The sequence below is a fragment of the Gopherus evgoodei genome, unplaced genomic scaffold (genome assembly GCF_007399415.2).
Source record: "Gopherus evgoodei ecotype Sinaloan lineage unplaced genomic scaffold, rGopEvg1_v1.p scaffold_34_arrow_ctg1, whole genome shotgun sequence".
In the NCBI taxonomy this organism is placed as follows: Eukaryota; Metazoa; Chordata; order Testudines; family Testudinidae; genus Gopherus; species Gopherus evgoodei.
Window position 1 is genome coordinate 3,627,943 of NW_022060016.1, and position 65,610 is coordinate 3,693,552.

Below are 65,610 nucleotides of genomic sequence, written 5' to 3' on the forward strand. Positions count from 1 at the left end.
TTCTGGTGGGTTCGTTTCTATCCCGCGCTGGGTCAATTTCCACCTGCTCTCCTGGGCACTTAGCAACCGTCTGAGACAACAGCGCAAAACAGGGCCAGATCTTCCATTGATATGACTCCGGTCGTGAGGTGATTTCCACCGGCTGGAGATCTGGCCCCTAGATCCTCCTACTGCTTGCTCATATTTTGAATGACCAGAGCCACCTCCGTGTAAATCATCAGTGCCTTCAACAGAGCAATGCTGATTTACGCCAGCTGAGGATCAGGGGTAAAATTGTCAAACGCCCCTTAATCCCTTAGGAGCCGTTGGAAAATTCTCCCCCAGCTCCTGATTTTTCCCCGTCTTGTTGGTAGGAATGTTTTCAATCAGCAGCAGTCGGATACATTTTGCATGTTCCTTCCTGATTCTTACAGCGGTTCGGTTGCTTTCATTTCTGTATTATGCTTTGAATTTTTCAAAAAAAAAAACCAAACTCCTAAATGCCTCGGGGTCAGAATCCGGAGCCTGGTGCAAATCAGACTTCAGCGAAGCAACGCCAGTTTACATGAGGTGGGCATCTGGCCTTGTATCACGTCTCTTTCATATCTAAGGACTGCGGAAATAATTCCCCGTGGTATTGTTTAAAGGGAATCCGATTCTTTGCATTATTGGATTGTGTTTTAAGAGGAAATCCTGAGGTCGTGGGGGGGTTTTTGCAGCGGGGGATATGCATGCACTTTTTTTAGGACCCTTTTGGTAAAAGTATTTATTTAAAAGTGTTCAGTATTAAAGAGAAAACCCTGGTCTTGCCGACACTTAACACACATGAGAAAGTCTATGTGTGTCCCATGGATTTCAGTGAAATTGAGTTACCCCGGCAGGACTCGAAAAGTCGATTTTGCTTCATTCTGCCTTTCTCAAGGGGAGTTTGGACAGAGTAAGACTTTCAGGGTCACTTTCCTAAATTATTACTATTTATGAACAGTCACATTAGTATTTATTATTCATATTATTTAACGATCACCTGAATTCTTATTACATATTAATGATCAGCCTTATTCCTATCTGGTGGCATGGTTGTTTAAGACATTGCATCTATGCAGACTAGCTAGCTAATAAAACCAGATTCTCATCTCGGTGGTGCTAGTGTGACTCCACCGCCCACACCGGTTGTCCAGATTTGTGAGTAACCAGGGGATCAGTCCCACTGCTTTTCCATATCCCGACTATTCTTCTGGAAGGGATTGATCCGGCATTTAAAGCAGCAGGCAGACTGCAGCTGAGAACAGAATCAAGTCTGAGCATTCTTCTTTGGCGAAACGACCACGTTTGGGAGGTGTGGGGCGGGGGATTAGGGTGACCAGATGTCCCAATTTTATAGGGACAGTCCCGTTTTTTTGGGTCTTTTTCTTATATAGGCGCCTATTACCCCCCATCCCCATCCCGATTTTTCACACTTGCTGACTGGTCACCCTAGGGGGGGATCTCAGTGACAAGGGATCAGAAGCTTTGTGAAATTAACAGGGCAGGCTAGTTTTGAGCCAGTTGGCGGTTGAGGGTTTTGGGGCTTATTTGTAATCATTAAAGAATATAAAATTGATCTGCAAACAAAGGCAGCAAAGCAACAGAGCAAAATGGCATGAGAATCTCAATAGAACCAAATAGCTAACGCGATTCACAGGAAGTGGTATCCAAGCTTTAAAAAGAATTCACGTTAAACAAAAAGATTTTTTTTACTCAAATACATTTTTTTCCCAACTTTCAGGAAATGTGTTTATAGTTTAAAACAAAGAACAAAAGGGCCAGACTCCCACCTAGTGTAAATCGGTGTAGGGTCACTGAGGGAACTGGGGGCCTATCGAAAACAGCTGAGAATCTGGTCCAGAGACTTGAAAAGGTTTTACTGATTTGTAAAAGAAATTAGATTGAGATTAATGGAAAGGACAAGTGACCTCCTCTGCTGAAATCTTACTCATGTGAGTAAATGTGTTACCATGAAGAGCCTCATGGAGTTTAAGAGAGTTACTCACATGCATAGTTTTGTTTTCAGGATCGAGCCCTCTGCTTCTTGGATTTTGTAGATGTTGAAAACCTAAACCAAAATGTTGATTTTTTTGTTTAAAAAGAGACTTTTTCCTCAACCAAAATACTGTCCCCGTGGAGCAAGAAAAGCATTTTGTTATTTTTTTCTGCAGTGCATCCAAAATGTGTCTGTCACAGGGGGAAAGAAATTGTACTTATTTTGCAACGGTCGCTTAAAGTTTTGCTCCAAACTTAGAAGGGTGCTTTGCAAAATAACAACATCAAAGCCCTTTCTTGTTAGAAGAGAGATTTGGAGGCAGAATCCAGCCAGTTCTGGAAAAGTTCAGATCCATTACACTTCAGGGTGGTTTTTATTTTAAATATATAATGTGAAGCCCCAGTCCTTTAAGCATTGGAGGATCAGGGCTTGAGTCATGCATTGTTTTTAAATGCTACGGTTCTATTCTTGAGAATGCACCAAAGAAAATCTAGAGAACAATTTCTCAGAGGAAGATGATTGTTGTTTCTTACCTGGGAGGTTTGAAAAATGTGCCATCTTAGTGTCCTACCTGCATAAGATCATAATCTAAGGTCCATTCTTGCTTTCCCTGAAGTAGGTGACAAAACTCCCATTGAGCTCTGTGAGAATAGGGTTGTGTTTGGGTGTTGTATCTCTAGAGACAGATCCCCAGATGGTGCAAATCAGCCTCCTCCCTCACAGACGATGAAGCGACATCCATTCACACAACCTGGCCTGCTTACACACTTGTTCAAGCAGCAGAATTGGGTGTATTGGGGGAGTTTTTTGTTTTTAAATCTAATAAATGTTATCCCCATATTTGGGCCCACTCCCTCTCCCACTGAAATCAGTGACATGACTAAGGACTATGGGCCTAATCCTGTGCCACTGAGATCTGTGGGAGCTTTCTCATTGCCGTTAGTGGAGCAGGATCTATCCCTCAGAGCTATCTCCAGCACAACTTACAGTCCCTTAGGGCCCCGGTCATAGAGCAAGTTCTCTGCAGGAGGATCCCTGCAACCACGTGGAACTAGGGTGACCAGATGTCCTGATTTTATAGGGACAGTCCTGAGTTTTGGGTCTTTTTCTATATAGGCTCCTATTACCCCCCACCCCGTCCCGATTTTTCACATTTGCTGTCTGGTCACCCTATGTGGAGTCCCTTGGGCCCAGGGGTCAAACCCATTGCAGGATTGGGACCCTGCTCCCCCAGGGGTCCAGTCCAAAACCTTTGCCCACAAGGTGAAATCTGTTCAAAATCACTTATCTCCTCCCTTTGCAGCTGCAAGGGCTGTGCACGACTGCCCCTTTCCAGGGGTTCCACACGGCAGTGCAGGCGGTTTAAAGGGAACGCCATAAGCTTGGGAACCTAGTCAGTTTCAGACACAGAAAGGTCGGGATTGCCAGACAGGATCAGAGCCAGGGTCCATCTAGCCCGATATCACCTCTCCCACAGCAGCTGCTTCAGAAGAAGGCAAAAGCACCCTGCAGCAGCAGACCTGGAATAATCTGTCTCCAGTGAAGACCTCCTCCTGATCCCTACTTGTTAGATATTGGTTTAAACCCTGAAGCAGGAGGTTTTATCTCCCTTGTTAGTGTGGACTGTTCTAACGCCGGGTATCCTTGTTAGCCCTAGAAATGTCCAGTCCCTCTATGAATCTTGCAAAACGCTTGGCTTCCGCAACATCTAGTGACAGTGAGTTCCTCAGTCTAATCCCACGCTGTGTGCACAAGTCTTTCCTTCGCTCTGATTGGAATTTTCAACCTTTTAATTAAGTGGAACATCCCCCTTATCCTTGTGTTGCTGTAAGAACAGAAGCTCCATATCTCCCTTTTCAAGACCTTTCATTATCTTACAGGCTTCTCAGATCCCTTCTCACGTGTCTCCTTTTAAATGTAACAATCACAATCTTTTTTAACTGTCCTCATAGCAGAGGGTTTGTTGTTGTTTTTTTCCAGGCTGCTGATCATTCTCAGGCAATGACTTAAATGTCATTCCAGGTCCGATTTCTGCCCCCTGCCCATTTTTGCGGGTTTAAAATAACGTTTTCCTGGTTCAGTTTTGGTTCATGTTTTGTTGCTGTACAAGACGTAAATGGGCGAAATGGACTCGCTATGCAAGGCACGGCCCTGAATTGAGAAGACAGACAAGGCGTGAAGCAAACAAACTGAAAAACAGAACATTTCCCCCCCCCCCGACACTTCTCTAATCCGTCAGAGATCTTGGCTCTCGTTCGTGACATTAGTAGCTAAACCTGCTGTGAAAAGGGGGGAAAAAGCATGATTTTTTTTAATACGTTGATGGCACCCATTTAAAACTATACATTTTTGGTCTCAAGGTTACAGGGCGAAAAAGAAAAGAAAACGGCTTGAGGTGCCCATATCCTTGGTGTTGAGTTTGAAATGGTGTTTGAAAATATATATTTTTAAGATTTCAACCACTTTCTGAAAATGTTTTGCAGTGTCCCCTGAATACCGAAGTCCCTTTTGTGAATGTTTACAAGAATAAAACCAGAGCAAAGCTTCTCACTTATCTTTCTTGTTGCGATCACAGCTGCAGCTGGGGCCACGGAAAACCACCGTACGATGAAAATGCTTTTCCAGATATCGCTTCTTTCTTCGGTCAGGTTCTAAACACGTAGCCGCGTCCCCAGCTGGGGTAAATCAGCCATCACTCAGTTGGAGTCCCTGTGGGCCAGATCCCAAGCGGGTTTAAATGTACCCAGCTCAACTGAAATCAGTAGCTCCCCAGTTGATGAAAATTGGAGTGAATGGGATTAGGCTGATTTCCACCATCTCAGAACCTGGTCTTTTTTGTTTTTTATAAACGTTGTCCCCAACTAATATTTTTTGAGTTGCAATCTGGCCCAACGTGATGGGACTGGCTGGCTCAGGGGGACGGGGAATGGGACACAGGGCCTTTCCCCTTGGATCAGGATCTAATTCTTAGGACCACCTATCCCATGTGGGAATAAACCCATCTCTAACCTGAATACAAACCAGAGCTCCTGATTTGGCCTAGAAGCGGTGATTTTTTATGGTGTTATTTATTATCCTTGATTATTTCACAGTATCTGAGCAGTCCAGGACCAACCTGACAAATCATTTGTTAATAATGATCCCCCGGGGGGCTGCTCCCCATTTACCAAGATTAATTGCTCTTTGCTGCCTCTTTAAGGGTCTCTGATATCCGGTCCCACCAGGAGACGGGAACCTGAGCCACGGCGTTAGCATGTGAGCTGTCTGCCAGAGCTGTGAATGGAATGACAGGCCGGGTGGGACCTGTCAAAGTGAGATCCTGAGCTTGTTAATAAATAATAATTTCTCACGTTTCACTGGCACATTTAACTCCAAAGCACTTGACCCACTGTGCATGTGGGAATCGGTGAGATGCAGCCACATCTGGGGTGGAATCAAGAGCTGTTTAGACAGGGGTCACTCACCCAGGGCTGAGATGCAGCTGCCTCTGTGATGGGATGTGTCAACTGTTTAGACAGGGATCACTCACCCAGTGCCGAGACGCAGTCACATCTGGGCATGGCGTGTCAGTTTATGCAAGGATCACTCATCCAGCATTGGGATGCAGCCACCTCTGGGGTGGGGCACAGCACCTGTTTACCTTCCGGAGCTCTTTTTGCCTTCAGCAAACAGGCCTGTTGCCAGGTGCATGTAACAAAGGGACTGGAGGGATTTTCACAACCGCTGTTATTTTATTATTAGCTATTAACCATGTATACGTAACCCACTATAAACGCACAAGTGGGGCCAGGAGGGGGCACGGCTCCAGGCAGAAGAAAGCCAGGAATGTCGCCTACAGATTGTATCTCCACCCCCAGCCCAGCATAGACCCAAGCCTGCTGCCTCCACCCCTGTATCTCAGACTCCAGCCACAAGTGAGACCCGTGTACCCTAATTTTTTCAGTATTGCTTCCCCAAAGGGGCCATGGGTGTGAGACTCTGAGATCAAGCCCACTGGCTGAGATGACTTTGGGGAGGATCTGAGGCAGGGTTTGAGCCCCAGGCAAAATAACATGATGAGAATTGTACAATTTTGCTGTCGTGTTTTTTTTTTTAAGGGGGGGGGGGCTGTATCGTGGGAACCTTTTGCTCAAGTGACCTCAAATTTGGACCAGTCATCTTCCCCAGCCCCCGCTGTGACACACAGCAATTTTCAAGACAATCTGAGGCCACGTGTGGATTTCAGAGCGAAAAGCGGCCCTAGAACATCTCTCTCACCGGACAGGCTGCCAGGCGTCCCCGGGGCGTGAAGAGTTTGGTGGTCCCAGCCCAGTTCCAACAGGCCATGTCGGAAAAATCAGCCACCATTTCTAACTTGGGCTAACTGGTCCCCTCACTGGCAGTCACAGCAGAGAGGCCATGAGCCACGGAGATCGGGCCCTTCCCTCCCCTAAAGGTGAGACTGGGAGATCCAGTCTCCAGGGTTCTCAACTAAAACCAAAGGGAAACTGAAACTTAATATATATCCCTGCTTCCTTCTCCTCTCCTCCCTCCCTCCTCGTCCTCTGCCTCTTCCTCCCTCCATCCGGCCAGGGCTGGTGCCCAATCTTCAGCCATACTCTCCCTTCTCATGTACAGAGGGACAGACAGACTCAGAGGGCAGCTAGCAGAGAGCTTTCCCCAGGCCTGAACCCTCTTGGGGCCCAATTCTCTGCTGGCACAAATCACCGCCAGTCCAGCGGCTGGGACACAGCGGGGGCAATTGGCAACACCAGAGGGGCTGGCCCTTCGCCGTGGGAGCAGCTGACTGCGAACAAGCAAATAGCCGTATGGAGCCCGGCCCAGCCAGGTACTGAGGGCGCAAGACCCTCGCAAGGTCGGGCACCGGGTCAGGACATGGCTCATCACCGGCTTTGGGGGCACAAAAGGGGCATTTTCACAAAGGAGAAACTTGGAAAGAGAAGTCGGACATTTAGAGGGAGTTTTACTAGGTTTGTTAATATTGAATCTAATTTAATCTATCCCCCACACACCCCATCTATCTAATCTATCTATCTATCTGGTTCTTCTCCGAGTCCCAAGTGGGCAGTGGCAGGATGGGAGAAGTGAGTGGGAAATCTAAGCACACTTGGCCCTGGCGCCTGCCCCGCTCCCTGCATCCACCAGTGCCTCCAGGGCACCAATCCAAACCGCCCTGGAGCCGCTTGGCGCGCGCAGGGAGCTGGATGACCAGGCGGGATGGGCAGGCAGCTGGCTGTAACTGGAGGCCGCTGTTGATTAAACATAGGCCCAGTCAGCTGCCTGCAGAGTTGCCTGTTGACATTTAGGAGCTTAAACGTGTTCCGTGAAGCTCCTGGCTCTGCCAAGCCAGGGAGACTCCATGTCCTTGCCCCGCCCCCCCCCCCCCGACACACCACAGTGGGGCAGGGGATCCCACAGGAGCAGACAGAAAACATGAGACGGACAGCAGCCCGAAACCCACATCTATGGGCCTGGGCTGCTAGGGCCTGATCCTGTCCCCTATCCCCAGGCTATCTGCCAGCCACAATGCAATGGGGCTGGACTATCCACTGCAGGGCTATGGAGTTAGACCACTGAAACTTGATCCTGCCTCCAATTATTCATGGGATCCACATGGCTTAACCAGCCCCTAATCCTGCACTGGTAGCCACATGGCTTGCATCAACATAGCCTGCTATTCAGTCTTCCCCTAGGCCACCCCTGGCTTTGCCTTGCAGGTTAGCACTAGGTCCGACCCAGTCCCCTCCAATTGTCCCCTGCGGTACCCTTTGCCTGACACTGGCTACTCAATTTTCCCACCGTTTAATTTATTTTCAAGTCACTGGTTACATAAGAACGGCCATATTAGGTCAGACCGAAGGTCCACCTAGCCCAGTATCCTGTCTTCCCACAGTGGCCGGTGCCAGATGCTTCAGAGGGAATGACCAGAGCAGGGCAATTATTGAGTGATCCATCCTCTGCCGCCCATTCCCAGCTTCTGGCAGTCAGAGGTTTAGGGACACCCAGAGCGTGGGATCGTGTCCCTGAGCATCCTGGCTATTAGCCATCGATGGAGCTATTCTTCAATAACTTATCGAGTTCTTTTTTGAGCCCAGTGATACTTTTGGCCTCCACGATAACCCCTGGCAGCGAGTTCCACAGATCGACTGTGCGCTGGGTGAAGAAATACTTCCTTCTATTTTCAACCTGCTGCCTCTTCATTTCATTAGGTGACCCCTAGTTCTTGTATTATGATGAGTAAATAACCCTTCCCTAGTCACTTTCTCCACACTCGCCATGATTTGATAGACCTCCATCACATTCCCCCCCGTTAGCCGTCACTTTTCCAAGCTGAACAGGCCCCGTTTTAGTAATCTCTCCTCATACGGAAGTCGTTCCATACTCCATATCAGTTTTATTGCACTTCCCTGCACCTCTCCCCAGTCTCCTCTCTCTGGGTGGAGATGGGGCGACCCCATGTCTGAGCTGCAGTCGCCCCATGGCTTTATAGAGAGGCGCTGTGATATTGGCTGTCTATTATCCACCCCGGTCCCCCTTGTGTTGGCCGCTGCAGGGTGTGGGGGCCCCCCAAGCTCTGCCTCGGTACCAGCCCCATAGCATGGGGCAGCCGGGGTCATGGGGCTCCCCCTCTCCCCCTTTGCTAGGACCAGCCTGGGTCACTTTGTGCCAGCTGCAAACTCCACCCATGGTTGAAGCCCCGCCCCCTGCGGGTCTGGCCCCGCCTCCATTGACTCTGGCCCCGCCCTCTCGTGCTTGCCGCCCGGTGGAGGCAGCAGCGGCCCCTTCGCGCTCCGGGCTATCTGGTCCCTCCGGCCGCCCCGTAGCGGGAGCCGCGCGGCCGCTCCGAAGCCGGAAGTGCGCCTCCCCCCCGAACGCCACCAGGCCGGGCAGTGCGCACGCGTGCTCACCCGTCACCCGGAAGCGGAAAGGCCCGGCAGTAGCAGCAGCGGCGGCGGGAGATTCTTGGCGGCGCGTGTGGGAGAGCGGGAGCGGCGGCGTCATGTGAGGAGGCCACCGGGGAGGGGGCCCGGTGGGGGAGGGGCAGATGGAGTCTGCCCCGGTCCCCTCCGTCCGTTCACCGGCCCCCCCCGGGCCAGGGCGTGGGGCGCCAGGGCCCTGATCCCCCCCGCGTGATCGGGGCCGGGGACGGTTCCTTGATCGCGCGTCCAGCCCGCCTCCGTAGCGGGGCATTGGCCCAGGGAGCTCGGGGGAGATGCCCCGGCCCGGCCGGGCCCTGGGCTGGGGCGGGAGATGCTGCTGGGGATCCCGGGAAGGGAGCGTTGCGCTAACAGGGGAGGTTTGATTCACCCCACTCCTGACTGGAAGCTGAGAGCGCGTGAGGCGGGGGGCTAGTCCCCCCCCCAGCCCCTCTCCCACCCACCCCCATTCAGGCAGAAGCACGTGCCACCCGCTCCCGCTGAGAGCTGAGGAGCCCCTGCCGAAGGACAGCGGAGCCCCCCCGCAGGGCGCAGACCCCAGGGCAGCGGTAGAGCGGATCCAATCTAGGAATCTCTGTTCTGCGGGAAATATCGACACTTTGAAATGTTCCCATTCCCAGCTGCAGCAAAACTGAACTTCTGACATTTCCGGTGATGTGAGGTGAAATCGAGGCGTTTTACTAGGTCTTTGGTTTGTATCGTTTATAACCTGGGTTTTGAAAGGAAAACGCCAAACGTTCCGGGCTGGAACAGAGCGCTGGGCCTGATGGAAACACTGCTACATTTTGCGCTAAATGAAATTTCATTGAAATGGACACATTCCTGCCGGGCAGCTTTACAGACCATAGAGCGAGTCTTAGCGTACCTCTCCACTGCAGCTGGGAGTGTGATTCCCACTCGTCTAGCTATGCCCGTGCTAGCTCGTCTCGAAATGCCCAGCTGCACCAAGAATGAGCCTGTCAGACCCTAGGCAGATACTGGGACAGCAGGCCCGATCCACCACAGACACACTAGCTCAAGCAGACCCTAGCACATGTACATCCAGGCGAGCTGGGAATCACCACTACTGGTTTGCAGAGGTATCTAGAGATGGGTGGGGTTATGGGAAAGCAAGGACTGAATCACCCAGCTGGTAGTGCCCTGTCGCTGTGGGGTGTCAGGGACAAGGCAGCCTGAGAGATGGGCCCTTTGCCCTGCTGGGACACCCCAAATGGTGTGGCAGGAGGAGGAGGAGGGAGTGGCAGAGGCTCCATGAATGCCGTGTCTTCCCCTTCTGCGCCTGCAGGAGCCTCTTAAACAAACCCAAGAGTGAGATGACCCCCGAGGAGCTGCAGAAGCGGGAGGAGGAGGAGTTCAACACAGGGCCACTGTCTGTCCTCACTCAGTCGGTCAAGAACAACACTCAGGTGCTGATCAACTGTCGCAACAACAAGAAGCTGCTGGGACGTGTCAAGGCCTTTGACAGGTGCGGTTTCCTCCCCCCATACACTTAAAATACCCTTCCTCCACAGCTGGACCCAGGGGGGTGCAGTTTATGCCTGCCCTGTTCCCCAGCAAAAGCAGAAGGGTCCCCCCCCATTTTGCAGTACTGAGCAGGTGGGATGTTGTCCAGTGGTCAGAGCAGCGGAGCTGGGAGCCAGAGTTCCTGGGTTCTTTTTCCTGCTGTGGGAGGGTGACCTAGTGGTTATTGGTGTGGTGGGGGCACTGAGGTGGCAGAGCTGCTGGGATGTATTTCCAGGTCTGGGAGGGAACGTGGAAGGACCTACAGTTTTTCCACCTTCTTGGTAGAACCCGACTGCTGTACTAAGTAGTTGATTCCAGCAGGAATGAGTTCAGCGGGACAGGCTTAGCAGAGAGGATGCCCCATGGCCGGAGCCTAGGTTGTCAGTGGTTCCTCCCAGCTCCATTGCCGTGTCCCTGATCCCCCTCCTCCACTCTCTCCCTCCAGGCACTGTAACATGGTGCTGGAGAACGTCAAGGAGATGTGGACGGAGGTGCCCAAGAGCGGCAAGGGCAAGAAGAAATCAAAGCCTGTCAACAAGGATCGCTACATCTCCAAGATGTTCCTGCGGGGGGACTCGGTCATTGTGGTGCTGAGGAACCCCCTCATTGCCGGCAAATAGAGAACTGTCCCAATGCCCCAGCCTCGCCCTGGCGTGACCCAGAGCCCGGCTGAGCAGGGGACCTGCCTCCAGCCCTTCTGGATGAAGCCTGCTGGCTGCATCACTTGTGAAGACCGTTCTGTTCAGAAACAACTCTGCTGAGCTCTCCCCAGGTGTCACCTGTGCCTCTCTTCTTAGTCCTTAGACCGCCAAGAGCTGTGCACAGCCCCCCCCAGCCCCCACCCATTGCTGCCTCCCCCTCCCACCATCCCATGGGATTGGAAGGGGGTGTCTGGGAGCAGAACTGGTCAGGAGACCCCAGCTGCTGCAAGTCCATTCCAGGCTGGTGTTTCCCCACGTCCGTCACCCACCTGCCCAAAGCTGAAAGTCCTGGCGCTGCTTCTCTGGATTTACCCAGGATCTCTGTGCCTGCTGGGTGCTGCAGACTCCGCTGGCCAAGGGGGAGGCTGCATAGAAGTGAGAGGCTCTTTAGCTCGTAGGCCCCCCGACTGGCCTGCTCTCGGGCTCGGGGAGCACTGAGGTTTCCTAAGGGAGCTGGGTACAAAGAGAAGCATCAGGAATCTCAGCCTAACAGAAGGGGGGACCTCTCAACAGAATTGTCTCAGAACTGCTCTAAAAGGTGTATTTTAAAGGGGAGCCATCTGCTGTAGTTGTCTGATTTGGGTGGGGGCCGTCTACCCTGGGGATTTCCACCCTGCAGAGCTACCCTACTGCAAACACCCTGCAGAGAGGCACCAGGCGTGTGTGACTGCCGCCCCTCTTTTGACCCTCCGCTTCCCCAGACCCAGCCAGACCAGCAGCGGTTGTACTTGAGTCCGGGTCCCGCTTTCCAGCTGAGCGAGGCGCCAGGGAAGTCGAGGTAGCAAATGTGATTTGAAACACCACTCAGCTCCTAGTGTAGACAGCTTCAGGGTGGCGTCAGCCTTGGCTTGGTTCCAGCGGGACCAGCTGAGGCGATTCAGCTGCATCCACACTGGGCACGAAGGATCGGTCCTTACTCTGCTATAAAGCGGGACAGGGACCAAGTATCCTCTTCCCCTCACTTTGAACCTCCGAACGCTGCCTGGGCTGGGGGTAAGTCATGCCTGATACAATCCCACAGCTCATCGGTGCAGAAATCCCTGGTGTCGACAGCTCTCCTGGCCCTGATCCTCCAGCGGCATCCGAGCTAGTGGCTCCTTGTGTCCCGGGTTCCTTGTATCCGTGGGGCAGTTTCAGGAGCGGGATCTTGTAAGTTGTAGCCCCAGCCTCAAGGGCAGCTCCTCTCCTTGCAGCAAACGGGTGACACCAGGGTCTTTTGTAATAAACCAACTCGATTTCTCCAGCTGTCTCTTGCCTGCTTTGGAGCGGAGAGGTAGCGAGGCCAGTGACGTGGGGTGGACCTTGCTGGCCATTCCATGTGGGGGCTAGGCTGCTGGCAGGCACTGTCATGTGAGCCAGGCTGGGGCGGGAGAGGGCCTGCTGTTGGCTGTAAATAGTCAGGGAGGCCGAGTGCCTGTTTTGGAGTTAGACCCACACTCCTCTACTTCCCCTCCAGAGGGGGGTGGTCAGATGGGGCAGGGATGGGACCCACATGCTTTAAACTTTGGTTCACATCTTCCCCTTGTGGGTACCAGGCTGTTTGGCTTCTCCCGTGGGTTGTGAGTCAGCAGGAGCCCGGGAAGCTACATTCTTCCCTGCCCTGCGGCTCTGGCTCTTCCCCTCCCCAGACTGGTCTCTGTGTGAGGAGCCGGAGGGGGCCAGATGCCACACGTTTGGGCAACCTGCAGGCAGGGCAGGCTGCAGGGGGCTGTGGAGTCCTTACAAAGCTGTGGCTGGATGCAGGGCTGGGCCCAGGAACTGACTCAAGGGCCCTGCGGCCTGATGGCTTCTGTCTGTCAACCGAGCAGCAGCGGCAGGCTGGGCTGATTCGCCCTGCACTTTCAACACCCCTTGCTCCAGCTAGGGCTGGGAGGAGGGGGCAGCCGCAGAGAGTCTGTTGGGACGGGAACAGCTGACCCTTTGAGGGGGAAGGGAGAACTCCCAACTCCTTTCCGGGGGCCACTGCGTGGCAGCTGGGGGAACAACTGGTGGGCCCTGCTGGCCTGGTGAGGGGGCTTTGAATGGGAGAATAATCTGGAGAGGTCCAAACCCCTCCTCCCCGACAGCCCCCCCCCCCCCCCAATTGCCAGCTAGACGCCCCGTCAGGGGCCAGATCGGAGCCAGCGTCTCCAGAGGGGAAAGGCCCTTCCCCACCCCTAGAGCTGGATTGGCACCAGCACCCCATAGAGCAGCGGCTCTCAGCTGTGGTTTGAGGACCCACCAAAATAAACCAGGCGTAAGCCCTGGCTCGGGTTTGTTGTCCCTGTATTCTCCTGTTGTGTGTTCTAGGCGGGGGTGTAACTAGCTAGCCAGAGAATACAGCTCTTCAGACACTAGCTGTGCCGAAAGCCTCTTGGTGGGCACAGGTGGGCTGGGGTGCTGTTATCACCTGTTCAGGGGGGCCTCAGAGAGGTTGAGACCCCCTGGGCTAGAGGGGGAAGGTTCCATTCCCCGCCCCTCTGAGCCAGCCAGCCCCACACTATTCCTTTGCGCACGGAGCCGCTGTGGGTCGGTGCTCGCAGCACTGCTGGATCTGCGGGCATCTCTTCCTCAGGCTGTCTCAGCATGAGCTCACCCCTGGGCCAGCTGCTCCTCAGCCAGTGAAACTCGACCTCCCGCCGGCCCCCTAGGGCTCCCGCACTCTGATCCGCTCTCAAAGTGACTTTGTGTTGCTCTCTTGCAGGACAGCCCCTTTCCCAACGCGCAGCCGCCGGGCCGGATCGGTTACTGCCGAGGGGGACGAGCCCCCTGCTGCTGCCGGGGGAATGAATTATTGATCAAGGGACAGACGGGCTGTTTGGCAGGACATCTGCTCACCTGGAGCAAGGGGCTGAGCCCCGATGGGCAGGGGCTCAGGAGGAGAGATGGTTCTGGGGGGCCTGGGCTGGTGGGAAGGGGGGACAACGTGGCATGGGGCAGAGGGATCATCTGTCTACATCAGAGCTGGCCAGCTCTGGCTCCACATTGTCCCTGACACTTCCTTGCCTGGCAGGTCTGACCCAGCCCAGGCAGGGAAACAGCCAGGCCCACTCTTACGCCAGCACCCTGGCTTGTGGCACCCTTGGGGACTTGTTCGGTGCTAGCTGGGCACCGGCGCCTCCCTGGGAGCTGGGGTGGCTCAGAGCTGGAGTTTTTCTGCCCCTGGGGGTGTGGGTCACTTCCCAGCCCCACTGAAAGATTCTGGGCTCAGTTAACTCCCAGGGAATGGGGGACTGGATTCCTGCCTGGTGGCCTGGACAGACCATCCCCCTTGGGCCTGCGTCTCCCCAGATCCTGGCACAAGAGGCAGCTGTGGAGGGGGACCCAGAGTGGGGAAGGGATGCAGTGCTGCAGTGGTGAGATGGATGGAGGGGGTCACTGGCCCCCATTGCAGGGCCATCAGGCTTCAGCTGCAACTCGGCCTGGCCAGGATCCTGGGGGTGAGGGATCGATCCCGAGCTCCGGTCTGGCTTGGGTGTTGGACTCTCATTGTGATAAGGCCATGCTGGCTCAGCCACCCGGACCCTTCGCTGCTGCGCCTCCTCCGGACCAAATCATCCCCTTCCCTCCTGTCACCGCCTCTGGGGGAGGTGAAGGAAAAGCACCTGACAAGGCGAAATCCAAGCTGCGGCCTGCGCTGAACCCGAGCTGCCGTATCGAGCTGGTTCCTCTCACCCCAGCTAGGTCCTGGGAACTGCAGCACAGACAGGATTGTCCCAGGTGGGCTGAGATGCGGCCACCTCGGGTCGGCGGCAGAGCTGTTTATACAGGATCCCTCGCCCTATTAGGGCTGATGAGATGAAAGGGGGCCTATTGTACTGGCCTCCCTGAGCACAGGGGGCTCCCAAAATGTAACTTAGGTGACATGGCAGGAGGTGGGGTCCCAGTGAACATGATGTACCAGGGCCTAAATGTCTCTCAGTGGACCTGCACCCAGCACCACAATGCAGCCACCTCTAGGCTGAGGTGTGGCAGTTATGTGTACAGGAATACTTCACCTAGCACTGAGATGCAGCCACTTCTGGGGTGGGTCAGTGGCAGCGGGTTGTTTGTGTGGTAGGACGGCCTGAGGGCACCAGTCCCAGAGTAGAGTCCGTGTGCCATGTGCAAACAGGAATGATTCACCTAGCAGTGAAATGCCACCATTCAAGGGAGGCGCACCCTGCCCCACTCCCAGGAGCACAGCACCCCCTAAGACTGCACTGGGGCCAGCACTGACTGCGAGGGAAGAGCACCCCCTGCTGATTTGCAGCAGCCTGGCTCTCCACCCATGCACAGATGTGCTGTCCGCTGCCTGAGGAATGGCCAGGAGTGAGTGCGGAGGGGATTTCCGAGCTGGGCTAAACTCACTGCCCAGATCACGCACCTGCTGCAATCCCAGGGAGCTGCAGGGTTTGTCAGAAGGTCTGGGTTCCCCGCTGACCCCCATTCCCTGCCCCCCCCACGCCCATGAGATGCAGACCCGGCCGCTGGCTAGTGGTGTGCTAGGCCCTGTGGGTGCCCTTTGCCCACCCTCGCTGGGAGCTGGGGAACTGGCTAAGCGGGGAGCCCTGGGTGTGATCTGGGCACCGTCAGGGATGCAGGGTCCCGCTACGTCCCCTGCCTGGTTTGGGGAGACTGGCCCATGCTGGCTGCTAACAGCCCCTCCAAGCTTGGCCTCTGCCAGGCTGCATGACCCAGGAACCCACCCATCTCATGGAGGACAGGATGTGTGTGAATGTGCCTGCCCCTGCCACTGCAGCGCTGCACCTTCCTTCAGCTCTCCCTCCATCCCCTCTACTGTCCCCATCTCTTCCTTCCCCCCAGCCCTCAGCGTTCCCCTCCACACCCCATTCTTCCCTCTGCCCATCTATCTCAGCCCTCTCCCCCACAATCCAGCCCCTCCCACAGCCACAGGAGGGGGCCCAGGCCGCCCCACGAAGCGCCTTCGCTCGGAGAGGCTGCAGAGCAGGACCTGGCATGGGTGGAAGCCGGGACCCTGTGTGCTAATCTGCAAGGCTCCAGGCTGCCTCTAGCAGGATCCAGCCCAAGACCTGTGGGGAGCCCATGCCAGAGGGGCTGGGGCAAAGCGCTGGCATGGATGGGGCTGCCAGGCTGCGATCTGGGACCAGGCTCCCTCCGTCCCTTCCCGGAGCTCAGGTGTCCACCCAGCACTGGGGTGCGAGGCAACTGGGTCTCCATGGCCTGGGCCCCCTGAGTTGTGTGGATGGGGGTCTGTGGGCCCAGGGGTCTCTGCTGGCTGGGGTCAGATGTACCTAATACAGCTGTGGTGTCACAGCGCCCCCTGCTGGGAAACAGCAGCAATGTAGGCATGCCATGGAGTCGGGTGCGGGGGGAGTCCCTGGTGCCCCAAAATAAATATACAACCCGGCACTGCTGCATGGATGGGCGCATTCACACGCCTCCCTTCCCCGCTCTGAACAGTTCCCAGGACTCCTGCCTGCATGCCCATCCCAACACCTGCCCCCCTCCTGAAGGATGGCACAGCATTGAGGTCAGCAGGGAGATGCCTTTAATGAGATGATCCAGGAACAGCTGGAGACGCTGCCCAATCTGGCCTGGGCCCGAGGGTCCTGCAGGGCAGATTGAAAGGAGAGCTGAAAGTCTGAACCGATCTAGCCGCAACTAGCTGCTTGCTGGCGCCCTGAGAGGAGAAATTCCAGCCCTGGCTCCTCGGCCTCGCCTGCATCACCCGGCAAACCCAGCTGGCCTGTGGCTTCTGCTTCCCTTGCTGCTTTTCTCCTGCCTGGGGCCAAGGACACAGGCTGGGCCAGTTCCCTCTTGGGTTCTCCTGTGCTGACCCAAGGGCCTGGGGTGGGGGTGGCCACTGCCTCAGGGAATGGCCTGTCAAGCCAACCCCATCCAAACCCAGAATGAAAGAAGAAACCGGGGTGGGGGGCACGTTGCTACTGGATGTGGGCTTTTCAAAATGTGTGTGGCTGTCTCTGGGAGTGGGGTCTAGTGCTTAGAGCAAGGGGGGCTGGGAGCCAGGGGGGCTGGGTTCTAGCCCTGACTCTGGGAGGGGAGTGGGGTCTAGTGCTTAGAGCAGGGGGGGCTGGGAGCCAGGGGGGCTGGGTTCTAGCCCTGACTCTGGGAGGGGAGTGGGGTCTAGTGCTTAGAGCAAGGGGGGGCTGGGAGCCAGGAATCCTGGGTTGTAGACTTGGCTCTGGGAGGGGAGTGGGATCTAGTGCTTAGAGTAAGGGGGGCTGGGAGCCAGGAATCCTGGGTTGTAGACTTGGCTCTGGGAGGGAAGTGGGATCTAGTGCTTAGAGTAAGGGGGGCTGGGAGCCAGGACTCCTGGGTTCTACCCTTGGCTCTGGGAGGGGAGTGGGGTCTAGTGCATGATTGGCACATGACTCCCACATTTGGGAAGGCGGGGCTTGAGCCTGGGATACTCCCTAAAAGTGTGGGGGACGGCACTGGTGACCAGACCATGACCCTGCTCCGCCCTGAGGCTCCACTGCAGGTTCTTTTCCTGCTTGGCCCCCTACCTCGAGGACCCTCTGCCCTTGGGGGATGGGGTGAAGAGGTGTGGGCCTGGGGGTCCTTGGGGGAAGATACGGAGTGAGGGCAGGACCTCTGGGGGAAGAGGCGGAACGGGTGGGAAGAGGAGCAGCATGGGGGGAAGTGGAGGAAGAGGGGGAGCAGGGGCAGGGCCATGGGAGAAGAGACCGAGTGGGGGTGGGGCCTCAGGGCAGAGCATGGGGGTGGCGGCACGCCAACGGGGACGAGCTGGCACACCTCCAGAGGGAGGTGCATCGTGTCCTCGGGGGGCGATTTAGTGCCCCCCCCACGCCTCTTATACCTTCCACCCATGGTCTAGTGCAGGGGTTCTCAAACTTCACTGCACCGTGACCCCCTTCTGACAACAAAAACTACTTCACGACCCCGGGGGGAGGGGGCGAAGCCCGAGCCTGCCAGAGCCCCACCACTCTGGCAAGTGGGGGCGAAAGCTAAAGCTCAAGGACTTTAGCCCCGGGCAGGGGGCCTGCGACCTGAGCCCTGCAGCCCAGGGCTGAGCCCTCGAGCTTTGGCTTCTGCCCCAGGCCCCAGCAAGTCTAAGCCAGCCCTGGCGACCCCCATTCAAAGAGGGTCGCACCCCACAGTTTGAGAACCGCTGGTCTAGTGGGTTAAAGTGAGGAGGCTGGGAGCCAGGACTCCTGGGTTCTTCTTCCATCTGCCCTGTCCCTAGCCCAGGAGGCCGCAAAGGGGGATGTCAGTCTCCCACTAGGGAGCGGTGACAGTCTTACTAGACTTCACCAGCTCAGCGGTGACCCTCTAGGTATAAAAGAGGCTCCGGGAGTCCCAGGGGGGGCCAATCCCGTGGGCCACCGACCCACGTCACTTTCCTGGCAGAGGGCTGTTGCGGCTGGCCAGCTCTAGCTGATTGGACAGCGTGAGTCCGGAGGTGCAGAACTTGCCCAGGGTGGAGGCGGGCAGGGGGTGCCAGGCGCAAGAGAAGGCGGCCGTGAAGGCCTGGCGGAAGGAACGCATGCGGAAGACGTACACCACGGGATTGATGGCGGAGTTGGCGTGGGACAGGACGATGGTCGCCAGCATCAGTGGGCTGGGGACGGGGCAGCTGGGGCAGACGAGCTGGACGGTGTTGATGACATGGAGGGGCAACCAGCAGAGGGCAAAGCAGAACAGGATGATAAAGAGCGAGGTGGCCAGTCTCAACTCCTTGTGCAGGATGCGGCGGCGCCGGGCATGCCGGCTCACGTCCACCTCCCGCTCGGCCACCTTGCGGATCTGCCGCTTGGCCTCCAGAAAGATGCGGCTATAGAGGACCAGCATGGCGGCCAATGGCACCAGCATGCAGGCCACAAAGTTGAAATAGACCTCGTAGGTGTCCTCGATGAAGGCGTTGAAGGTGCACTGGCCGTCGGACGGGAAGGGTTTATGCCAGCCCATGAGGGGGAGCAACCCGATGAAGGTGGCCAGTACCCAGCTGCTCAGGATGACCAGAAGCGAGTTCTGGGGGCTCATGAGGGACGGATACTGGAAGGGTTTGAGGATGGAGATGTACCGCTCCACTGCGATGGCCAACAGGCCGAAGATGGAGGCCTGCGTGAAGATCAGCAGAGTACAGAGCATCAGCAAGCACAGAGTCGGCTGGCCCCGCGGCAGCCCTGCATCCGCCATCTGGGCACAGGGGATGGCCACGGTCCCCACCAGGACGTCAGCCACGGCCAGCGAGACCAGGAAGTGGTTGGTCACCACGGCGCGCAGCTTCCTGTCGCGCAGGATGACCGTGCAGATGAAGAGGTTGCCCGCGACAGACAGCACCGCCGTGATGGTCTCCGTCAGGAAGTAGGGCACGTCCAGGCCGGGCGAGCTCCTGTTCGATGACCCTGGGCAGCTTGGGGAGTGGGTGGGCAGGAAGGACGAGTTGGGGACGGCGTTTATGGCAGATGAGATGCTGGCCATGTTAATCCAGGCGCCTCGCTGGGCCATCAGCACTGCCGCATCTCCACGCTCCGTCGGCACCGCTGCACAGAGGGAAACCAGAGCTCAGCATACGGCCAACCCGCCCCAGGGGGGTTGAACTACGGGAGTTGAATTCTACATGTCTGTTTGGTGAGGGGGAAGCTGGGAGGGGGTCAGTGGCCTGTGATCTGCAGAGGAACTGGTGGGCCCTTGTGATCTGGGGGAGAGACCCTGAGAATGCCCAATTCCTGAGGGCTAAGACATTGGGAGGGAATCAGAGGGACACGAGATGAACCCTCTCAGTGTTCAGTGGCTATCCAGGGGCCGCGCACCCGCGCATGCTAGGTATTTCCATATATCCAGCATCATAGCTTATACGGCCACTACTTCCAAGAGCTGGGAGGGAGCAGCTCACCAAGGGCTGGGGCGAATTTTCTATCCCTGGCAGTTTTCTCAATCAAGACGGGCTGTTTTTCAATAAGATCTGCTCTGGCTCAACCAGGAATGAATCTAGCGCTGCCCTATGGCCTGGCTCATCCAGTGGGTCAGCCTAGATGGTCACAATGGCCCCTCCTGGCCTTGGAATCTCTGGCCCAGGGAGAGGTTGGACCCAAGTGAAAGCACAGGGCAAGTAGAGGGGGTGGGGGCAGCTTCCTGGTGTGCAAGGCAGACCGGGGTGGGGGTGTAAGGTATTAATCCCACGTGGAATGCCCATATGTCAGACTGTAAGAAATTATCTCTATTTTGCTTTATAACTTCGAAAAGGTTCACTCTGAACTTGTGAACCCAGCCACAGGAATCGTCCCCCACCCCACACCCCGCCTTCCTTTCCAGAAGGACTGTCGAAAGCAGATGGGCCATCAGGGATCTTTGCAATACAAATGATTGGTTCATGGCCCTTTCTGGCACCTGAGAAATGCCATGTGCCAGGAAGCTCCATCTGTGAGCTTGGAAGCTGAAGGAAGGAAATCAAATAAAGCCACAGGAATATTTTCCATCTTTTTGGCTGGTTGGATTCCTAAGGAAGCCAGAGATCCCTGGGGCTGCCCTGAAAGACACCTTGAATTGACCGATGCATCTGCCATTTTGTTGCCCAGTCACCCAGTTTCGTGAGGTCATTTTGTAACTCTTTGAGGTCTGGTTTGAACTTAACTATCTTGAGTAATTTTTATATCGTCTGCAAATTTTGCCACCTCCTTAGTTTACCCCTTTTTCCTGATCGAAGGAATATGGGCTCTGCTTAGTTTGCATTTAAGCAATAAACAAAGTCATCAAGCAGGAAGGGAAGCAAAGGGTGCTTAAACAAGTGAGGAAAAAGCAGCAGGGAACATCCTTCCTAATAGACGCTTTCTCTCCTGAATCTCAGCTGAAAAGGTTTTGAGGGTGACTGATACCCCACCCTCTATCCCCCTCTCTCTGCCCTTCGTGTTCATGGCATCTGAAGCAATAAGGAGCATTCTTTGGATTCTGGGGAGAAGGGATCCCAAGAAGTTTACTCAGTAAAACTATTGAAAGCATGTGGTCAGAAATCTTTCCTTTGAATTTAACAGAGTTTGTTAAATTAAGCATTGGTTGCATTTTATCTTTACTTTTCTTGTACCATTTCTGGCTTTTATGCCTTCATTACTGGTTCTCACTTCAAACCTCTCTCTCTGTAGTTAATAAACTTGTTTCACTGTTTGATCTAATCCCGTGCGTTTGAACTGAAGCGTCTGGGCAGCTTCATTTGGGGTTGCAAGTTGCGTGCGTATTATTTCTATTAAACGAACAATAGACTTTGTATCTTTGCATTGTCCAGGGGAGGGCTGGGCAGTACAGGCACAGACATTTCTGCGGGGGGAATCTAAGGCTGAGAGTGTGTTGGGGTCACCCAGCAAATTAACCAGGGCTGGTAAGAGGCAGGGTGTGCCTGCAGAGCACATAGCTGGGAGTGACTTGCACGATGGAGGTTCTTTGTGAGCAATCCAGGCTGGAGGATACAGCAGCGAAGCAGTGTGAAGGGCACCCAAGTTAGAGGGCAGGAGTGACACAGCTACTCACTGGGCTGGATTGTACCTCGTATGTCACAGCCCCCTTGCCAAGGGCTAGGGAGGCAGGCTACAGCCTCGGTCGGCAGCTCCTAGTCTAGCCTAGCAGGCTACTTGGCTCAGCCCCTAGACCCCCAAACAGACCTTATCTTTAAGCAAACAGATGCTTGCTTTAAGCACGCAACAAGCAAGCAGGAACAGAATGTTTGTGCACAGACAAGACCTCAGGGTGTTCCCTCTAAGATCTGCTCTGGCCAGGGCCATCCCTAGGCAGGGCCCAGGACAAATCAGCCCCTGCGATAGGCACAGAAACTAGGGATGCGGGGGATGCTGCAGCACCCCCAGGCTCCCAGCTGCCAGTCCTGCGCCTGGGGTGTTGGCTGCTGGCCCCACACACCGGGGCTCTTGGCTGCTGCCCCACTCCCAAAGTCCTTGCTTCCATTCCACACACCCAGGGTCTCTAGCGCCGGCGAATTGCACCAGCCCAGGGTCTCCCCAGAGCGCGGGGCCTGGAGCGGTCGCCCTGATTTGCCATACCCAAGGGACGGCTCTGACTCAGGCTCAGCCAGCAGCTCTGTGCAGAGCGGCATTTCTGGCCTGGGATATGCAGGAGATGAGGGTGGGTAATCATGAAGGGCCCTGCTGGCTTTAGAATCTAGAACCCAGGCCCAGATCCTTGCAGATAAGACACCTAAACCCCCCACCCCCTTGGAATCCAAGACCTCTGGGGTTTTGTTCTGAACATTTCCCAGGGCCACGGGTGGCCCAAGGAGGCTGGCACTGCACTGGGCAGAAGCAGAAACGCCTTTTACATTTGAGGGTGGATTTACACCCAGTGAAGGGGACTGGCAGCTCATGCAATTTGCATCCCTCTAGTTATCAACAACACAGGGCCAGCCTGGAGCCTAAGGAAGCAGTGTCCCTCCCAGTCGGGTACATTTCAGCGCCTCTGTATGCTTTCCCCCTTTTTCTTTCACCTCTGTAATGAGGTTACCTAGGCCTAGCACAGGAGTGGGCAAACTTTTTGGGCCGAGGGCCACATCTGGGTGGGGAAATTGTATGCAGGGCCAGGGCAGGGGGTTGGGGTGTGGGAGGGAGTGCGGAGGGCAGGAGGGAGCTCACGGTAGGGGTGCAGGAGGGGTCCAGGGTGCAGCAGGACGCTCAGGGCAGGAGGTTGGGGTGCATGGGGTGCAGGGTGCAACAGGACGCTCAGGGCAGGGGGTTGGGGAGCAGGGTCTACAAGAAGGCTCACAGCAGGGAGTTGGGGTGCAGGAGGGGTGTGAAGTGCAGGCAGGAGGCTTAGGGCAGGGAGTTGGGGGGTGAGGTGCAGGCGGGGTTTGGGCTCCGGCCCGGCGCTACTTATCTAAAGCAGCTCCGGGGTGGCAGTGGCATGCACCTGGACCAGGGCAGGCTCCCTTTGGCTGCGGTTCTCCATTGCCGGCCAATGAGAGCTGCGGGGGGCGGTGCCTGGAGGCAAGGGCAATGCACGGAGCCCTCTGTCCCCCCTCCCCGCTCCCCCCCCGGGGCTGCAGGGAGGTGGAGCCAGCCATTTCTGAGAGCAGTGCGGGGCCCACGGCGGGGCGATCCCATGGGCCAGTTCCAAAGCCTTGATGGGCTGGATCCGCCCTCTGTCCATAGTTTGCCCACCCCTGGCCTAGCGGATAGAGCACTGGACTGGGGCTCAGGGGATGTGGCTTTTATTTCTGGCTCTGCTGCTGGCCTGACAGGTGACTTTGGTCTTCTCTCACTCTGTGCCTCAGTTTCCCCATTTGTTAGGCACACTGAAATGCAGCGAGGATAAGAACTGGGAGTTATTACTGCTATGAGCCGGGTGAAACATCACCATGGGTTAAGTGCAAACTGATGGGTGAATGAATCTTCAGAGACAGTCAAGGGGCCCGTGCCCCAAACAAAGCCCCATAGAAACTAGCCCCATGTGGGCAGAGGGTTCAACCAGGCATTGTGACCCGGCGAGGACGGGTGAAGCAAGATTGCAGAGAAACGGAGAGCAGACAAGGCTGGAGAGGGAGAGGCAAGAAAGCCAAGCAGGAAACTGTAAGCACAGCTGGAAAAAGACCCAGAGAGAACTCTGGGGCCTGGGGTTGGCTAAAGAGGCTTGGGAGGGGCACCCCAGTAGGGGGCTGTAAGCTAAGAGACTGCTTCTTTTGGTCTTGGTGCCGTCTGTGTTCAGAGTCACCGGCCTTTGTACATTCATGGGCAATGAACAACAGTTGCAGCAAAGAAAATACCAGACTCCACCAATGTCTGCTTCTCTTTGGAATGGCCCCAGGGCCCTGGACTTTGGCTAGCCGCTCGGGACAGAAAGGGGCAGTGGTATTTATTGGGCCTAGTGGGCCCAGTCCTCTGCTGTCTTGCCATTTCTACAGTCATTTGCACCTGTGCAAAGCCTGCTAGATCACGGACAGGGGTGTCAACCAGGACACAAGGTGGGGGGCCATTTGGCGGACTGAGCAGAGCTCTAGAGAGAACCAGATTCTGCTGCCAATCTCGGTGTAAACCCGGAATGATTCCATTGACTTTGTGTTGCCAGCTGTGACAAAATCATCGCTAGTCTTGTGATAGTCGGGGTTTCTCTGAAAGCCCCGGCTGCTGGAATCCAGGGGCGGCCGGAGGCTCTCAGCTTCAATTGTCAAAATAATGACTGTTTCCAGCCACTGTGTTTGTGGAGCAAAGCTCCCAAATCCATTTTAAAACAATCATCTCAGGTTTTTTAAGACGCCGTCGGGATTTTGAGGACCCGACTTGTGTTTTTGTGCCGTTTGAGGTGGCAGGCTTGTTGTTACACCCCTGCAACAGATCAGAGTAGTCCCCCGGCTTTTCAGAGATCTGAAATGCTGTCCACAAATGCTTCAGCTCCTGGGTGTTTTCTTTTAATGGCAGCGTCAATCGCTCTAGCTCGGTATAAAATCCCTTTAAAAGAAGGGTTGGCCCACAAGTGGGTGAGGCACTGGCTGGAGACTCAGGACGCCTGGGTTCCGTGCCTGCCCCGCTGTGTGAATTTGGCCTGGCTCCCTCCCTCCACCCCTCTTGTGACTTAGAGGAGTAACTCCACCAGAGACGGGGCTCAGAATCTGGCTCTGTGGCTGGAGCGCTTTGGAGACACGAGGGGCTGTTTCTAATGGAAAGCAAAGTAATGAGCAGGTTATTGATCACAGCCAAGGAGTGGAAAGATTGTTCTGATTTCCTCTGCAGCATGGGGCATCTGGGCAGATCTCTCCTTATCGGTCCCCTCCCAGGACAAAGACGTCAGGGAGAACCCCGGTCTCTCCTGCACTTTGCCTGGGGTGCACAACAGTTTTGCCTCCTGGGATGTTTTTGCCTAACCCAAGTTACTGGGCCGAGTACAGGGGTAGCTGGGTGAATTTAATAGCCTGGGATACACAGGAGACCAACTGGGGTGATCTGCTGGCCCTGTCTCGCCACAAACTCTATGGATCTATGTTACAGCCATGAGCCACTGTGGCAAAGGTGAAGGACGTACCTGTTGAGGCTGCATGCCTGATCTCTGCTCCCGCAGGGCATCGGTCCAAAGGGCTCTCATGGGGTCAGCTGGTGGCTGGCATGTCCCCAAGCCCCATCTTGCCAGCATCCAGCCGTCCCTGACCCATCTCGCCAGCAGCCAGCCATCCCAGAGCCCAGTGCAGCTCGGTCCTCCAGCAGCCTCCCACACCTAGGTGTTTACAAGGATTGGATCTGATAAGCAGCCGGGCCTATCAAGGCAGGTGCTTTCCCTAGCGGGAGAAGGAACTGGGTGGACAAAGGGGGCGGGGATGTTTGTTGATGGTGCTGAAGAGAAACAAACAGAGAGGCTGCTGGGCTGGAGGGGGAAGGACGTTACTTCTCCACTTTGATTCCTATTGATGTAGCATCCAAGAGGATTCAAATGCTCTTCATCAGGGTCATATGGAGGAGCAAAGTCCTTGAGGCAGGTGACTCCCCAAATAAAGGTATGACACACATGGAAGTATGGCTACAGCCTGCACTCCAGCCATGGATTTTAGGGGCAGGGAGTTAGCAGGGGGCGATGGGGCATTCTTGCCACCACCCCACTGTCGCTTCCTCCCCTTTGTCACTTCTCCATCTCCCAGGGCTGCTGTCCTCCATGAGGGGCTGGACTCTGAGGAGATCTGACTGCAATTTGGGCAGGGGGCAGAATTCCCACCAGGGGGGAGGACGGCTGAGCTTGCAGCAGAACCAGGGCTCGGGAGGGTGGGCTCGATTCCCAGCTACGCTGGGGCCGCTTTTATCGGCAAGACTCAAAATCAAATGTGGACGGATGCAAGAGAAGGAACATTTGGCTGGTCAAACTAGTGTAGACCAGGCCTTGTACTGAAATAAGGCCGTCCGCGTTGCCTTGTGCTCTGGTTTAGCTAGGTCACACCATAAATTAAACCAGGACAATTTCTCTGGGTAGACTCAACTTCACTTACCAGGCAAAACTGATGAAAACCAGATTGAAACCAATGGAAAGCATCCACACACAAAGGGTGAGTCCACCCTAGGAGAAAAAGTGGGGATCTTACTGTTGGGGAAATTAAGGTGAGGTAATTTCCTAATGTGGACCCTGCACTTTGTGGAGTTTGGGACCATTAGGGCAACTTTCTGGACAAACCATATTAAATGACGTTAAAGGGGGGTACATGATAGAGGTCTATAAAATCATGACTGGTGTGGAGAAAATAAGGAAATGTTATGTACTCCTTCTCATAACACAAGAACTAGGAGTCACCAAATGAAATTAATAGGCAGCAGTTTTGAAACCAACAGAAGGAAGTATTTCTTCACACAATGCACAGTCAACCTGTGGAACTCTTTGCCAGAGGATGCTGTGAAGGCCAAGACCATAACAGGGTTAAAAAAAGAATCTAGATAAGTTCATGGAAGATAGTTCCATCAATAGCTGTTAGTCAAGATGGACAGAGATGGTGTCCCTAGCCTCTGTTTGCCAGAAGCTGGGGTTGGGTGGCAGGGGAGGAATCACTTGATGATGACCTGTTCTGTTCATTCCGTCTGAGGCACCTGGTATGGCCACTGTTGGAAGACAGGATGCTGGGCTAGATGGACTTTTGGTCTGATGGCATTTGGTCTTATGTTACGTTCTTACCGAGTTACATATTTTAGGGGTTCATTAGATAAAAATGCAAATGTGTATGGTGGGAGGGAACGGAATATCTTTAGGAGGAACACGGGATTCGCGCAGTCTCTGGGAAGCATTGTGAGCTTCAAGTGACGATGCAGCAGAGAGGAAGGCTCTTCTGGGACAATACCTGTGAAGGGGAAATTGGTGGCAGGAGGGGATTGCAAATCTCTGTCTAAGGACTCAGCCTGTGAAGCGTTGCCGGGAGTGGGGTGGGACATCGTTTGTCTGCTGATCCTCTGTGATGTGAGGATAGTTCAAAGCCAAACAGTGGAAAGGAGTAACTGATGAGGGGGCTTATTTCGAGTGGAAGCCATGATCACCAGCCAGAGCCGTTGGTGGTGTCAGGGCGGGAGGGTTGGAGGGAAATCTCTGGTAAGCCTATTAGTATGTGTGTAGGTCCATTGATGGGTTTTAATATGTTTTCTTTGTAATGCTTTTACCTTGGGAATCAATGTGCTTGCTTAGACAAGGCTGGGCAGTAGCATCACTGGGGCAATTGCACTGGTTATGCTCTGAGCAGACCAGTAAAGCAGGTGGGCCTGGGGAACTCACAGGTAAGGCAGGGCGCTGTGCAGCTGGAAAAGATCAAGGTGAAGAGGGAGAGGAAGGCGGGTCTTCACCCAGGAGAGGTGACGGCTGGGAAGCTGGGGGGTCTAGAGTGGGGGATGCGCTTGCTGGAGGGGGAGTACAGGTGCAGTCATCCTGAACTGTGACCGTTTACACTCATGTTAGCAGGGCAGGGTAATGAGGGGAATGGGGTTTTTCTGGACTTGCTGACTCATGCTTACACATTAGGAAGGTATGCCACATTAGCCACGATGCAGTCACCAGAAGCATGCACCTTTTTCCGCATGAAGCCACCTGTTTAGCTCATCCGATGCAACCTCCCATCTTGAGCTAAACTGGCCTCGCTAGAGCAGGAGGATGGGGGTGCTAGCGTGGGTCAGTTCCCTGCCATGCTGCAGATTTCCTGGGTAAGTCACTTAGCCCGTCCGTGCCTCAGTTTCCCCATCTGCACAAGGGGGATAATAGCAGGACCCTACCTCACAAGTGTATTGGTGAGGTGAAACACACCACAGATTGTAAGGTGCTATGATACCCTGGAGAACCAGGCAAGAGTCTAAAGTATCCAGCTGGTTAGAGCTTCTGTCCCCTCAGTTGACGTAAGAGTTTGCACCAGTTCACTAAAATGGTTTTATAATACCAATTAGATCGGTGCCTATTTCTCAGGCAGAAAGGAGGGCTTTGAATGGCACGAATCCCCTGCTGAGCCACAGAAAGGAAAAATCAGCAAATAGCTTTTTTTTTTTTCCAAGACAGAGCCAACTGTTTACTCTGGCAAAGCAGCCCATAGCCCTCTTATCTGGGTGCACGGCTGGTGAACAATTTTCCAATCTCTCTCTGATCAAGGCCATTGTTAGCTGCTTTTATCAAGGAGATGCCTCATTAAACCTATAAGCTCTAAAATATTTAAGTGGCGTCAACTGGAAACTCAGGCCCTGAGTACACAGGGTAAATGAACAGGCTCGGGAGCAAGTGCGTGGTGTGGGGGTGAACCAGAGATTCGGGCCCGGTTCCTGATCCGATCCTCACAGTGCTTGTAGCCCCCATGGCTTCAGTGGAGTTCATCCGGATTTACACTGGCCTGGATGAGCTCCGTATCGGGCAGCCGTTGTTCCTTTCCTCCTGCCAGCCTCTTTTCAGTTCTGAAAAACCTCCAATGACTGAGTTCTTAATGCCTTCCGTTACTAAATAAATACGTACTTAATAATATACACTGGAATGGGGGACAGTTCCAAACGGTGTTTAAAGATAATTGTTGTGGTTAGCTGTTTGTACTGCGCTAGCCCCAAGGGGATGCCAGATTGGGGGTCGAGGCCCCATTGTGCTAGGCCCTGTACAAACACATAATGAAAAGATGATCCCATTTTGATGGAGCGATGCTTGTTTACACCCGCTGGGGATCTGACCCCATTGACAAGCTGCTGCTCATCTGGCTTGCAATGTAACACCCCCAGAAAGGAGGTCAAGAACAGGGGTTCTCAAACTTTTTTTTGCTGGGATCCCCTCTGAAAATATTTCAGGCTGCGCTGACCCCCCTCTCCATATCATGCCACGCTTACTTCTGCGCTGCTGCTCGTGGCAGCGCTGCCTTCAGAGCCAGAGGCCACCACTCTTGCAACCCCCCCACAGTAGTCTCGTGATGCCCTTTTGGGTCAGGACCTCCAATTTGAGAACCGCTGGTCTAGACATCCCAAACACTTGTAGCTGTTCAGAGGATTGGTTGAAGTGCCACATATCCCACTGCCAGGACTTACTCCTGCATGTATTTTCCTCCCCATGAAAAACAACCGTAAAGTTGCAAACCAGATAAGCCGCGGCTCCCACAGCTGGGTGTTTTCCCACAACCTCAGCAAGAGAGATGAATAAAAGAAGGCATCTGCAATTTCTTTCCCCGCCTCCCTCTTTTAGATATATCCGTATCACAGAGACTCCATAGTTCAGCTTGAGCTTTCAGAAATGTCTAGTTTCACAAGAGCTTTAAATCTTTATGTTGTAGCGATCTCACTGACATGGTAAAAAACTCACACAAACACAGACTGTCAGAGAACCGGGGAAATGGCAGGCTGGAAGGAATCTAGTCCAGGCGCCTGCGCTGGGGCTGGACCAATTTGAGCACAGTTTGAACTGACATGGGGGCTTGATGAAAAACAAACGATACAGAGAGAATAATAAAGGTTTGTCTTGGCCGTTTGAAATGAAATGTGTTTTTTTAAACGACACGGAAAGCTTTTTGTTTGGTAAGTGTTTCGTTTAGAAATTTTAGCTAACTTACAAATGGCGGGGGGGGGGGGGAGGACACCCAAAATGAAAACCTGAAAAATGAGTTTCAGGTTGAACAAAAATGAGGCTTTTGTTGTTTATTTCAGTGACAAAGATGTGATGTTTTGGATTGGCCCCTACTTCACTCACGCTACCACCAGCCCTACAACTTCAAAAATCAGGAGTCAGAGACCAAAAAACCAAAAACACCAAGAAATTTTTTTTCAAAGACTAGACTGTGGTGCTCCAGCCTGCCAGCCCATCGCTGGACCCCCTTCCAACCCCGGTGCTGCCAACTCCCAGAAGCGCAGCGAGGGATGCCAGCCTGGCCCCACTGCAGGGTCAGCTGCCTGATGGCAGGGAGCTTCCAGCTTCTCCCCACAGCCCCAAATTCCAATGAATGAATTCTCTGTCATTGTCCCCCCAGACCAGCAATTAATTACATCCCCCCAAAGCCCCACATCAATTATCTCCCCCTACGCGCACACACCCGCACAGCTGCTTTTCCTGCAGCTCATGGGGTTATTCAACCCGCACCTTAGGCCTGGCGTTGCAAGGAAAGAGAGGGGAGCAAAACTGCCCTGAGCAGCTGGACTCTTCCAAAACCCCTCTTGGCTCCTTCTGGGGGGAAGAGAAGAACTATGCCTGCCTCATGCAACCTCTAGCTCCCTCTTCTGACCCCCAGCCCCAGCCCAACCCCCTGTCCTGCCCCCCAGACTCTGTCCCAACTCCCTCTCCTGTCCTGAGCCTCTGCCTCAACCCTATCTCCTGCCACCCAGTCCTCACCCCAGCCCCTCTCCTGCCCCCCAGCCTCTGCCTCAACCCCATCTCTTGCCACCCAGTCCCCCTCCTGCCCCCCAGCCTCTGCCTCAACCCCATCACCTGCCCCCTAGTCTCCACCCCAGCCCTCTCTTCTGCCCCCCAGCGTCTGCCTCAACCCCATCTCCTGCTACTCAGTCCAGCCCCCAGTCCCCCTCCTGCCCTCCAGCCTCTGCCTCAACCCCATCTCCTGCCCCCCAGTCCTCACCCCAGCCCCTCTCCTGCCCCCCCAGACTCTGCCTCAACCCCATCTCCTGCCCCCCAGTCCTCACGCCAGCCCCTCTCCTGCCCCCCCAGACTCTGCCTCAACCCCATCTCCTGCCCCCCAGTCCCCACCCCAGCCCCTCTCCTGCCCCCCAGGTTCTGTCCCAACCCCCAGCCTCATCCTTTGACTAACCCACGCCCCGCCCCCTCCGCACTAGTCCCGCCCCCTCCGCGCTTCCCGCTCGCCCCTCCCCCGCCGTGGAACCTGGGCCCGGCTCGTCCTCGCGCCGCGTCCCGCTCCCGGGAGCTCGCGCCCCCCCCGGGAAAGGTGCTGGGGGGGGAGCCAATGATCCGCCTCGGGGTCCCCCTCCCCCATCGCCCCCCACTGCCCCCTCCCTCCCACGTCAGCCCCCCTCCTCGCCCTGCCCCAGAGCCCCCCCCTCAGGGAGCCCCCCCTTCCGCCATCGCCTCGGGGTCCCCCTCCCATCGCCCCCCACTGCCCCCTCCCTCCCACGTCAGCCCCCCTCCTCGGCCTGCCCCAGAGCCCCCCCCTCAGGGAGCCCCCCCTTCCGCCATCGCCTCGGGCTCCCCCTCCCCCATCACCCCCAAAAGGCTCCGCCTGGCCCCCTGCCTACAGCTCCCCCCCATCAGCCCACCAGGGAGCCCCCCTTCTCCATGGCCCCTGGCACCCCCCAGGGGTCTCCCATCACCCCCCAGGGTGCTCCCCCGACTCCTCCCCATCACTCCCAGGGGCCCCCCTCCATTGCCTTTGGCTCCCCCATTCCTGGGAGCCTCCCATAACCCCTCAGGGAGCCCCCCCTTCCGCCATCGCCTCGGGGTCCCCCTCCCCCACCCTCCCTTGGGGTCCCCCTCCCCATCACCCCCAAGAGGCTCCACCTGGCCCCCTGCCTACAGCTCCCCCCATCAGCCCACCAGGGAGCCCCCCTTCTCCATGGCCCCTGGCACCCCCCAGGGGTCTCCCATCACCCCCCAGGGTGCTCCCCCGACTCCTCCCCGTCACTCCCCGGGGCCCCCCTCCATTGCCTTTGGCTCCCCCATTCCTGGAAGCCCCCCATAGCCTCTTGACTGCCCCCAGCCCCCTCCTGGCATCCCCTCGTGTCCCAGGATGGGCCCCCTTATCACTCCCCTGAGATCTTACCCCCCATTTGCCTCTCAGAGCTCCCACCCCACTCCCCATCGCAGGGGATTGGGCCTATCTCCCCCCGAGCGCTGGGTCTAGTAGCAGCTGCCTCCCTCCTCCATGCTGGTGTCAGCGTTACTGCCCCCCTCTCTATTGCATGGGGGGCAATATTTGCCTCTCCCCGAAAGGAGCAGGTGATATTTGCCTCCCTCCTTTGTGTTCCTGAGCCTGGCAGGATGGTATTGCTCAAAACTTCCCCACCCCTGCACTCAGCTCAGTTCTCTCCCCATCTCCTGTGTATCTGCCCCTGATTCTCACAGCTGATGACGTACCCCCCTTTACTGCACCCCTGTCTCATCCCGCCCTCTGTCCAGTGGGGTGGGGGGATGACACGTGGGCTTCCCGTTTCCCCATCTCGTTCCTGGTCCAGGAGCGTTTGGAATTCCCCTTCTTTTTCCCTTTGTTCTCCATTGCAGATGTGGGGACAGGTCGGGCGTGCTGGCCCTTGGGAGCCGTGTCCAGACCGCAGCAGCTGCCAGTTGGGAACCATCAGAGACAGGTGAGAATGTGGGGCAGGGCAGTTAGGGCTTAATCCTTCCATGCCAGAGACCAGATTTCCCCTGGCTTTGTCCCCTGCCCCCATTCAAAACCCCTTCTTGACACGCCATGTCACTTATTCCAGTGCAAAGCAGTCCCAGAATAGAGCGTTTTGTAGCCGCTTAGTCCTTGGCAACTGGGAGCAAAGTTCAGGGTTTTTTTCTTCACTTCCTGTCCTAAAGTGCTGTGTTACTGTGCTTTGTGGCGTTAAAATAGCTTTCACACTCCCCACGGGATACGTGCAGCGTGATTTCTCTGAGCAGCTCTATCATTCCTAGAGACAAAGCGTTGTTAGGCTGGGGTCGAGATTGTCAATATGTATCAGTAAGTCAGTGCGCCGGGAAAAGGGGCTAGCCTAAGAAAAAGGCCCCTGCTTTCCGTCAGCTGACTCAAGTACAGTGATGGGCATTATAGCATCTCTTCACCTTCCATGTCCTTCGTGGCCCATCCCCATCTGACCTAACGTCTCTTCTTTGCTATCAAGTTGTTAACTCCCATGGCGCCAGCCTCCGTCACCCACCAGGGAAACTTTCCAACAAGCATCTTTGTGCTTCCTCCTTCGCTGCCCTTCACACTTGGGAGGAACTCCCTGTAAACATCTGCAAAGCTGTCTCCTTCAAAACTCACCTCCTTTCTGTGATTCCTGTCTGAAAGTGCCGCTGGTGTGCCGAGACCACTGCCCGTCAGTGCTGACCGGCATTGTCTCATTTCCTTGTACTTCCTGTCCGTCTGTCTGTCTCCCTCCATCTGTTGACCCTTGGCTTGGGGCAGGGACTGTCTTTTTCTGTGTTTGTACCGCTCCGGCGTGCGGTGGTACTACAAATAATTAATAATAATATATCCATAGTTGCAGTGAGTGCATTTTCAGTTGCTTTCAAAAAAACTGCTTCAACCACTGTTGCACCCTGTGGGGATGCTCTGTATCAGGGGTCAGCAACCTTTCAGAAGTGGTGTGCTGAGTCTTCATTTATTCACTGTAAGGTTTCGCGTGCCAGCAAGACAGTAACATTTTTAGAAGGTCTCTTTCTATAAGTCTATACTATATATGTTAACTATTGTTGTATGTAAAGTAAATAAGGTTTTTAAAATACTTAAGAAGCTTCATTTAAAATTATATTAAAATGCAGAGCCCCCCGAACTGGTGGCCAGGACCCAGACAGTGTGAGTGCCGCTAAAAATCATCTTGCGTGTCGCCTTCGGCATGCATGCCATAGATTGCCTACCCCTGCTCTACATTCAATTATAACCAGGTTTATACCAATTTTGCTTACCTTAGTAAGGAATTAAACTAAATCTAAATCCAATGTAGAGTGTCCACACAGGATTTTGAACTGATTTGACAAAAATCTACTAAAACTTGCACCTTTTGTTAAGCAGGTGGAACTTTGGATATAGACAAAGCAATGCAGGTTTAGTGACGGAAATAAGTTTCTACTACAGATGGCCCTGCAGACCCAACCCAGCCGTGTTGTCACAGCAAAAAGAAGTGTGTTCTTCCGTCAAGTTAGCTGTCTAACTTGAACAAAGAATGCAGCCCGTACTTACAAGATGTGGGGCTCTATCATGGGAAGCATCTGGGGACCCCGAAAGTCACAGAGAAGCAGTGACTTTGAAAAAGATTTGGGAGTTGTGATGGATAATCAGCTGCACGTGAGCTCTCAGGGCGATGCTGTGGCCCAAAGGGCTAATACAATCCTGGGGTGTATAAACAGGGGACTCTTGAGTAGGAGCAAAGAGATTATTTTTACCTCTATATTTGGCACCAGCTCCTGGAATAGTATGTCCAGTTCTGGTGCCCACAGTTCAAGAAGGATGTGGATAAATTGGAGAGGGGTCACGCTGCAAGAATGAAGAAAAGCTGAGCTCTTTGAGTCTATCACTATAAGGCAGGTTTCCGGCCTGTTTAGCTTAACAAAGAGAAGGTGAAGGGATGATTTGATTAGAGTCGATAAATACCTACGTGGTGAACAAATATTTAATAATGGGCTCTTCAGTCTAGCAGACAAAGGTCTATCCTGATCCAATGGCTGGGAGTTGAAGCTAGACACGTTCAGCCTGGAAATAAGGTTTACATTTTTAACAGTGAGAGCAATTAATCATGTGAACAATTTACCAAGGGCCGTGGTGGATTCTCCATAACTGGCAATTGGATGGGTTTTTCTTTGGCAAGATCTGCTCTAGGAATTATTTTGGAGACGTTCTTTGGCCTGTGTTATGTAGGGGGTCACGGTGGTCCCTTCTGGCCTTGGAATCTAGGAATCTCTTTATAAACTCCTAGTGGAGATTCACAGATTCAAGGATTCCCAAGGCTTAGAATGGACCATTGTGATCAACTACTCCTACCTCATCATGTAGTTTTTACCTGGGGGTAGCTAGTTGAAGTCAACTTCGGGTGGAGGATATAGAGTTTATCTCAACTAGCTACATCAAGGTAAAGATTCCCTGTGCCTTGTCTCCACTAGGAGTTTACAAAGATAGCGGACTCCATGAAGAAACTCACCTCTTTTCACAGTTAAGGCATAGCCCAGGAGGGAGCTAGATGGATACAATCCTTCTTGTGCATCCTCACCAGAACTCGCGTGTTCCAGCGAGAGGGCCAGTCCGTGAGGCCTCGTCTCCACACAAAAGTTGTGCTGCTTGAACTGTGCTGGACTAGCTAAATCGGGACGCTCCTAGCGTGAATACAGTGATTTCGGTATAGATGTGTTGCTACTGGTAGAGCTGATTCCTGTGAGGGAAGGGGAATAAGCTGTATGGGTGTACGGGACTCTTTCTGGCAGTGGGTCTCAGAGCGCTTTACAAAGGAGGCCAGTCTCATTATCGCCATTGTACAGGGGGGGAAACTGAGGCATAGGGAAGTGACGGGACTGGCGCAAGTTCACACAGCAGGTCAGTGGCCAAGCCAGGACTAGAACCCGGGACTTCTAAGTGCCAGTCCAGTGCTTGTTCGACTGCCTGTGCGACCTCTGTTGATGGCTACCCAGTTTGTGTGAAGCCTGAAAGTAGCAAGTGCTCAGCAGTCAGGAAATGCCACGGTCAAAGTTGCCTGTATAAGCTTATATCTGCCCCGTTTGGATGCATGATGCAGTTGTATGATAGTACCCGGGCCCAGTTCCACAAAAATAAGTAGGGGCCTAACTCTATATACCTTTGAGGATCTGGGCTGGGACAACTGTTACTACAGAGTGTGAAAATGCTGGTGTGAGCTGGCTGTTCGTCTGCAGTTTCCTCATCCCTGAGCTACGCCTGTGCCACTCGTCTATGTAGCTAAGCGAGATTTGCAGTTCGTCAGAGGGGAACGTTACCAGAAAGGACTTTTTTGCCAGTGGACTTGGAAGCGACTATTTGACCTTCTTTTATCCCTGAACAGAAAGAGACGTGGTAACTACACCAACACGCTCCGAGAGCTGGCTCAGATGCTGCCTGTTCCTCTGCATACCAGCTACAAAAAGCTTACCAAGGTACTGCTGGCCAGAGTGAGCTGCTGCCCCAACGGCTACTTCCCCACGTATAACGTTCCAGAGGGAGCATGTTAAAGAAATAAGGTGACACAGGGAAAGCATAGGTGAGGCGGGATGGAAGACTGAGATCTTCAGTCTATCGGAGGAAGAGAGGCTTTGAGTCTTGCTGCTGTTAAACCTCTAGGTTTCTTGAAGTGGATGGGTAGGGTTCTGTGGCCTGCTTTGTGCAGGAGGTCAGACTAGATGATCATATTGGTCCCTTCTGACCTATGAGTCTATGAAGGGAACAAACAGCTGGGCGATCTTCTACGATCTTATTCCAGAATAATGACTCTGTTTCAGAAGCCCGCTAGTTATTCCGGAATACAATGTCCATGGGGGAAGCTATTCTGGAATTGCTATTCCCGTTAATTTCCCCTCCAGACGAGCCTTTGGACTCTGGGTCTTATATGCAGGCTGCCAACCCCATCCCAGAATAAACCAAGGAGAAGAATTTCTTCACTGAAGTCGTCCTTGTGGAGTTTTTAAAAACCAAACGTTTTATGGATGGGTCTGTTGGATTTGCAGCCTTGGAGGCTGACGTTCTGTATCCTCCCAACAGCTGCGGGCCAGAAATTTGCAGGGGATGCTTTGCCCCACAATCACGCCTTGGGCACCTGCCTCACTTCTGTTCTGGGGGGGACCCACCATTAAGGACGAAACGGGAGCTTGATAAAAGTTCTTGGTTTCTCTGCTGAGCCTTCCAGCTCATACCAACCTTTGGTGATGTGGATGCTTTCCCTCATTGAACTGGGCAGAAGAGCAACTTAATCCACACAACAGCCGTCCCGTGGCAGCTTGTTTGGGTCATCAGTGAATTAGGTTGAGTGGGAACTGGGCAGTCTAGAGGCAAATGGCTCCACGTCCCATCCCGTGAGCCAATCACCCCCCCTCATGGTCTTGTTTTGCAGATGGGTGTGTCTTATGCAGGTGCACACACATGCACACTAGAAGGTGTAACTCATTATTACCGAGTAAGCGTTGGAGAAGGTTCCCAGCCATTCTCCAGCAGTGGAGGGTCAGGGACATTAGTGGCTGTGGATTTTGTTGGTAGAATTCATGTCTTGCCACAGAATTGTGCCATGGGTGCTGCATCTACCAACACTCCTTGTGAGTACAAAACCTTTCCCTGAGTGTGTGTTCCCTTCGAAACAGAAGGAAATCCTGTTGCGCGTCCTCCGCTACATTGAGCATCTGCAGGCGAGCATCAGCACCGCCAGGTCCCTGCTCCGGTGTGGGGAGAAAGAAGGTAAGGGATCGTGGACAGTGAAGGGAGACGGGGGAGGGAGCAAGGGACATGAGCTGCTGTGTGGAGGGAAGCCAAGGGATGGTGTAGGGACACGGGTCACAGCAGGGATGTGGGATAACCCAGAGAGGAGATCTGTTGTACATGCATTGTTCAGCCAGAGGGGCAACCGAGGGCTTCTGAGTAGGAGATACAATATTTTCTGTGAGTGTTTAACGCAAACCAACTGGAGCTCTGAGAAGCCCATTGAAAGATGGTAAGAATTCCCCTGGACAGGGAGCCAGTCTTTCCAAATTCCTTGTGCCTGCAGTCGTTCTGGTCCCCTGTCCTTCTGGCGGCTCTCCGCTCAGTTCTGGAGCATTTATGCAGGTGCTTCCTTTAGGGCTGCGTGAAGAGTTCAACAAACAACTCCCCCCCGACACACAGACGCACACGTGCCTTGGCCATAGAGTGAAGTGATTGGGAAAAGCCCCAGGAAGGTCCTATTCAGTCCAGTGTCCTGGAATCCAGTGCAGGATTGGGCCAGGCGATCTGTGTCCCAGCACTTCGGTCAGAGGCATTTTTATTTTCCGAGTCCTCTGATTTGGTTGCCGGGTTGCCTCCCCCACCCTTGCTTCCGCCAGGCTGTGCAAGCAGAGCGGCTCCGGCCCTGTGGGCATCTCGCTCTAGCCAAGGAGCTGGTTGTTCTGCTTACTGAATGGTGTGGAACGGTGTTCGTACCTGCGGGGAGCAATGGGTTGCGCAAGGTTAAGTCACACTGGCTGTTAAATTGTGCACTGTGGGTTTGGCCCTCCAAATGTATTATTATTTGTATTATCATAGCCTGTAGGCTCCACCGGCAACAGGGCCTCATTGCAGTCGATGCTGTAGAAGCACAGAACAAAACCAGCCCCTGCCCCAAAGAGCTGACGCTTTCATTCTGTGCTTTCATTTCCTGGAAACCAGAGCCTGCAGAACCAGCCGAGGCTCCTGCTCCCCACCCCTCTTGACTTTACCCTGGGGGGCAGGGGCGGGTCTCTGACCCATTCAGTCCTTGGCCTTTTGTGACGATGCTGTCCGTGGGAGCCAGCTGCCCCAGGAGGGATCGGTTCTGTCTCCAGACCCACTCTCCGTGGGCACTGTGCCTGTGACAGGCTCTTCTGACTCCAGGTTCGTTGGGAGGTGTAATTCTCAGCTCAGATAGACGTACACGCTAGCACCGCTCCAGCTAGCATGCCAAAAATAGCAGTGTGGCTGCGGCATCGTGAGTGCTGGAATGGGCTGGCCACTCCAAGTACAGCCCTGTCCAAATCTCAAGGTCTGTGCTCGGTTACAACCTGTGCCGTGCCGGCATGCGGGAGGCGCTGGAAGGGAGGGGGAGGAGTTGATCAGCAGGGCCCACAGACCCCAGTTTGAGAAACGCTGCTATACACTGAAAAATAAGTACAGTGTCAGCAGTTCAGTAACAGTGTGGCTGGGACACTTGTATTTTGATGTCTGATTTCATAAGCAAGTTGTTTTTAAGTGAGGTGAAACTTGGGGATATGCTAGACAAATCAGACTCCTGAAAGGGGTACAGGAGGCTGGAAAGGTTGAGAGCCACTGCACTAGCTTGAGCGGGGCTAACATGTACATCTACAGAAGCTGAGTGATTGTCGGAAGCTGTGTTTTTTCTCTCTCCCTTTTCGCCCCGGGATCCTGGTGAGCTGAAGTGGTTACTGGATTAGGGGAGTTCTGACCGGCTCTGCTCTCCCCTCATCCTGCAGAATTTGGAGCGGGCGCATCCAGATGTGCGGAGATGTCCGCCTGTCAGCGAGGGTGCGGAGACGGCACTCCACCCACCACCCCACGGAGGAGGAGAGCCAAACTCCTGAACGTTGGCAAGAAACCCCACAAAGGAAAGCGATCCCGCAGATCAGGTTGGGACATAAGCGGTAGCAGCCATTCCCCCTAGCCTCGCTCTGCAGAGCAATCTGTCCTTCCCCTCTTTCCTGTGGGACAGGCCCATCTCTGCTCTGCTGGGACAGCCAAGGGAAAGAAGGGGAGATTTCTTAGGAGGAGCAGCTCTTCTCTAGTGGCTGGACCCCCCTCTTTGCTTCGCTTTGGCCAACCCTGGCTTTTGATTTCATTTTGAACATCCTGACCCCTTGCCTTTGGCAGGGCAGAGCACTGGACCCCCAGCTGGAAAGTCACTGGCCATTTCCCCCTCGGAAGGCCCTACAGCATTTGGGGTACATCCGCACTGCAGCTGGGGGCTCATTCGCAGCCTGGGTAGATGTACACAATACACTGCTCTTCAGTATTTTCATTATGGACTTGGGTAACGGAGAGGGAAGGATGCTTGTAACGTTTGCGGATGACACCAAGCTGGCGGGGGTTGGGGGGAGAGACCGGGGTCGCAAGCACTTTGGGGGACAGGATTAGAATTCAAAACGACCTTGACAAATTAGAGAATCGGTCAGAATGCGACAAGATGAGTTTCAATAAAAAGAAGTGCAAAGTGCTGCTCTTAGGAAGCGCACAGCTACCAAACGGGGACTAACTGGCAAGGTGGTCGTACTGTGGTAAAGGATCCGGGGTCATAATTGTTCACCAGTGGAATCTGAGTCAGCGATGTGGTCTGGTGGCTAACCAGGCTAATCACGTTCTGGGTGCATTAACAGGCATGTCAGATGCAAGTCACAGGAGGTAATTGTCCTGCTCCACCAGGCACTGTGAGGCCTCAGCTGGAGCGCTGGGTACAGTTCTGGGGACTGCACTGTAGGAAAGATTTGGACAGATTGGAGAGAGTCCAGAGGAGAGATACTAAAACGATCCAAGGTTTAGAAAACCTGACCTAGGCGAAAAGGTTAAAAAACACTGGACACTTTTAGTCTTGAGAAAAGAAGCCTGAGCGGGGCCCTGAGAATAGTTGTCAAATTCATTAAGGCCTGGTATAAAGAGGATGGGGCTCGATTGTTCTCTGTGTCCACTGAAGGTTGGACAAGAAGCAATGGGCTTAATCTGCAGCAAGGGAGATTTAGGTGAGAGATGAGGAGAAACTTTCCAGCTCTCAGGGGAGTTCGGCTCTGGAACAGGCTTCGGGATCCCCGTCCAGAGAGTATTTTAAGAAGAGGCTGGACAAGCCTCTGTCAGGACTGCTTTAGGTTTGCTTGGTCTGGCCTCAGGGCTGGGCTCGAAGAGCTCTCAGCTGGACATTTCTCTGATTCCATGACACACGTGCTAGCTGTGCTCAAGCCGGTGTGCTCCCCTAGGATCTTGGACTAGGCAACTAGCCCATGCCTGTGCCCCGGTAGCCAGATGGCTGTTTTTAGCATGCTGGCTCGAGTGGAGCTAGCAGGTGTATGTCTGCATGCGGTGGGAAGAACGCCCCCCAGCTGTGTTGTAGACACAGCCTCAGTGTCACAGATCTGAGGTTACCTCCAGAGCATCAGTCGGTGAATGTGGCTAGCCGGGGCTGCTGTTACAGTTATGCAAAACTCTCCCTCTCCTCGCCCCATCCTCCCCCCAGTCCCGTGCATGTGTTACCTCCATAAGGGTCAGGATCCCAGCTCACCTCCTGGGTTTCTTGCCATGGAATGGTGTACCTGGGTCCTTGGGTTGCTTGGCCCAGCAAAGGGCTGATGTAGGGAAATAATTAGTGTGGCTTAGAGTAGGGGGAGGGCTGGGACGCCGGACTCCGGGGTTCTCTCCCCAGCTCTGGGAGGAGAGTGGGGTCTAGTGGTTAGAGCAGGGGGTGGGAGCCAGGACCCTGCCGCCCCCCCAAGATCTAGATGGGGAGTACAGTCTAGTGGTTAGAGTAAGAGGGCTGGGACCAGGGCTCCGGGGTTCTCTCCTCAGCTCTGGTAGTAAAGTGGGGTCTAGTGATTAGAGCAGGGGGGCTGGGACCAGGGCTCTGGGGTTCTCCCCCCAGCTCTGGGAGCAGAGTGGGATCTAGTGGTTGGAGCAGGGTAGTGGAAGGCAGGACCCTTGAGTTCTGGTCCAGGTTCTGCCACTAACTTGCTCTGTGAATGGGGGCGTGTCCCTTAATCTCTCTGTGTGTCTGTTTTTCCAGCTGGCCTGTTAGCTTTTCCCTTGGTCCCGGTAATCTCTGAAGCTTGCTGAGCTGATGTCCGGGAAGCCTGGGGCGGCGGGCGGCGCAGTGGTGTTACCGTGGCGCTCTCGGGGAGGCGGGGTGCTCACAAGCTGAGTTTGGAGCTAACGGGTGCCCAGGGCAGGTGAAATGTCTCTCATGCCAGAGTTGTACCGTGTCGTGATGCAGCTTGGGGCTCACCTGGCCCCGTGTCCTAGGCGAGTGGTCGGGAAAGCAGAGACATGGCTCCGCCTAGATTACTGTGCCCTTTGCCTTCACAGAGTGGCGGGAGGCGAACAAGGAGACGCGTCGGAGCCTGAGCCTGGTGGAATCGCCCTGGCAGCCTGGGCAGCACATGGAGGCAGATTTGCATGCGGCAGGCGAAGGGGCTGTGCTTTCTCTTGGCACGAAGCAGCTTCCATTCCAGTTCAGCCGAAGGGACCTGGTGCTGGGGTCTCGCCGGTCCACAGGGAGTGCCTTCCTGGAGAGGGCCGAAGGCGGCGTTCCCAGCTGTGCAGCAGGTGTGGTCCCTCTCCGTCCTTTGCAGGGTGCCTCCTGCGGGAGTGGGTATGAGATAGGAGCCGATGGGAGCTCGTCTGTTGCTCAGGTCAAGGAAACGTCTCACCCCTGCCATGCTCAACGTGCATGGGCTCTGGGGAGCATCAGCCCTCACTGTGCACAGGGGTCCGTGGCAACACAGGGTGTGGGTGAAATCTAGGCCCTTGTCAGCAGAGATGATGCACCTGATCCCCAGTTGATGTGAGCTGATGTTTCCCCACTGCCCATTTCCACCCATGGAGCATCTGGCCCCATTCCTATAAGAAGCCATGGCCGTAGCATCCATCACCAAGGCTGGATCCATTGTAACCTTGAGTCTCCACTGCTGGGGGACGCAGCATCTGCTGGAGCAGGACCAAAGTGTGCATGTGTGTTTGCAGATTGGTGCGTAGGGTGTGACCGAGAGGGGAGCCAGGAGGAGGATGACGTCTGCTCTACCTGTGAGGCTCAGCTGAGTTACCGGGATCAGCGTCGGTACGACGGGCCGGACCTTGCTCTGCTGGGGTAAGAGCTGGTGGGGGAGCTTAACCACGGAAACTTGTGGCTCTGATGACTTCAGTGCGGCTCTGCCAATTTGCACCTGGAGCCGCTATCCAGCCAGTGTGCAGCATTTTCAAATCCTGACTCCGGATTACTGCTGGGGGCTCCCTCCACAGCTGGCAGTTCTGCCGCACTCCCCACAGTGCCCCCTGCTGGGGGAGGCTGGGACTGGAGTAGCTGGGAGCTCCGCCCCCAGCCAGTGGTCTTCCCCTGCTCCCCATAGCGCCCCCTGCTGGGAGAGACTTAAACTGGAATAGCCTTATGCTGCCCCATTTCCTACAGCGTCCCCAGCATGCTCGGCAAAGGAGAAGGCTCCCGCGGCCGGACCTGGCAGAAGGCGAGGCTGGGTCTCACGTACAGTTGGGTTCTCTGCCGCCTGCCTGCTGGCTCAGATCTAGCCTGCCGACAGCCAGAAGGAGAGGCCTGCTGCCAGCCGGCACTTCTCAAAGAGGATCAGCCATAGTGCCCAGAGCAGGTCTCCCTAGTTCTGACCCTCCCTGGGCAGGAGGCTGCAGCTGAAAGTCTCCAGGAAGCTGGGATATGCCCTACCCCACTGCACAGCAGTGCCCTAGGACACTAGGAGTTGCTCTTAAAGCGGCTCGTGTTTGGTTCAGCCCCTTGTGGCCAGCAGCACAGAGCTGCGAGCAGTTCTGTCGGGGGCTCTGGGAGAGGGGAGACAGAGCTGCAATCCAAGGCCGTCTCTAAACTACTCTTCCAGGCAGGAGCTGGTGCAGTATTATTCCTGCGAGGAGGAAGAGGAGGATGGGCTGGATGCTGGTCCTTGGCTCTCAACCCAGTCCCCTGTGTGTAGTTCCCATGGTGAGTACTGCCGTAGTCTACGGCCATAACGTGCAGAGAGGGCAAAGGCCCCTTAGGTTGCAACAGATTGCTGGTCTTCATGTAGCTAAGTAGCACCTGCCAAGACGGTTGTGTTGGGCACCAAGCATCTGTGTGTCCAGGCTCTGGGAGACAGCCCTCGTCAGCACTTTCAGACCTGAACGATCCTCCCGTCTAACAGCACAGTGTGGTCATTTACAGCCAGCTGGGAGAAGGGATGTGGTCATATCGGCTGCATGTGTCCTTTTTTAACTTGTTTGTTTTTATATCAGACACAAACACACAAGGAAACACAATGAATGGAAACACATGCACAAGATGGAAGTAACACATAACAAAATTCCATGTTCGTTATTTGCAAAACCTGGGGAAAAAAACAAACCAAAAAACCCTGAACCTGCATAGGTCATGCAGGGCATCAGTTATTAAAGAGGCTAAATAAGTGAGAACATAACCTCTGATTATCGGGGTGGGGCAGGAGGGGCAGAGATTGTAGATCCCAGCTGACAAGTGGTAGAGGAAGTTAACAAGCATCCTTTAAATAATAAATCCAGCAGCATCTCAGTGGTCCAAGTTAGTCTATTTCCTGGAAGTCTCCAGCTATGCTTCTGTGGAGCAGCCCAAGTTCTCCTGACAGATTATGGGGAATGGGGACAGAGGGTGGCAGAAACGTAGCCAGTGAGATTTCTGTGTAAATTATGTTTTGGTTCACAGAGAGCTTGCTCCTGTGCTCTCCCGGGAGCAGAGGCCAAATCGGGGCTTGCTGGGCCAGTAAGGATCTGGGCTTGAGCCCCTCACTGTTCTCCTCTCCTGGACGGCTGCTTCCCGGGCACGTTCTGCAGGGGGGGCCGGAGGAGCTGTCCCAAGGTAAAGAGGTGTCCACGTCCCTCCTTGCGGCCAGAGGGGTCTGAGGGGCTTGCCAGGATTGGTCGCGGTGCCATGGTGATTCCCAGCAGGCGAGCGACGAACCATGGCAAAGAAGAGAGGTGGGGAGCGAGTGAGAGCTGGGCAGCGTGCCTTAGAAAGGACATCTGTCATTGCGGTGTGTGGGAGCGTCGTTGGGATGCCAAGTGGGGACCGCGTGGGGGGCTGGATTCCCCCATTGCCAGTCACGCTCTCCCTGAGAAGTGCAAAAAGCGAAATCAGGGTCCTCTTGTGTCAGATGCCATATGCAGTGCTTCCAGCTGTCACAAGCTTCAGCAGAGGCTCGGCTGCAGGGATTGGCCCTGTACGATTTCAGCCGAAGGAGCTGGTTGGCCACGTCTACGTGGCGATTTGCTGTGTCGCAGGCTAGGGTGTGAATCTGGAGTGCACCCGCTTACTGCGCAGTTATGCCCGGAGTGAACAGTGCTACAGTGCAAGGGAAGTCCCAGACTGCGATTTCCAGTGGGAACACACCCCTAGAGCAGTGGTTCTCAAACTGGGAGGCAGGCCTCTGAAGAGAGGCATGGGAGTGTGTCACGGCACGAGCTGTGTGCTTTTTTTTTTTCTTTTTTCTGGGGGGAAGAGCTCTGGCTGTGGGTCCTGGGTGGCTGGGGCTTGTGCAGAGGGGCTGTGCACACTGGGGAGGTGGGGAAAAAGGTGACGGCTGGAGCCCTGCCGCTCAGGCTCTCTCCTTTCCCTCCACCAAATCCCTCACCTGCAGGTGAGGCTCTGGCTGGCAGCCCCAGGGTGACAGCAGTGGAACAGAAGTAAAGGTGGCAATGGGGCGCTAAGTCTGCTGTGGAAAGTGATATTGACCAATATCACTTGTCACATTGCTACCCTTAGTTCTGTGCTGCTGCTGGCATGGTGCTGCCTTCAGAGCTGGGTGCTTGTCCAGCGGCCGCTGCCCTCCCCTCTGCCTTCAGAGCTGGGAGCTCGTCCAGCGGCCGCTGCCCTGCCCTCTGCCTTGAGAGCTGGGAGCTCGTCCAGCGGCCGCTGCCCTCCCCTCTGCCTTCAGAGCTGGGAGCTCGTCCAGCGGCCGCTGCCCTCCCCTCTGCCTTGAGAGCTGGGAGCTCGTCCAGCGGCCGCTGCCCTCCCCTCTGCCTTCAGAGCTGGGAGCTCGTCCAGCGGCCGCTGCCCTCCCCTCTGCCTTCAGAGCTGGGAGCTCGTCCAGCGGCCGCTGCCCTCCCCTCTGCCTTCAGAGCTGGGAGCTCGTCCAGCGGCCGCTGCCCTCCCCTCTGCCTTGAGAGCTGGTTGCTCGTCCGGCGGCCGCTGCCCTCCCCTCTGCCTTCAGAGCTGGGAGCTCGTCCAGCGGCCGCTGCCCTCCCCTCTGCCTTGAGAGCTGGGAGCTCGTCCGGCGGCCGCTGCCCTCCCCTCTGCCTTGAGAGCTGGGAGCTCGTCCGGCGGCCGCTGCCCTCCCCTCTGCCTTGAGAGCTGGGAGCTCGTCCGGCGGCCGCTGCCCTCCCCTCTGCCTTGAGAGCTGGGTGCTCGTCCGGCGGCCGCTGCCCTGCCCTCTGCCTTGCAGAGCTGGGAGCTCGTCCAGGCGGCCGCTGCCCTCCCCTCTGCCTTCAGAGCTGGGAGCTCGTCCAGCGGCCGCTGCCCTGCCCTCTGCCTTCAGAGCTGGGTGTCCAGCCAGCAACTGCTCTCCTCTCTGCCTTCAGAGCTGGGTGACGGCATATGTAGTTGTGTGGGGGTGGGGGACATGTAAACGACTATCGATACAAAGACGTGGGGCCTGAACAGGTAAGTTTGAGAACCACTGCTCTAGAGAGATGCTGCTGCCTTATCCCCTGAGCCCTGGGAACACTGCATTGAGCACCCAGGCTGTTCTGTGCAATGGGCTCTGCTGCTGGAGCTGGGGTGGGTTTATTGGAAACTGACTGAAATTCTTCTCCATGAACTTAACTGGCCTTTTGTTGTCTCTTGAGCCGGGCATCCCTGCAGAGCTGGGAACACCTGAGATGCTGGAAATCAGGTCCCAAATTCCAGACTGATCAGCTAATTGGTTCGGATTTTGGCTCCTGGCTCCTTCCCTGCTTTGGTTCCCGTTGTTCTCTGAGCTGGTTCAGAAAGAGAGATTCAGCCCCTGCAGGTGGAGTCCCACTGCAGCCAATGGCAGTTCGTGGCAGCTTCCATCTCTGCGGTGGGTCGTGTGGGATCCTGGAGATGGCGGCAAGGGGAGAAGGACCCTTTTTATCATACAGTCTGACCTGGGCCGGAGATTTCCCTCTCCCATCCCCATCCCCATCATTGTCCCATCCTGCACCAAGATTTGAACCCTGGCCCTCACACACCCCAAGTGTTTCATCCCTAGGCAAATGAGCTACAGAGGGTCTCTCTGCAGTGCAGTCATTGGGTGGGCTGCAGCCCCTGCAGACATCCCTGCGCTAGCTTTGCTCTAGCAGGCTCAGACGGCGATAGCCAGGAAGCCCACGGCAGCACAGGCTAGTCACTCAAGTACATGCCCAGCCTCCTGGGCACGGCTTCACAGCTGCCTTCATTAGCAGCAGCGAGTTCAGAGCTAGCCCTGGGGACCTCTATACGTGCTGTGTTCCCACCTCCACTTGCCATGTAGACAGACCCTTAGCAACAAGCTGGTGTGCGTGCTGAGAAGGGCATGTGGCAAGAGGAAATCATTGTATCCATTGCTACCCTGCTGCGTGGCCTTTGGCGGGGGGGGGGGGCTCCCGTCTTTCCTGGCTGGAGTCCTTGCCAGGGGAAGGCCATGGGAGGTCTACTCTGATGTTACTTGTTTTGAAGGGGTGTGTCTTGTTCTCCGGCAGGTTTGTTTGAGGAGGTATGTCTGAGCCCAGACTCGGCTGGTTCCTCTGACAGCCTGGCTGGGACCCTGCTGAGAAAGGTAGGTAGAGGGAAGCCACTTCCTGAGTCCTCAGTTGGTCCCTCTCCCTCTCCTTGTTAGCAGGCAGAACCCGCCTCCCGGCTGCATATTGTCATACAGCCTCCTCTGGTGCTACAAAGTCAGGCTCGGATGTGGATAATAATAATAATGGCCCTTAGCATCAGTAGCTCTCAGGAGGGCTGGAACCATTATCCCTGTGTTCCAGATGGGGAAACCGAGGCACTGAGCAGGGAAATGACTTGCCCCAGGTCACCCAGCAGGGCCAGAAATAGAGCCCAGCTCTCTCAAGCCCCTGTCCAATGCTCTGTCTACTAGGTTGCTTTTATGGGTTGGATGTGGGTGGCCTTTGTGAAGGGCGCTATCCCCATCACCACCATCGCAGCTGGTGTTAATCAGGCCTCTGTGGGGGCAGCCATAGAGAGAGAGGCCAAGGGTCAAATGAGTCGTGTAACCCCCCTCCATGGGGTGTGCTGAGGGAGGTGATTGCGGGGAGCTTTGCCCTGCCACTGGGGTCTGGAGCTGCGAGGTTCTCTTTGTTATTTGCACTGGGGCCCCGTAGTGCTGGGCACTCTCCGTACCCATACTAAAGCCAGACTTGCTGCCCCAAGGGGGTTGCAATCCAGCCCTGTAAGCGGAGACTGCAGGGAAGCATTGGAGAAAACCTTGCCCGTAGAATGGGATGCGTCCGGGGCGGGGCGGGTGAAACCTGCCGCATTCCTCACTGAAGATTGAACAGCCCAGGCCTGGGAGGATTAGACAGGCCAGTCAAGGCTTAGGGATGCAGGCCGAGCTTTTCCCACACGCATGTGGACAGCCCGGGCATTGTAATGGGAATCAGGCTCCTGGATGTCTTCTGAACATTTCAGCCTTAACTTTTCATTTGCTGGGTTCTTCTTCCCCCCCCCCCCCCCCGCCCCCCTGTCCTTCACACCGCGACCCATATCAGACGCTTCCGGACACTCCACTGAACTCCCGCAATCTCTTCCAGTCCGCCTTCTCGCTGGACCATTGCTACCTCTCCTGCAGCGAGGCGAGTAAAACTGACTCCAGCCCCAGCTCGGGAGTGACGGAGTTCATGGGCGTGTGGAGCGGGCAGCTCCTGCAGGAGGTGAGAGGACGGGGTAGGGGTGGGAGGGAAGGAAGCCGGGGTCATGGCGCTGCCCCATAGACTGTGAAAGCAGGGAGAAGATGGGTTTGGGGGAGTAGGGGTTGAAATCTTGCAATCTTAGGGTAACAGAATGGGAAAGGGCAGATGGACACAGTGGCTGTATAAGGACTGGATGAGATATCGAGCCTCTGACCTGGGTGGAAGCAGAGCCCGCTTGGGTGTTCTCCCCCTTCCACTCCAAGGCTGAGGCTTCCAAAGTGGCTTAGGAGATTTCGGCATGCATCCCCCAGTGGGGCTCATGTCCCTTCCTTTCCCCAGTGTCCCAATCTCAGGGGCCTGCCTGGGTGTTTGCCCCCCACACACCCCTCTCTCCGCCCGCCAGGGTTCCAGCCCCGGACCGGCTCGCTCCGTGTCCTCCAGCGAGGAGAACAGCGACAGCACCTGGATCCCTTACAAGCGGACAAACCCGCTGCCTGCTGCTGGCCGGAAGAGGAAGAAGGGGGAAGGCGGGCGGCAGCTGGAGGCCTCCAGTAAGTCCCGGTCCCCCTTGCAGCTGAAGAAGAAATGCGTCAACGGTTTCATCATGTTCTGCCGGCTGAACCGCAAGCAGTACATCCGGTAAGCTGGAGGCAGCGCTGTGTCACGGGCTGGAGAGAGGCGCTCGACCCAGCTGGCCGTGTGTCCGGGTACTACAAAGCGCTCGACCCTGAGCATTAATTTTAAGCGTGTGCTCTAGGTTTCATTGGCTTCAATAGGACTCAGGGAAGGTAAGCTATGGGTTCTTATTGCTACTTATTGCTTCTATTACGGTCACACCTCGGGGCCCCCAGTCATGGACCAGAACCCCATTATGCCCGGCGCTGTACATTGTTTATTGCTATTAGGTGTATTACCGTAGCACCTCAGCACCTGAGTGACAGACCAGGCCCTTGTGCCAGGTGCTGTACAAGCACAGAACACAAAGACAGTCCCTGCCCCAAAGAGCTGACACTGCAAGTATCAGACCGGGGACACCTGATGGAGACAGACAGACCACAGGGTACTAGTGTGATGCAGCAGCTAACGCAGTCCTTGGCTATAAGAGCGGGGGAATACAGAGACAGGGGCGGTGGGCAGTTACCTCTGTATACAGCAGGGAGACCGTTACAGGGATGCTGGGGCCAGTTCTGGCGTTCCCATTTCCAACAGGATGCTGACGGATTGGGGAGGGTTGAGCAAATTGCTGTGGGAATGATCCACGGTTTGGGAAACCTGCCTCAGGGTGAGAGGAGTTAGATCGGTTTAGTTTACCCCATTGATCTTGATCCCGGTCTGTCAGCCCCTCTGTGGGGAGGAGATGGTTACGAGCAAGGGGCTCCTTAACCCAGTGGACAAAGGCAGAGCGAGATCTGACAGATAGGAGCTGAAGTGGGAGAAATTCAGAATTAACCACGCAACAACCAGCCCAGGGTCGTAGGAGGTTCACCCTCGGAGTCTTTACATCAGGTGGGACATTGTTCTAAAAGATCTGCTCTAAACTGAGCCAACTCAGAGCTCAAATTGCTGGGTGGGGTCTCTGGAGACCAGATGCTTAGAACGGTCCCTTCAGGCCTCACCGTCAATGACGGAGCTGCACGCCAATGCTCTTTCAGCCACTCCTTTCCCTTTGGCACAATCCCAGGCTGGATTTTTTAGTGCCCATGTGGCGGGACTGACCTGCCAGAGCTCGGCACACAGCCGTGGTCCATAGCAACCAGCTGGAGAGAGCAGGTGTTCCGGTTTCACTCCCCTGGATGTTTGTTAAATTCTGTGTCCATGGAGAAGGCAAGGTGGGTGGAATGTGTATACAGCTGCTGGGCATTACCTTGGCAACCTGCTCTGGTAGGCCAGGCAGACGTGTGCTGCTTCACGCCTGTTCTGGGAGAACTCTGAGTTCCTGGTGCTCTCTCCCCTCAGTGCCTGCCCAGGGATGGCGTCCACTGCAGCCACCAGGGAGCTGGCACAGCTGTGGCGCACCATGACGAAGCAGGAAAGGAGGCCGTACTGGTAAGGCTGGCATTCGGAGAACCCCATCAGAGCCATGGGAGTCAATCCGGTGTGGGGGAGATCTTCTGGGGAAAGTGCCAACTTCCACCACGTGGTGTTCCGGCCCAATGTTGCAGCTGTTCTTTGTATTACACCAGCATCAATAGGCCTCAACCAAGATCAGGGCCCCGTCACGCTGGGTGCTGCCCAGACACACAATGACTGAGATCAGGGCACTGCCCAGACACACAGCCACTGAGATCAGGGCCCCATCGGGCTGGGCACTGCCCAGACACACAGTGACCGAGATCAGGGCACCGTCAGGCTGGGCGCTGCCCAGACACACAGTGACCGAGATCGGGGCCCCATTGGGCTGGGCGCTGCCCAGACACACAGTGACCAAGATCAGGACCCCATCGTGCCGGGCGCTGCCCAGACACACAGTGACCGAGATCGGGGCCCCATCGGACTGGGTGCTGCCCAGACACACAGTGACTGAGATCGGGATCCCATCAGGCCAGGTGCTGCCCAGACACACACTGACCAAGATTGGGGTCCCATCACGCCGGGCACTTCGCAGAGTTAGACATCCCCTGCCTGAAGAGCTTGCAGCCTGAACAGACAGCAGTGGGAGGGGAGACAGCATCTCAGGGAGGGGCAGTGACTTGCCTCCAGTCACCCAGCAAGCCAATGGCAGAGCCAGGCTTAGAACCCAGGTTACCCGAGTCCTAGTCTAGGGACCTTCCAGTAGACCCCATTGCCCCTAAAGTCTGCCTTAGTCCTGCCACATGGGTCACCTCAGGGGCTCCCAGGGGAGCAGATTTTGCCATGTGAACATTGGTCCACTAGAAGTTGAGATCCCCCTAACTCATTACACATAGAAGCCAATAGAGTGAGATCCAGCCTGGTGGGTTCACACCAGGAACCTAGAAGCGAAAAGCTTCCGATTCCATCCCCAGTCCCCAAGGAGACGTTGATGAGCAGAGAGCCTAAAATGGTTAGAATGGAGCAGGATTGGATTCCGTAGCACCAACTAAGGCTAAGTGGGACATAGATAAGTACTATAATCCCCTCCCAACTGGTGGGGACTCCCAGCCCCCTTGCTCTAGCCAGACCCCACTCCCCTCCTAGAGCTGGCGATAGAACCCAGGAGTCCTGACTCCCAACCTCCCCCATGTCACCCACCCCATAGGTGGGATTAGAACCCGGAGTCCTGTCTCCCAGTCTCCCTGCGTTAAACCTCACTCCCTTCCCAGAGCTGGGAATAGAACCCCGGAGTCCTGGCCCCCAACCACAAATGCCCTTTATTACCCAATGAATTACACCTGATGTCCCATGCTGGGCTAGCCAGGGCTATATGGGAAGAGTTTATCAACCTCTGGGCTCCAGGCAATTGGTCAGGCCGGGCGGTCATTTGCCAGCTGCCCATGGGGCGGACGGTGACGAGCCCATAGAGGGAACGGACGCAAAGAGCCGTCTGGTTGGATTTCACCTCTTTCTTCCAGCATCAAGGCCCGGAGGTTCAGCAGGCTGAACAACCGCATTGTGAAGCAGGACTTCTCCAGCGGGGGAGAGGAGGAGGAGGAGATGGAGGCTCCTAAACCGTTTCATCTGCTGCTGGCCGAGAAATCCCTCGGCTCCTGGGACCGCTAGTCCTGCCCCGCTCACTCCAACACCCAGCCCTGGAGTCAGTGTGATGGATGGCAACACAGGGCCCCTCCCACCCGGCGTACTGGGGCCCCCAGCCCCTGATGGGGCATCTCCCTTCCTTTGGAGACGCCTGCTGCTCCATCGAAATGAACAAGGGTGCATGGGAACAGACACAGGCTACAGCGTGCGTGTTGCCGTTGGGAGACCAGGCTTTGGGGTTTGTAGACTGGCCTCTGGTTTAGCTCTGGCAAGGAGAAATTGCGGGTGGGTGTGGAGGGGTGGCTCATGTTTTTAATTAAAATCCTATTTATTCTGATAGTTTTCCGCCATAACTAGACACCACTGTGCTGATCAGAGAGTGCTGACCCTGGGTTGGCCATAGATCCGGTCAGTTCCAAACTGCCCTGTCCAACCAGCTAAAGGAGGGTTGCTTGGGCACAAGGGTAGCCGTGGTTAAGTGGAGGATTGGATCCCCCCAGAATAAAACCACCTCCACCGATTCAGGCCAGGCTTGTATTGGATTCTGTTCGTTGCTGGAATAGTTTGACAGCTGTTGTATGTATGTATTTATTTATTGGTTTTAGAATAAAGCTCAGTTGTGGGTTTTATGGCTCTGCTCCGAGTTCATAGACCGACCCTCCCCGGGGCAGCCCCATTCGCCTCTCCTCCCGATTTATTCAAAGCAGGAAGAGCAGCAGGGGTTGTGGTTGGGCTGCTCAGGGGTAGGTCTCTGCCTTCTGAAGATGAGCTATCAGGAGGGGATATTTTAGATAAGGGTTTCCCAAAGTGTGGGGCGCACGCCCCTCTGGGGACACAGGATGGACTGGTTGGAGGGTGCACTCACACTGCTTAGTTGTCTTCCAGAATCTCCCATAAGTCTCTAGTTCTTATGGCTGTGAAGGAAACCTGGAAAACCCTTTCCGGGAACCCTGCTTCGGCTTCCTGCCTCCTTTGGCTCTGGCTTCTGGTTCTGGGTCTGAGCCTTGGGTCCATTTCCCAGCTCCTGCTGTGACTGCTAGGCCTGACCGCCCCATGCTCCGGTTCCTGATGCCTGACTCCCATCGAAATCAGTCCCTTGAGCCCCGGGGCCTCAGCCGCTAGAATGGGGCTAACGCTCCCGCCTGCAGGATCTGCAGTGACCAGGAGGGCTCCAGCACCTCAACGCTCCCTAACAGCACCGACTGGAGCACTGCTACAGCCTGGGTCTGCCTTGGCCAGCTCCCATCTGAGCACTGAGCAGCTAATGCCTTGGCGGCTGCCTCGTCAGTGCTGCTGGTGCCCCAGCTAGCCTGGCTCTGGTGCTCCCTGTCTTCGGCTGGAGCAGTGGTGGTGCCCACCCGCCGGTGCCTGGTGAGTGATGCTGTCATGTCGGTCCTAGGGGTGATTTCCAGGAGGGCTGAAGCTGCGCAGAGGTGGGGCCAGCAGCTGGCCCGGGCCGGAATTCCCGCCCTGTTCTCTCTGCCCACTAGCCACCCCCTGATGTTTCTCACCTCTGCCTGTTGCAGGCGAACTGCAGGAGGAATTTTCTACTCCCTACTCTGCTCCCTGATCCTGGGGGGCAGAGCTCGGGCCTTTAAGTACCATCCCTGCCCCGGGGGACGGGCGCTTGCGGCTGCTTCATTGGCCAAAGCCTCATTTGTTTCCCCAGCTGGAGGCTGTGTCACTCTCCAGGTTGCCGGCCAGGAGGAGCTGGAGAGTGTGTGTCCCCACCCCCCCTCTACTCCCGACAGACATCCCAGACCAGCCGCTCCTGGAATTTAGGACGCACTGCATGGAGCCGATGCTGTCCTTGTTGGGTTATTTCCACCCAACTGGGGGGGGGTTCCTCTTCCCTGAGTTTTAATGGGCTGGCCCCCTTGGTAACCAGAGCGCCATGGGAGTCTGCGCATGGGAGGCAGGAAGGTATGAGCCACCTTCTCGCACCCTCCCAGCTGCAGCCAGCCAGGGTCCGGGGAATGGCAAGGGGTGACGCAGGACCTGTGGGCAAGAGGGACCCTGCAGAAACGTAGCCTGCTAGGAGATGCTGAGCGCTATGGGTGCTTCTGGAAGGTAATCCCAGCCCCCCAGCCCGGGCCTGGCCCTTACAAGAACCCCAGCTGTGCTGCAGTGAGGGGGGGTTCTGCTGGAAAGCAGGGGATGGAATTTGAGCAGGCCGCAGCCCTGCAGATGCTGTCCCCTAAACACTCTGCTCCAGCCTCAGCTGCTGCTTTTCGTTCCCGAGGTGCCAGGTTCGAGTCCCGTAGATGGCGACTTCCCCCCGCCCAAAGGCACTGTGCTATGACCTCCATAGAGGCTGCCTGGGCCCCGCTGCAGAGGGGGCTGTAGGAGCCGGAGGGTGGGGATGAGGACCGTGAGTTGGGGGCAGCGCTGACCATGTCCCCCAGCTTTCAGGGGTTGGCTCAGTGTCCCATGGTCCAGAGAGCGGAGGACCCAGCTGAGTCCCTCCAGCCTGGCTCTTTGCACCCTGCAGCAGCTCACCTGGGAGGATGGCGCATTTAGTGGTGCAAAACTTGGGTGCCCTTTGCTCTCCTGGCATCACCCAGGACCCACTGGGTGGGGCGGGGAGAGATGTATACGAGGAGGGGGTGCAAACAAAGGAAAGTACTGGCACAAGGAACCCTAAAAAGCTGGGAGATGAATGTCCCTGACCCTCAGTTTCCCATCTCCAGAATGAGCAAAGGTAATTAGTTGATTAGCATCAGCAAGACCAATTCATGGCTGACTGGGCATCCGCCCTGCAGGGGCTCCACACTCAGGTTCCAATGCAAACTCCTGGAGGTGCTTCCCCCTAGCCAGCCGCCAAGCACACCAGCCCTGCGCCCCCTGCTGCACACAGCACAACTGGAAGAGCAACTAGCAAAGGACTCCAGAACGAAGAGCAAAAAAAAATACTTAGATACATCAGAAGCAGGAAGCCTGCCAGACAATCAACTGGACGATGGACGGGCTGAAGGAGCACGCAAGGAAGACAATGGCGTTGCAGAGAAGCGAAATGAATTCATTGCATCTGTCTTCACCACAGAGGATGTGAGGGAGATTCCTCCACACGAGCCATTTTTTTTGGTGTCAAATCTGAGGAGTGGGCCCAAACTGAGGTGTCAATAGAGGAGGGTTTGGGAACAAATTGGCAAATTAAACTAAGAAGTCACCAGGAACAGATGTTATTCACCCAAGAGTTCTGGAGGACCTCAGCTAAGAAACTGCAGAACTACTAACTGTGGTATGTACCCTATCACTTAAAACAGCCTCTGAACCAGATGACTGGAGGGGAGCTAATGGCAGATGAAATTCAGTGTTGAGAAATGCAGAGTAATGCATATAATGCACATAATCCCAACCACACATACAAAATAATGGGGTCTTGTGACGGGTTGGATCACAGAACCCCCCCCGGGAACTGCCACTTGATGTGCCAAGACTACGTCTACCCCTGCTTTCCCTGCCAGTTTGGGGCCCCAGCACCCTGTCGTGCTGAGCCAGACACTCCCATCTGCTCCAACAAAGACCCAGAGTCTGAATTACCTGCCCCAAAGCTGCAGGTTTACCTGAAAGCAGCCAACAGAAGTGTGCTTGTCTTTAACACCCAGATGCCCAACTCCCAATGGGGTCTAAACCTAAATAAATCTGTTTTACTCTGTATAAAACTTTTATGCGGGGTAAACTCATAAATTGTTCACCCTCTGTAACACTGATAGAGAGAGATGCACAGTTGTTTGCTCCCCCAGGTATTAACACATACTCTGAGTTAATTAATAAGTAAAAAGTGATTTTATTAAATACAGAAAGTAGGATTTAAGTGGTTCCAAGTAGTAGCAGACAGAACAAAGTAAGTCACCAAGCAAAATAAAATAAAATGTGCAAATCTATGTCTAATCATACTGAATACAGATAATCTCACCAGTTCCAGAATGCTCCCTTTTACAGACTCATCTCCTTTTAGCCTGGGGCCAGCAATCAGGGCCGGCTCTAGGTTTTCTGCAGCCCCAAGAAAAATAAAATTTGGCTGACCCCACCCCAGCCCTGGGCTCTCCCCCGCACCACTCTGCTGCCCCAGCCCTGGGCTCTCCCCCCCCCACCTGCACCCCCTGCTGCCCCAGCTCTGGGCCTCCCCCCCACACCCTGGCACCCCAGGCCTGGGCTCACACACACCCCGTGCTGCACCAGCTCTGGGCACCTCCCTTCTCCCCCACCAGTGCCCCCCCACCCCCTGCCACCCCAGCCCTGGGCTCTTCCCCTCCTCCCCCATCTGCACCCTCCTTCTGCCCCAGCCCTGGGTCACTGGTAACTCGCTCCCAGGGTGGGTCATTCAGCAGGAATTTTGGATGTGCACAGAACACAGACAGGATTGGTTCCCATATGGTTACAGAGCTGCAGTAAAGTGGAACAATTTTCAGCTTGTGTGATTGGAGGAGATCTGGATGCATATTATAAGACCGTCCTCCATAAATGAGGAAAAGTCAAGGTGCCTTTATTATTCTTTTGTTCCACTCTTTATTTCTATGGGGAATTTGCCAATGCAATATCACTGTCTTCCTTTTAAACAAATAAAACTTAAAAGGCCATGGCTGTTGAAAATAGCAATTCCAGTCCTAATAACCACTGGGAAGCATTTCTTGCTCAATTTTATCTATTTTTTCTACAGCAAGTTACAGTGGATCAGTATATTGGATTTGGGAGAAATGAAGTACCAGCTGCCCAAACGGAGCTTGGGCCCTCCGGAATGTTGAGGTGTTCAAATCTGGAAGGCAGGTGCTAGATTCCCTTTCTGAATATTTGCTAAATCTGGAAAGGAAAAGTCAATTTCTGCTTCCATAGCTCAGAAGTGGACATCCTAATTCCCTGGTATTGTGTCTAAAGCTGCCCAGGTCCAGAGCTTCCCCTCCCTTACTTTGCATTTTAAATTCTAGTGGGATCCCCGTACCTCCCTTGCTAGGCTTCAGAGAGAGAGGGGCACTGTCCATTTAGTTCCCCCAATTCCTTCCTTGGGGGCTGCAAGGTGAGGTCACACCAGTATCCCTAAGCCAGCTGGGGAAGTCTCCTGAAGGGGCTATCTGGGCCAAAGCCTTCTACTCCTTGGGCACACGTGTTCCCCATTCACAGTGCCACCCCGCCCTAGCAGTGAGCTCTCCATTCACAGCAAGCTGCACCATGAGGTTTCAGCTACCATACTCCCTCCCCTCCTTTCCTGTTGATAGCGGCCAAGGGAATGCTGGGAAATGTAGTTCTTTCCCTGCTCCAGGGCTGGTTCTATAGGCAGGGAGCTAACCAAGGAACTACAGCTCCCAGGGCCCCCTGTTGGTTCTCAGCTCCCAGCCTTGATCCCTGCTAGCTGCCGCCCCTGCAAATGGGCTGCCCCAGGCAGCTGCTTGCTTTGCTGGTGCCTGGAGCTGCGCCTGCCAGCAATCACTCACGCCCCTTGCAGTCTCTGTCCTTCCTTCCAGTGTCTTTCAGTATCCTGGGGGTGGGTGGCGATGGAGAAGCTCTCTCTTTAGCCAGCTGAAGACAAAATGGGAGTGTGTATCTCCCATGGGTTTAAACAGACTCTCTCTCTTGTGGGTGGAGACCCCCTTCCTCGCTCCTATGCAAAGTCCAGCTCCAAGATGGAGTTCTGGAGTCACCTGGGCCAGTCCCATGTCCATGCATGACTCACTCTTTACAGGCAGAAGCCATTGTCCACATGGAATCTTGTACAGCTCCAGGAAGACTTATGATGTGCATTGGAGCATTCCAAGACGCCTTGTTCCCCAAGTGCTTCCTGATCGGGTACTTAACCTTGCAAATTCCTTCGTAAAGATGCTGACCAAATGCCTCACAAAGCTTACTTAGAAATCATGCAAGTATACAGCCAGTGTTCTTAACCTCAGGTACAAAATGATATATGTGTACAAATAGATTCAGTAGATCATAACCTTTACAGAGATATGTTACATGGCACAGGCAGCACAAAACATATTCCAGTTATGTCATATTCCCATAAAGCATTATGGGGTACAGCGTCACAGGTCTACATTGGCTGTCATCACTCAAGAAAGAGATCCTGGGGTCATCATGGATAGTTCTCTGAAAGCATCCATTCAATGTGCAGTGGCCGTCAAAACAGCAAACAGAATGTTGGGAACCATTAGGAAAAGGGATAGAGAATCAGACAGAAAATATCATAATGACACTATATAGATCCATGGTACGCCCATACCTGGAATCCTGCGGACAGTTCTGGTTGTCCCACCACGAAAAAGATACTTTGGAATTGAAAAAGGTTCAGAGATGGGCAACAAACAGGCTGAAACAGCTTCCATATGAGGAGAGATTAAAATGCTTGGGACTGTTCAGCTTGGAAAAGAGACTACAGAGGATATGACAGCGGTCTATAAAATCTTGACTGGTTGCGGGTGGGGTGATGAACTGTTATTTACCCCTTCACATAACAAGAACTAGGGGTCACCCAATGAAATTAATAGGCAGCAGGCTGAAAACAAACAAAAGGAAGCATTTATTCCCATAACGCACAGTCAACCTGTGGAACTCATTGCCAGGGGATGTTGTGAAGGCCAAAAAGTATGCTGTTTTAACCCAGTTATGAGATCAGTTCCTGAAGGACAGGTCCCTCCGTGGCTATTAGCCAAGATGGTCAGGGATGCAACTCCATGCTCTGGGTATCCCTAAATCCATTAGAAGCTGGGAATGAGCGAGAAGAGCTGAATCACTTGATGATTACCTCTTCTGTTCATTCCCTCTGAAGCACCTGGCATTGACCACTGTTGGAAGACAGGACACTGGGCTAGATGGACTATGGTCTGATCAAGTATGTTCTCTTAGGAGCTAGGCATGTCAGGAGCTCTGGGGGCAAGCAAGACAAGTTTTCATACATAATGAGGCCAGAAAGGACCATTCTGATCATCCAATCTGACCCCCTAGTGATTCCGGCCTCCAGCCTATAGCTTATGGTTGAGCTAGATTTCCTAGAACAACATCAAATCTTCATTTAAAGACCCTCAGTGACAAAGAATCCTCCCTCTCTCGTCCCTGCATCAGTCGTTCGGAGCGTGAGAGTTATTTCTCATTCCTGTTAAATGCTGGCACCTTATTTCCAGTCTGAATTGATCTCACTTCAGCTGCAGCCGCTGGATGGCCTCTGTCTTCGTCAGCTGGATTGGCGAGCCCTCTGCTCTCGGGCATGTCCCCAGGCAAGTGCTGAAAGACTAGGATTAAGGCACCTCTGAACTTCCCTTGGATAATCTAAATACACTGAGTTTCCTTCCCATCAGAAAAGTGCACTGGTCACTCCAGGACATAGTTTTCCCAGGCCAGGATCCTGCCAGTATGAAGAGGGAGTGTGGGCCATGCACCAGGACTCAGGAGAGCTAGGGTCTGTTCCAGGATGTACCACTGGCCTGCTGGTGACCTTGACCAAAATCCTTCTCCACTCTGTGCCTCAGTTTCCCCACCCAGCCTTTGTCTAATTAGCATAAGCTGTTTGGAGCAGCGACATTCCCTCAATCTGTGTCTGTGCGGCACCCAGCGGAATGGGCCCCATATCTTGGTCACTGTGTGTCTGTTCAGCCCCTGGTGCAATGGGGCCCTGATCTCTGTCACCATGTGTCTGTGCAGCACCCAGCACGACGGGGCCCTGGCCTTGGTTGGGGACCTCTAGGTACCACTGCAAAACACCTAATAAAATCCAATACCAGCACAGGGATGTCACCACCTGTTAACAGAGGGACCCAAACAGGGTTTGCCTCTAGTCTAACCAGCAGGCTCGAGAGAGCCCAGATAACAAGCATCGAAATGATGATCATGAAGTCCTAGCTACCATGGACTGGTCATGTCAGCCGCATGGATGCCAACACAATCCCCCGCCAGCTTCTGTACGGTGAGCTCTCCCAGGGCATCCGGCATATAGGTCATCCACGGAAACCTTACAAGGACACCATCAAAGCCAATCTGCAGTACAGCAGTATCAAACCTAGGGACCTTGAGGACGCTGCCAGCGACAGAACACAGTGATGTGCAACAGTCAGAAATACCTGCATCGCCTTTGAGGAAGACCGCTGCCGGCGTCTACATGAGGCATGCGGACGACGTCACAGAGCACCAGCAGCGCACAACCCACTGACTGTGAGCTTTCTATGCACCATCTGCAGCAAAATGTGCACCTCTGGAATTGGCTTGTACAGTCATCAGGGGGCACACACCATGAGACCCACAACAGATGAGCTGCACAGATTTGTCATCATCAGAGCAATGGACAGCCAAGAACCAGCAGGTGGCGCTGGAGCACACATCTGTCCCATCAGCATCCCCTGGGCGCTGGGCCCTTCCTTTCAAAGCAGGCAGCCAGCCTTAGCCTTGGGCTCCCTGCCTCAGTTTCCACAACTGTGAAAAGGGGGAGGCAAAAGTCTGCCTGCCTCTTGGGGGTGTGTGGGGGATGGTTAATGCTTGTGTGCAGCGTTTGTGATACTAGCAAAGAGCTGGGTGAGCTGAAAATGCTGAGCAGCCTTCAGATGTGTGTGTGTGTGTGGGGGGGGTGCTGCTTTGACACACAGATTCTCCTCCCCACCCCACCCCCATTTGTATAATCCCCCGGCACCTCGCTATGCAGCAGTCTGGCACGCCCTCACCCTGCCAGCACCCACAGAGCAGGGTCCCCTGCCCTGCCCCTCACATCATGCCTTGTAGGTGTCAAACCCCCCCACCCCACACACACTTCTGATCGACTGGCCTCCTGCTCCTGCTCTGCACTGGTACAATGCTCCTGGGCCCGCGAGGGCACTTGGTTGGATTCACGCGATGGGAGGCGCAGGTCTGCTGGCGTCATTCCCCGTGGAGCATGGGGACGTGTAAGTGTCCGGGCTGGAATCGGGATCTTGGGACAGGAAGCAGGAAAAGCCGTGCAGTGGGTCAGTCAGGGGAGGAGCACCTTTCTGGGGCTTGCGCTAAAATTGCTGTCTCCCAGAGCTGCGCCCAGCAGCGATGGAGATGTCCCATCCTCATCCATCCTTCTAGCTCGTCCTCATCTAGGGCAGGGCCCCTCATTGCCCCATCCCAGCCCCCAGGAGCAGTGGGGCACCAGCATGTTGGTGGATGGCCTGGCTCAGCTCATATCTCCTCCCTGGCCCAGCTGATCCTGGTCAAGGGGCATTTGCGCTGCACCTGCTATTTGCCCGTGACCTTGGAGACACGGGCCACCGAACTCCTGGCTGGAGAGGAGCTCCACCCAGCCCACAGTGCAGAATCCAAGGGGGCTTGGAAAAGGGTGGGCACCCTTCTGCTGTTCTGTGACCAGGCAGATGCCTCCTCCACATGCCCCGTGCTGTGGATTCCAGGGATGTGGCCCAGCCTGTTGCTGGAAATCGTATCCATCTGGCTGGGGAGTTCAAGAAGTGGCTCCCAGAGCCTTGCTCCCAGCTGGTTGGGGGATGCTCTGGCTCCCTCCAAGCCATGCTTGCGCTCCCTGGCTCCAGAGAGCATCACCCAGGTATATGGCCAGGGGGATCAGTTGCAAATCAGCCTACATGGGCTGCAGCTGCACTCAGCCATTGGCCACCCAGGTGGGGGCCAGGAGAGATCACGTGAGAGAGAGACAGAGAGACAGACACACAGGTGTGGAGGGGAGGTTGATGTGTGGAAACAGATAAAAACCTTTCACAACAACTGCAACTGAAGAAACTCCACCAGAGAGGTCCTTTGGGGCCATCTGCCTGTCCCAAGTCAGGATAAAGGAGGAGGGTTGGGCGTGGAGCTAGCAACTCCACCTCGTAAAAAATCAACCTGCTACAGAAATGCCAACAATAGAGACAACAGAGACTTTTACCCTGGAAAAAGAACGGTCTTCAACTCGAAGATGCATGACGCTGGCTGGTAAAAGCCGTGAGGAAGCCACTAAGCAAAAAAATGGGCTATGCCTGGAACCAGCTAGAGCGAATGGCCCAGGATAGAGGGCTCTGGAGATCTGTGGTTGGCGGCCCATACCCCGATTGGGGTAACGGGCATGAGTGAGTGAGTGTAAAACTGAAGAGAGATTTAACTCTAGCCCAGCTATCCAGAGAGCAGAGCAGGCTGGGCTGGGAGACAGCAAACCCTAGAGCAACGTGACAAACCTGAAACTAGCTTAGAAACTGTAAACAGACATGCCTGTTAAAAGTCATTATCACAAAACCCCTGAGGCAAGGAGAGAGCACTCTCAGCTCAGGGGGACAAATTCCAGCTGAGGTGTGGAAAAAGTTATATCCCAAGAGATGATGCATGTCCAACCAGAGGCACACAGTGTAATAAATGCATGAAAGATGGACATTTTGCAGCTGTTTGCCACACCAGTCCAGTCAGGGAGTTGACTCATATTATAGACAACCAAGAGCCATTGTTTCTGGGATCTATCACTAGCGATGACGTACAGCCTGCCTAGAAAGTGAGACTGGATACTCATGGCAAGACTATTGACTTTAAAACTGACTCAGGAGCTGACATCACAGTCATCTCAGAAGGGACTTATAATCACCTTCGACTGCTCCCAGACCTAAAGTCACCTGACGCAGCTCGGAACTGCGGGGGCCAGTTCACCACAGAAACAACTTACAGAGACAAAAATGTTGTGTTTAGAGTGGGATGAAAAGATCAAAGATCCAGCAGCAGCGTGGCAGTCATGATGGGCCTAGCGAGGAGGGTGGAAGAACTCAACGGAGGATTTGATGATATTGGGCTTTTGAAAGGAGATCCAGGACAAATCAATGCAAGAGACAATGCTGAACCATACAGTGTACAAACACCTCTACCAGACAGATCATGGAAGAGATTAGCTGCAGATTTATGTAAATTCAGAGGATAGCGTTTTGTGGTTGTTGTGGGTTGTTTTTCCAGGTATATAGAGATAACATTTTTGAAAGACGTACCGTGTTGCAGTGTTATCGAGAAACTGACTTGTCTGTTTGTTTTGAATGCCAAAGGAAGCAACCAGCGATGGACAATGAACCACAAAGCGCCACAGGATAATTTACGTCATTCCACATGAAATATGATTTTGATCATATTCCCAGCAGCCCACATTACCCACAAGTGATAGAGGGGCTGAGAGAGTTGGACAGACAGCCAAGGAAATCCTACTTCAGGACGATCCATTCCTTGCTCTTCTGAGTTACAGATCAACACCAACAGCAGTGACTGGATCCAGTCCTGATGGGAGGACAACTCCGAGCTATTGTTCCAACTTAGGTTCTTTTCCAGTCTTCAAAGTGGCCAGACACGCAGAGAGTAGCCAAATCACATGAAACGGCTAAAAGAGCTCACGAACACGTTCATAACAGATGTCACTCAGTTAGAGAACCGCCCCCTCTAGAACCTGGTGGCTGTATTCACGTCAAACTGAATGGAGAAAAAGGATGGAGAACTCCAGCTGACGTAAAGAAAAAGAATTCAGCATCCCCATAGGTGATTGAGACCGACAGTGGAGACGTCAATGGACACCGTCAACTCTGATAGTTAGTTCCTCAGCAAGAGCTGTTGGCAGAGCTAACTCTGCCAATGGCGACTACAGGACAAGACGACAACTCCTCAAGGTTTCCAAATCGACCACGGTCCGTCGTTGCAACTGCTGGCCAGCCAGGTGGCCGAGTTGTTCTGCATTCTGATCTCATAACTAGAAAACCAGCAGGATTCAGAGAGACATGCCAGACTCAGCTAGTGTGACCAGATGTCCTGATTTTATAGGGACAGTCCTGATTTTGGGGTCTTTTTCTTATATAGGCTCCTATACCCCTCACCCCCGTCCTGATTTTAACACTTGCTGTCTGGTCACCCTAGACTCAGCCGCTGTGAATGGCACCTACAGCGTGATGGTGTAAATAGTAAAAACAATGAGGAGTGCTTGTGGCACCTGAGAGACTAACAAATTTATTTGGGCATAAACTTTCGTGGGCTAGAACCCACTTCACATGGTAGGAAGGGAGATGGAATGGGATGTTAAGCTGCATTGTGTTGGGCAGCCACTAGGTGGTGCTGCATGTCACATACCATATTGAAATGAACCCAAGCTGCAGCTGATGTTTTGGGATCCGAGGATGGGCACAGCCCGGGTGTGGGCACGAGGGCCAGGGCCAGGCCACAGCTGGGACAGGGACATGATGGGCAGCTTCCAGCCCCACCCACCCCTGCCAGGTTGAGCTGGCAGGGGGCACACGCCCACCCTGCTGCGGCCCTAGGCACGTGGGTGCAAGACACTGCCAGGAGTATGGGGGAGGTGGGCTCATATCACGCACACACACACACCCACAACACAGCACCATCCCAGCCAATGCACACCCCCGCACAACCCACACCCATAGAATATGCATCTCCCCAATACCCCCACATGCGCACAACACACACATTTCCACAATACTTCCCACACACACACACACAATGCACACACCTCCACAACACTCCCCACCCCACCCCCCAACACCCTCCCACCACATGCACTTAGTGTGCACACCCCACAACATGCACATTGCACACTCCCTCGACTTACACAGACTCACACAACAGGCACACAGCCACAGAGTGCACACACCCAGAACAGCCCTCTACACAACTCTCTCACAGTGCACGCACCTCCACACAATTAACACGGAGCATACAACCACAATATCCTCCTGTACAACTCTCACCCCCGCCCCTCCACCCAATCCACAAAGTCCCTACTTAACACAGGCACCCACAATGGCAACACAAACACTTGTGCACCTGCAGCGCGCACACAACACAGCACAATACGCCCGAACGTCTACACAACTCACACAGCCCCCTCCCAACACAGGCACCTGCAAACCCACCCTTCACAACTTGCACAACACAGGCACCAGGGCACCCACATTCCCAGTCACACAGCATAAAATCCAGTGCCCAGACGGAGCCCAGCACGCACCCCCCACTCAAAATACGTCCCTGTGTATGGACAACACAAAACCCCATGGGACCACGACACAGGCATCCCACACGACACACATGCATCACAAACTCTAGTGCCCACAACACATGCATCCCCACTGCACACCTCATCACACACAACATCTCTACAACAGCTATCCCCCCACAAAACCCTTGTGCACCCCCCAAACTCCTGTAAGAAACGCACAACACAGACCCAAGGACCCACAACCCCCCCTTCCCCCTCACCACAAAACACAGGTACTCACCCATACATGACACACACACACCCTAACTTCCCAGAGTCCCAGACTACGGGCTGATAGCCCTAAGCCAGGGGCTTGAGCCCGAAGTGGAGGCAGCTCTGTAGAGGGGTGACAGGGGACTTGCGGGAAGGGGGCTACCTGGGGTGGATAAGGAGGTGCAGGGGGGGCAGGCCCAGGTGGACGGAGGGTGGGAGGGCGGGGGAGCAGTTGGCCGGTTCTCTAGCCTGATTTGGAGCTCAGGGCTGCTGGGTGGCCCTGCGGGGGGTGGGGGTGGAGGGCATGCCGGGGGGTGCATGTAGGAAGGTCATGCTTTGTGTGCAAGGTGTACGGGGAGGGTCATGTGGGTGGGGAGGGAAGGTTGTGCAGGGTGGGAGGGGCATGTGATGCGGGTGTGCACACGGTGTGTGGGCAGAGCTTGGGCAGCGTGTGCATGGGGGCGGTCATGCAGTGGGGGAGTGTTGAGGGAGGGGTTGTGCCGTGTGTGCATGGGGGGTTGTGCGATGGGGAACTGTATGGGGGGGATTGTGCGGTGGGTGTGGGAGGGTCATGCCATGTGCATGCATGGGAGTTGTGGGGGGTATCATGTAGTGGGGGGGTCATGCAGTGGGGTGGTTGTGTGGTGGGTGTGCATACATGGGGGGATTGTGCAAAGGGTGTCATACAATGTGTGTGGAGGGGAGTTTGGAGGGGTGGTCACATGGCGTGTGGGGGATGTCATGCTGTGTGTGTGGAGGGCGTATTGTGGGGGGTGTCATGTGGTGTTTGGGGAGTTGGGCATGAGGTGTGTGTGGTGTGTGTGTGGGTTCTGCATTGGAGGGTAGGTGTGGGTGTCATGTAGTGTGTGTGT

The 65,610-nt window shown here is 54.8% G+C and overlaps 2 protein-coding genes and 1 pseudogene across 2 annotated transcripts; 2 read left to right on the plus strand and 1 right to left on the minus strand.

Moving 5' to 3' along the window:
* Positions 1–8,888: 8,888 nt before the first annotated feature.
* Positions 8,889–12,384, plus strand: LOC115641462 (small nuclear ribonucleoprotein Sm D2). Its single transcript, XM_030544656.1, has 3 exons — positions 8,889–9,001; positions 10,223–10,402; positions 10,886–12,384. Coding segments are annotated over exons 1-3 (357 nt in total). The 5' UTR covers positions 8,889–8,999; the 3' UTR covers positions 11,061–12,384.
* Positions 12,385–18,225: 5,841 nt separating this feature from the next.
* Positions 18,226–21,174, minus strand: LOC115641427 (annotated as a pseudogene).
* A 7,173-nt stretch (positions 21,175–28,347) lies between these two features.
* BHMG1 (basic helix-loop-helix and HMG-box containing 1) lies at positions 28,348–52,206 on the plus strand. Its single transcript, XM_030544351.1, has 15 exons — positions 28,348–28,396; positions 30,803–30,912; positions 32,202–32,284; positions 35,693–35,783; positions 36,978–37,071; positions 38,814–38,966; positions 41,401–41,640; positions 42,058–42,181; positions 42,936–43,036; positions 43,769–43,921; positions 46,762–46,838; positions 47,785–47,946; positions 48,329–48,564; positions 49,882–49,971; positions 51,456–52,206. Exons 1-15 carry the CDS (start codon positions 28,348–28,350, stop codon positions 51,601–51,603), a joined length of 1,911 nt encoding a protein of 636 aa, XP_030400211.1. The 3' UTR covers positions 51,604–52,206.
* Positions 52,207–65,610: the final 13,404 nt, after the last annotated feature.

Coding starts and splice junctions, on each gene's coding strand:
- LOC115641462 (XM_030544656.1), top strand. Junction 10,403..10,885: donor CGTGTCAAGGCCTTTGACAG/GTGCGGTTTCCT, acceptor CTCTCCCTCCAG/GCACTGTAACATGGTGCTGG.
- BHMG1 (XM_030544351.1), top strand. CDS start 28,348: ATGGCTTCAGTGGAGTTCATCCGGATTTACACTGGCCTGGATGAGCTC. Junction 28,397..30,802: donor CACTGGCCTGGATGAGCTCC/GTATCGGGCAGC, acceptor CCTCCGCACTAG/TCCCGCCCCCTCCGCGCTTC. Junction 47,947..48,328: donor GCGGGCAGCTCCTGCAGGAG/GTGAGAGGACGG, acceptor TCCGCCCGCCAG/GGTTCCAGCCCCGGACCGGC.